At 39.6% G+C, this 72,089-nt stretch overlaps 5 non-coding genes and 1 pseudogene across 5 annotated transcripts; 5 read left to right on the forward strand and 1 right to left on the reverse strand.

Moving 5' to 3' along the window:
* Positions 1-10,269: 10,269 nt before the first annotated feature.
* On the reverse strand, positions 10,270-10,351 carry TRNAL-UAG (transfer RNA leucine (anticodon UAG)). The gene has a single exon. It is a non-coding gene; the product is annotated as a tRNA-Leu (tRNA).
* Positions 10,352-18,293: 7,942 nt separating this feature from the next.
* TRNAF-GAA (transfer RNA phenylalanine (anticodon GAA)) lies at positions 18,294-18,366 on the forward strand. Its single transcript has one exon. It is a non-coding gene; the product is annotated as a tRNA-Phe (tRNA).
* Positions 18,367-24,444: 6,078 nt separating this feature from the next.
* LOC100676775 (etoposide-induced protein 2.4-like) lies at positions 24,445-25,628 on the forward strand (annotated as a pseudogene).
* On the forward strand, positions 24,779-24,860 carry TRNAS-AGA (transfer RNA serine (anticodon AGA)). The gene has a single exon. It is a non-coding gene; the product is annotated as a tRNA-Ser (tRNA).
* A 14,269-nt stretch (positions 25,629-39,897) lies between the features above and the next one.
* On the forward strand, positions 39,898-39,970 carry TRNAK-UUU (transfer RNA lysine (anticodon UUU)). The gene has a single exon. It is a non-coding gene; the product is annotated as a tRNA-Lys (tRNA).
* Positions 39,971-51,522: 11,552 nt separating this feature from the next.
* Positions 51,523-51,604, forward strand: TRNAS-GCU (transfer RNA serine (anticodon GCU)). The gene has a single exon. It is a non-coding gene; the product is annotated as a tRNA-Ser (tRNA).
* Positions 51,605-72,089: the final 20,485 nt, after the last annotated feature.

The raw sequence follows: 72,089 nt of genomic DNA on the forward strand, positions 1-72,089 counted from the left end.
ATTACAGCGTCAACTCAAAGACCAAAATTCTCATCTAAATCTCAGCAGCTTAAAGTTTCTTATCATCTAAGCCCTCTAAATTAGGTATGGGTGAGGCTCTGGGTATAATCCATCCTGAGATACAATTCTCCTCTATCTGTGAATCTGTGAAATTCAAAAACAAGTTATCTGCTGCCCAAAATACAATGGTGGGACAGGCATAGGTTAACTGTTAGAGACTCCAATTGAAGGGATGAAATTGAACTGAATAAAAGGAGTTACTGGTGCCAAGAAATGTCTAAATCTAGCTAGCCAAACAACATTAGGTTTCAAGGTCTGGAATTAATGCTCTGTGGTTTCTGCCTCTGCCTCTGGCTAGCGGCTCTGCAGTAGGAGTCACCTCTCCAATTCATCCTTCCATTTCAAGAAGGGTAGCATGTGCTTTTACCAACTTCTGCAGTCTGAAGTTGATCAAACATGCAATCAGGACCCATTGATAATTAATGGAGACTGGAATGGAAAGTTGAAAACAAAGAAGGATCAGTAGTTGGAACATATAGCCTTGGTGATAGAAACAACTTTGAACATCACATAGAATTTTGCAAGATCAACAATTTATTCATTGCAAATATCTTTTTCAACGATATAAACCATTACTATACACATGGATTTCTTCAAGTAGAATACACAGGAATTTAATCAACTGCATAAGTGTAAAGAGACGATGGAAGTGCTCAATATTGAAAATCAGAACTAGGTCGGGCCGACTGCAGAAGAGTGCATCAATTACTCATATTTAAGTTCAAGTTCAAGCTGAAGAAAATTAAAACAACTCCATGTGAGCCAAAGTATGACCCTGAGTATATCCCATCTGAATTTAGAGGCCATCTCGAGAATGAGTTTGATGCATTGAACACTAATGACCAAAGAGACCAGACAAGTTGTGGAATGACATCAAGGATATCATACATGAAGAAAGCACCAGACCCAAAGCAAGAGGTCATTAAAAAAACAGGAAAGAAAGACCAAAACGGATGTAAGAAGAGACTCTGAAACTTGCTCTTGAACATAGAGTAGCTAAAGGGAATGGAAGAAATGATGAAGTAAAAGCACTGAGCAGAAGATTTGAAAGAGAGGCTCCAGAAGACAAAGGAAAGTATTATAATAAAGTATTTCTAACTCCAGACTTGGAGTGAGGAAATGAAAAGGGAAGAACATTTTTGGCATTTATCAAGCTGAAAGAACTGAAGAAAAAAATTAAAGCCTTGAGTTGCAATATTGAAGGATTATATGGGCAAAGGAAACCCTGATGGCATAGTGGTTAAGAGCTAGGGCTGCTAACCAAAAGGTCAGCAGTTTGAATCCACCAGGTGCTCCTTGGAAACTCTATGGGGCAGTTCTACTCTGTCCTATAGGGTCACTATGAGTTGAAATCGACTCAATGGCAGTGGATTTTTTTTTTTATTAATATAGGCAAAATATTGAATGATGCAGGAAGCATCAAAAGAAGATGGAAGGAATACACAGAGTCACTGTACCAAAAAGAATTGATTGATGTTCAACACTTTCAAGAGGTAGCGTAAGATCAAGAACCTATGACATTTAAGGAAGAAGTCCAAGCTGCACTGAAGGCAAAACCAAAAAAACCAAACCCATTGCCATTGAGTCAATTCTGACTCATAGTTACCCTGTAGAACAGAGTAGAAGTGCCCTATAGGATTTCCAAGAAGCGGGTGGTGGATTCAAGCTGTTGGCCTTTTGCTTAACAGCTGATCTCTTACTAAAGGCATTGGTGAAAAACAAAGCTGCAGGAATTGTTGGAATACCAACTGAGATGTTTAAACAAATTGTTGCAATGCTGGAAGTTCACTTACCTATGCCAAGAAATGTGAAAGACAGCTGCTTGACCAACCAATTTGAATTATTTGTGCCATTCCAAAGGAAGGTGATTCAACAGGATGCAGAAATTATCAAACAATATCATTAATATCACATGCAAATAAAATTTTACAAAGATAATTAAAAAACAGTTCGCAGTAGTACATCGACAGGAAGATGCCAGAAATTCAAGCCAGATTCAAAACAAGACACGTGATGAAGGATATCATTGCTGATGCCAGGTGGATCTTGGCTGAAATTGGAGAATACCGGAAGATGTTTACCTGTGTTTAATTGACTATGCAAAGGCATTAGATTGTGTGGTTCATAACAAATTATGGATAACATTGTGAAGAATGAGGATTCCAAAACACTTGATTGTGCTTATGTGGAACCTGTACATAGATCAAGAGGCATTTGTTCCAACAGGAGGGAATACTGTATGCTTTAAAATCAGGAAAAGTTTGTATGAGGGTTTTATCCTTACACCATACTCATGCAATCTGTATACTGTGCAAATAATCTGAGAAGCTGGACTATATGAAGAAGAACACAGCATCAGGTCTGAAGGAAGACTCATTAACAACCTGCAATATGCAAATGACACAACTTTGCTGAAAGTGAAGAGGACTTGAAGCACTTACTGATGAAGATCAAAGACTATAACCTTCACTATGGATTACAGCTCCATACAAACAAAACAAAAATCCTCACAACTGGATCAATAAGCAACATCATGATAAATGGAGAAAATATTGAAATTGTTAAGGATTTCATTTTTCTTGATTCCCCAGTCAACACCCATGGAAGCAGCAGTCAAGAAATCAAAGACAATTGCTTTGGTTAAATCCGCTGCAAAGGACCTCTTTAAAGCATTGAAAAGCAAAGATGTCACCTTGAAGAGTAAGGTATGCCTGACCAAAGCTATGGTGTCCCCAGTCCTAAATCTCAAGGCTGCTGGACCATCCTGCTTCTACGCTCAACACAGCTCTTACAATATCCATGGAAACTGGGAAATCCCTGCTGGTGCAATTTCCTCATTTATTCTAGAGAGGCCAATTCTGAAAGATGAGGTGTCATCTAGACAGAGCATTTCTTTTTTATTTTCTGTTCTTCATTTTCAGTCATGCCCGAGGCCTGTTTTCAGACCACAACTCTCTGGCACATAGACTAGTTGTTTTTGGGCTTCTCTAACCCATTTACCCTTGTTTCCCACATTTAAATTAGAGTTACAAATAAGTAATGTTAATTTTGCTTCCCTCTTTAGCTAGTAGAGTCCCTGGGTGGTGCAAACTGCTAACACGTTGGTCTGATAACTAAAGGATTGGAGGTTAGAGTCCCCCCAGAAGCCCAGGGAAAAAAGGATGGGCCATCTACATCTGAAAAAAAAAAAAAATCAGCCATTGTAAGCCCTACAGAGCATAATTGTACTCTGACACACACGGGGTCACGGTTCGTCAGAATCAGCTTGACAGTAACTTTTTTTTAAATTGTACCAGATGATGGTAAAATATAACTACAGAAAGCAGACTTGACTAAGATTAATACTTTTTTTGAAATAACAAGCTATAAAAACAAACAATAATGTTTCCTGAGATTTATATATTCTCTTGGGTTCTAGGTGTCAAACCAATCTTGCTATATCCTTAGCTACAACACAATTCTACTGTTTGACTATTAAGTGGCCAGCACCACATTCCACTCACCCAACCCCTGAAAAATTTTTACTTTATTTAATAAAAGGAGTCCAATATCCTGGCACAGTCAAATTGATACAAAAATTTCTAATGCTCACAGACAGGTGAGAAACATAGTTTTTAGAATACACCAATCTGCAGGCCACAGTTTGAACAGCACTAACAAAGAGACAGGATATACTAGAAGTGAGAAGATATCCAAGGAAATCTTTCTTTCATCTTCTTTCTTTTTGTTTAAATTGAGGCTTAGTTCACAGAGTAAAATGCATATAACTTAATTATTCAGCAGGATGAGTTATTACATATGTATATCTCCTGTTACAAACATTGAGACCAAGAATATTTCATCTCTCAGAACTTCCTTGACTTATCCCAATCAACTCTAATCTTCAGAATTCTGCCACCAGTTTCCTGTGTTTTCAAATACTATTAATGGAATCATACGATATGTGTTCATTTGAGTATGGATTCTTTCACTCAATATGTTTTTCATTAGATACATCCATATGTTTCTAGTTCTTTTTTTATGGCTGTCATATTCCATTGTATTAATACTATACATTATGCTTTTTTCATTAATTTGTTGTTTTTGTACATATGATACAACTAATGCTGCTACAAACATTTTTATACAAATTTTTCAAGGGCAATAAGGGTGTATTTTTCTTGGGTCTAAATATAGCTGTGGTGTTTCAGGTTATATATATGTATATTGTTTTAGGCAATATTTCTAAACAGTGTACAAGTGTGGATGTGTCAGTTGACAGTCTCATCAGCAATGTATGGAAGTCTCAGTTGTTCCATATCATCAGCAGCACTTGATATTTTCAATTCTTTTAACTTAAGCAATTTTGGTGAAGGGGATTATTATTTCATTGTGTTTCTAATTTGTGCTTTCCTTATAGTTAATAATGTCCAACTGTTGCACCCCACCAGACCAGCAACAGGATTGGCTCTGAGAGGCACAGGTGGTTTTCAGAAAAAAGGGCAGTAAAAGCCATGTTGATCAGACAAGGCATTATAGGGAACTTATACACAGAGTTTGACACTAAGATTCTTGTGATGGACAGCAAAGCACCGAATGTCACCCAGGTAGTGGTCCATGCAGGGCAGTGTGAGGTGTGGGGTTATATGCCTTGTCCTTATGTGCAAGGACTGGTACAGGAGGACCATGAAAAAATTATGTCTACTCTCTGACAAATGGGATTGTTCTTGCACTAGTTAATGAGTTCAAGTTGATGTTACCATGAAGTCAGGTGTTTGGTGTGTTTTATCATTGTCCAGGTTAGTGTTCAGTCAGGTATTCTGTTTTGTCCCCAAGTCCTTTGCAGCAGGACACATCTTATATTGTTTGTGGCTCTCACACTAGTACCGTCTAAAATTGCATATAGGGCAATTCAGTAGACTCTTTTGGGAAGTACATGTTTAATCTTTGCTCTTTCTGATTTTTTTTTCAGTCTCTTTCTTATTGTTTTGTAGGATTTCCCCATATATTCCACATAAGGGTCATTTATCAAATATAATTATTGCAATATCTTCTCTCAGACTGTCAAACGGTCCCCCCTTTTTTTTAAGAGAAGAGAGCTTGAAAACTTTCAACCCTGACGCACACCTTTCCTGACTTTAAACCAATCAGTATTCCCTTGTCCCGTCCAAACAACTGCCTATTGATCTACGTAAAGGTTCCTCATGAGCACAATTAAGTGTTCTGGAATTCCCATTCTTTGCAGTGTTATCCATAGTTTGTTATGATCCACACAGTCGAATCCCTTTGCATAGTCAATAAAACACAGGTAAACATCTTTCTGGTGTTCTCTGCTTTCAGCCAGAATCCATCTGACATCAGCAATGATATCCTTGTTTCCACATCCTCTACTAAATCCGGCTTGAATTCTGGCAGTTCCCTGTCAATATACCACCGCAGCTGCTTTTGAATGGTATTCAGCAAAATTTTGCTAGCATGTGATAATAATGATACTGTTGGATACTTTATGAATTAGTTTAGATCAACTTTCTTGTGAATAGGAATAAATATGGATCTCTTCCAGTCAGTTGGCCAGGTAGCTGTCTTTCAAATTTCTTGTCATAGACGAGTAAGCACTTCCAGTGTGTGCATTTTTTGAAACATCTCCATTGTATTCTGTCAATTCCTAGAGCCTTGTTTTTCACCAATGCCTTCATTGTACCTTGAACTTCTTCCTTCAGTACCATCAGTTCCTGATCATAGGGTACCTGCTGAAATGGTTGGACATTGACCAATCCTTCTTGCTATAGTGACTGTGTATTCCTTCCATCTTCTTTTGATGTTTTCTGCATCATTTGATACTTTCCCTGTGGAATGCTTCAGCACTGCAACTTGAGGCTGGAATTTTTGCTTCAGTTCTTTCAGCTTGGGAAATGCTGAGTATGTTCTTCCCTTTTGGTTTTCTATCCCCAGGTCTTTGCACATGTCATCATAATACTTCACTTCGTCTTCTTGAGCCACTCTGTGAAATCTTTGTTTGGCTTTTTTACTTCATCATTTTTTCTTTTTGCTTTAGCTACTCAGTGTTCAAGGGCATGTTTCAGAGTCTCTCCTGACATCCATTTAAGTCTTTTCTTTCTTCTATTTTTAGTGCCCTCTTTCTTTCTTCATGTATAATGTCCTTGATGTCATTCCACAACTTGTCTGGCCTTTGGCCATTAGTGTTCAATGTGTTTAATCTTTTCTTGAGACGGTCTCTAAATTCAGGTGGGATATACTCAAGGTATACTTTGGCTCTCTTGGTCTTGTTCTAATTTTCTCCAGTTTCAACTTGAACTTGCATATGAGTAATTGGTGGTCTGATCCACAGTTGGCCCCTGGCCTTGTTCTGACTGATGACACTGAGCTTTTCCATCGTCTGTTTCCACAGATGTAGTCAATTTGATTCCTGTGTATTCCATCTGGTGAGGTCCACATGTATAGTTGCCATTTACATTATTGAAAAACACGTATTTGCAGGGAAGAAGTCATTGGTCTTGCAAAATTCAATCATGTGATCTCCGGCATCCTTTCTCTCACCAAGGCCATATTTTCCAACCACCGATCCTTCTTCTTTGTTTCTAACTTTCCCTTTCCAGTCACCAGTAATTATCAGTGCATACTGATTGCATGTTCGATCAATTTCAGGGTGCACAAGTTGGTAAAAATCTTCCGTTTCTTCATCTTTGGCCTTAGTTGTTGGTGTGTTTGTCCGTAAATTTGAATAATAGTCGTATTAACTGGTCTTCCTTGTAGGCATATGGATATTATCCTATCATAGATACTGTTGTACTTCAGCATAGATCTTGAAATATTCTTTTTGACAATGATTGCAATGCCGTTCCTCTTCAAGCTGTCATTCCTGGCATAGTAGAGCATGATTGTCCAATTCAAAATGACCAGTACCAGTCCATTTCAGCTCACTAATGCCTAGGTTATCAATCTTTATGCGTTCCATTTCATCTTTGATGATTTCCAATTTTCCTAGATAAATATTTTGTACCTCCACTTTCCGATTATTAATGGATGTTTGTAGCTGTTTTTTCCCATTTTGAGTAGTGCCACATCAGCAAATGAAGGTCCTGAAAGCTTGACTCCATCCACATCATTAAGGTTGACTCTCTCTCTATAGCTATTTATATGCTTCACTGGTTTTGCTTCTCTAGAGAACCCAGCGTAAGACATGTACCTCCTTCTGTTTGGAAATGATTTAATTTTTATTTTAATGAATAAATGGCTTCACTCACTTTTGTTTTTGCCTTTTAAATCCTGTCTATTTTTCTTCTATCTTACTCTTATAATTCATTTTTCTCTAAATCCTGAAGCTACAGTTTCATTCATGCCTTATGAATTCCTCTTCTGGACTGTTCGTAGGGCCCATGAGTTACCTGACATGTTGAGTCGAAAACAAAAGGCCCTTATAATGAAATGCAGAATGCATCACTATCGGGTTTTCTTCTGTCATTGCTTTCCTCCATCAAATCTGGCACGTACATTCTGATTGAGCAAAAAGCAAATATAATGAAGACTTTTAGGCAGCCAAAAGATTAATTTCTTGAGCTTTGTGCCTCACATTAAGACAACTATAGAGGAAATCAGAAGAACTGGAAATGGGGACTTGATTCTTTGTCAGCTGTGATAGAAGACAGAGACATTTTTGGTCTTTTTATTTATTCTTTCTTTTTTTTAATTGTACTTTAGATGAAGATTCATAGAACAAAGTAGTTTCTCATTAAACAGTTAGAACACATATTGTTTTATGACATTAGTTAACATCCCCACGACATGTCAACGCTCTTCCTTCTCAACGTTGGGCTCCCTATTACCAGCTTTCCTGTTCCCTTCTGCCTTCTAGTCCTTGCCCCAGAGCTGGTGTGCCCTTTTGTCTCCTCTTGTTTTACAGGCCTGTCCAATCTTTGGCTGAACTTCAGGAGTGAATTCATTACTGAGCTGAAAGGGCATCCGGGAGCCATACTCTCAGAGTTTTTCCAGTCTTGAAGTCAGAGACTTTTAACAACTCAAGGTTGTGAAGAAGCCACCATGGAAACCTCTTGTGGATATTTATCTGACCCATGTTTCCAATTTTCTGCCTTCACTTTCAAGCCCTATAAAAATTAGCATCCTCCACTGGTTCCTGTGCGCCTCTTGCCTAAAGCAGCTGTTGATGCCTCTTAACACCAAGCATCACTACTGCAAAGCTCAAGGAGTGTGAATCTCAGGAAATAACACTTAGGTCTAGAAAAAATTTAGCCAGCAGCACTTCAGGAGTGGGGCTTACACAGTTCAGTGGTAGAGAACATGCTTTGCATGCATGAGGCCCTGGCTTCAATTCTCCACACTTTTTCTCTGCTCCAACACTATTTAAAGCCCATCTTGAAGGAACACAAATTCATTTCTAATATTTTGCATTCAATTCCTGCACACATCCACAGCAAAAACATAACCGAACGAACTTCTTTGAATGCTCTTCCATTTCTATGCTCTGAGCTTCTATATCACTTAAGGTGACTGCAACAGCAGAAGGAAGACAATAAAGGGGAGAAAACAAGAACCAGATGCTAACATAATCTCTTCAATCGCCTAAAACAAAAGCCTGCCCCTTAAGCTCCCTTTTTAAAGACAGGGAAAGAAGGATGCGGGGCGGGGGGGAAGTTTGAAAGGGCCCAGCGGACAGTTTTTTGTTTTTGTTTTTGACCAACTAAACCACAATTCCTAGTGAGGCTCCCTGCTGGGCTACCTTGGGATGTGCTGATGTCTAAATTACTTCAGGGCAAAACTGAGTGCGTAAGCTTTTCTTCTCTTAGATTCTCATTACCTTGACTCCTTACAGGTGCGCAGTGTCGCCCAAGCAGTGAAACACAGCTTTGGACAATCATCTTCCATTGGGCCAAGCACAGATTCTCCCTACAGACATCGTTTTCCTCCTGCTCTTCACAACTTCGCTGTATTTGGTATGGAGCCCAAATATTGCCTGAAGGAAACTTAGAGGCGGTAGGCAAAAACCATAAGAGATAAGAAGTCTCCATATAGCAACGGGAATCCATATTTGGACATGCTTTCTCAGGGGAAACCAGTTATCCTCAAATCAGTTTTTTGGAAGTAGATCACCAGGCGCCTCCAGGTGACTGGAACCTCCAATCTTTCAGTTAGCAGCAAGCAGGTGTTATCTATTTAAGTCTACCTAGTGACTCCTTCCCAGGGAAAAACCAAAATCCAACTGTCCGGTAGGGTTTCTAGGGAGCACTGATGGATTCAAGCTGCAGAGGTTTTACTTATCTTTTAATCACCTAGCCACCGGGACTCCTTCCAGGGATAACCAAAACCAAAACAAAACAAAACCCCAAGCCCACTGGCGTGGAGTTGATTCCGTCTCATAGTGACCCTAGAACTGTTCCATAGAATTTCCAAGGGGCACCGGGTGGATTTGAACTACCAACCCTTTGGTTAGCAAGGGTAGCACTTGACCACTACATCACCAGGGTTTCCTTCAAGGAATGGTGGGGAGCAGTTAAACCCTAGGACAGCCAGGGGCATGCATAAAAACCAAAAAACCCACTGCCGTGGAGTCCATTCCAACTCACAGCGACCCCATAGAGTTTCCAAGGCTGTAAATCTACGGAAGCCGACTGCCACATCGTTCTGCACCGGAGCCATTGCTGGTTTCAAACCACCACCCTTTGCGTGAGCAGTCGATCACCTTAACCACTGTGCAGTTAAGACAAAAACCAAAACCCGTTGCTGTGGAGTTGATTCCGACTCACAGCGACCCTATAGGACGGAGTAGAACTGCCCCATAGTTTCCAAGGAGCGCCTGGTGGATTCGAGCTGCTGACATTTTGGTTAGCAGCTGGAGCACTCAACCACTAGTCACTAAAAAAAAAAACTAGGGCTTCCAAATATGTCAAAAACAAAAAGATGTCAAAGTCATGTTTATTTCAGGATAAACATTTTAAAACCATAAAAAATTGCCCCTTGGGCACAAAATGGTGTTCTTAGATATAAAGAATAGACAGGAATGACAATAGTCTGACTTTCCTTATCACTCCAGAAACACTACCTGGCTGCTGGTATAGCGGAACTGCTAAGCTTTCGGTTAATAGCCGACTGCTTTAACCACTGCGCCATCAGCGCTCTGACCTCTTAAGTTAGCAGCCCCCAAGCAGTTATCCCAAGTCAAACTCGCGAAATCTTAGATTCAATTTAAAATAGAATTGGCAGCGGTAGGATTCGAACCCACGCCCCCGCAGAGACTGGAGCCTAAATTCAGCACCTTAGACCGCTCGGCCACGCTGCCAAGCGTGTTGATAATCTTTGGAACTATTATTTGTAAAGAAACAAGAATGTTTTCCCACACTATTCCTAAAACAGGTCTCCAGGCTAGTTTCCAAAAAAAAAAAAAAGACACCGATAAATAACAACTAAAATTTATTAGGAATTTATTATGCGCCATGCACTTTCCTTACATTTACTGTCATTCAACCCTCCTGATTGCCTCAGGAGATAGGTACTTTTACTATGATCTCCATTTGCCTGATGGAGAATATGAGGCACAGCGATAAGTAACTTGCCGGATGTCACTCAGCAGAAGTGATGCTTAAAGCGGAGCGGAAAACTTCACTGTGTTGTATAATTTATTTATTCCGGGGTAAAGTCCTGAAATATCTTTGATCAAGGTTATTGTGACAAACTCAGAGCAACAGCAAACTTATATATGACGTAGCATTAATTCTTTTTGGGGCATGGAGGTGTATAAGATGTAAAAACCTAATGCTTCAGAAATTTCACTGAGATCCTTCGAACCAAGAGCCTTGCTGAGGTTGTTCACCTACGTTCCTTCGTAGTGAAGTAGGAAAGGCGTCAGTCTCATAATCTGAAGGTCCCGATGTTCGAGCCTTAGAAAGAGTACCTGGGTTTTCCACCTCTTCTACTTCGTGGGATACAGTTATAAACGGACCTGCACAAACTGTAACTTTTTTCTTTTTTAACACTCTGCCAAGGAGTCCTTCAAGAGCTTTATCTGTCTCCTTTGGTAACAAGACAGCTTTTCAATAGGCTAACCTAATACCAAACTCTGGATTAGTTACCTATTACCACTGTACCAAATTACCACAAATTTAATGGCTTAAAAAGACACAAATTTATTATCTTACAGTTCTGGAGGTCAGAAGTGCGAAATGGGCTCTGTTCAGGCCGGATTAAGGCATATGAGGGCATTAAACATTGATAATCCCTGGTGCCCCTTCCTTCTACTTACTCAGGCATTCCCACGGGGCATGTGAGTTGTTTGTATGCCTGTATATATATGTGTGTGTGTGTCTTAGCTACCCATGTATTTTTAAATACGACTATAACATAAATGAACACAAAAGTGGCCTATGTCATTTTAGCAGAATGAGATGAACAGCATTATGAAAATTTTAGTGGATATGGGGTACTAAAATTTTTACTATATAACTAATTTTCTACAAAAGGAATATACTCTGTATTCTACAACAAAGAAAATGAGTCAGCGAGCTTAGTTGTTTCAACACTCAGTGTAAAATTCTATTGATTTTCTACAACGAAGTACTGACTTTTACCATTTTTGCTTTAAACAGCTCATCAATTTTGATGCTTGTTTCATAGAAAATGTTACAATTATAAATGAACAAATGAAAAGATGTCTTAAAAGAAAATTTAATGATCAGAAAAACAAATATTAAGACAAATTACTTTCATTTCTAGGTAGATCTTGCATCTCTAACATGTTATAATTAAAAACATTTCTTTCTATTTTTTGCTCTTACAAATTCTTCAATGATTTAATCACAGTTAAGCTGCAGAATAATACCTACTTCCGTACATAATAAAGATAATGGATGGAGTCTTTCTTGAATCATTGCTGTACGCTCAGAGTTTTTTCATCTCTTTAGGTTCCAAAATCAGCGGTCTGTTGTGCAGTTTGTTACCTTTAAAGTTAGGAATGCGTGTAAAGCAATTTCAACATTGGGAAGTACGCATCGTATTTTATCTTCTATTATGGAATCCTACATGCTTGCACGAGTAAAATTTGTTTTTCCTGAACCGGTAAACTTAGTTCTCATGTAAGAATGAAGTTGTGGCACTTCTTCATAAAAGTTTGTATTTAAGCCATGGGGATGAGCCTGCACTAATTTCTTGGATGCCTTCGTGCAGTCTTTATCAGATATATCCTCACTGTTTAAGAAGGAAAATCTATTTGAAAGAACTTCATATACATTCTTCCTCTTTTCATGCAAGATTTAAGTGTGTCAATGATGGTATATTTTGTGGTTAGGAGAAATTGACCTCTGGCTCTCAACGATACTTCTGAGGTGCTGCTATGATTTTGTTTCCTTCTAATGCATCTGTGATGGAGAACTGCTTGATAATCAGTATTTGGCAATATTTATATTGTTGTGTTTTCAAAACCTTCTCTTAAATTATGTAAATACCCTATTAATAACTGGTAGAGATCTGTGCACGCCTTTAAATGTACTTCTGAATCTTGGAGACCTTGACTCTTCTGATGAAAATGCTGCAATATGTTATTCCACATAACCAACACAGGTACATACTCTAGTGTTTGCATTTTGTTGGCGGTGTCTTCAGTTTCTCTTTCGGCATCTCCTTTTTTGTGTCTGGTCTTCAGCAATACTTCTAAGGCATCTAGAATCTCATTGTACTATTCCGGGATTGCATTCATTGCTACAGCATGTACTTCCCAACATGTTTTAGAAAGACAATTTAATACTCAGTCACTGACTAAATATCTTTTAAGACATGCCCGTTGGTTAGCAGAGGTAGCAAAAAATGTGGAGAGTAACTGAACAGTACAAAAAAACCAACTGCTTCCAGACAACAATCTGTTGCAGCTGCATTCTTCAAGATGAAGTGAATATGCAATACATGGTATGAAAATGGTATATTCATTACCTTCTAATATTTTCTGTTGTATGCCTTTATCATTGGCAGCATTGTCATAGGACTGGCCTCTGCACTTAGAAAAAACAGTTTTGCACACTTCACATAAATAGTAAAATACTTGATTTGTAATTTCTTCATCCATATGACTTTTTAAGCTAGTAGATGTGATAAATTGCTTAACAGATTTTCCATCTATGGAGATAAGTATCTTAAAATAATACTTAGCTGATCTGTATGAGCAAGATCAGGAGTGGAATCTACAGACAAACTCAAATATCGGGCTATACTTACGTCACTGAAAATAATTGATCAAACTTTATCATTTATTAAGTTTATTAATTATCACATGTTGTTTTAGACATATATGATGGCTTGCCCTCTTTAGTGTTCTCATATTTTGAGTTGTGACCTGCTAAAAATGGATCAAACTGAGAAACAAGCTCAAGTAGACCTTAAAAATTTCTGCATTGTGGGCCCCCAAACACTTTATTTCTTTCTCAAAAAGACAGTCCACCTTCAGTGATGGTTTTAATGAAAGCACCAACGCATTGCAAAACGGCTTTCCAGTAATGACGTTCTTCATTAATTTGTGTTACCAGTTTATGAGTTAAGTGAAAACAGTGTCTTCAGTTTAAATATGACACCATACAATCTCTGTTTTCACATTTATCAAACATGTTCAAGTTGCTAAATCCATCCATAGCAAACCAAGAATTAAATGATTTAGGACAGAATAGTTTGCGAACAACTGAGAGAGACTCCTTCTTATAATTGTCACCATTAGCTTTGCACCCTAGAAGTATATTCTGGCTACAGAACCTTGTTTGTTTACCATCCAGATTATTTTGACAATGAATTTTCAAATGGTCCACTGTGATGTTGACAATCACTTGGCCCTCTTTTGATCCAGTAATTACATCATTAGAAGAAAAATTATTTTGCAAAGCAGGATCTGTATTTCTGTTATTTATGGGATCTGCAGATATGACAATTTTAGATTCTAAAATAGTTCCACTTTCTACACCATTATTAATTTTTTCTTTTAACTACAGCAAGGAATGGATGCAGAATTTAGAACAAATTCTATTATATTCATAATGCTATTAGTAATTTCAGCAGAGGTACCAGTAGAATGATTTGCACCCATTAAAACCTAGTGTTGAAAGGACAAAGTCTCTTCTGATTCATTATGTTTTAAAAAGGAAGTTGATCTTGGAATTGTCTTTAGGAATTCACAAATCTTTTTTCTTTTTATCTTCTGTGAGCTTTCATTTTTGCAATCCACTTAGTTTGAATTTAATTTTTTTAACTTGCTTGTACCATAGCAAATAAATTTGAATAATTGAAAATAAATAAAATTGATAAAAGAAGTAAAATTTATAAAATAAAAGTTACATTAAAATTTGAATGTTCACACTAAAATTAATATTTGAAAATCAATAAAAATTTAATTTACAATGTGTAATTTTGTTCTTCAGGTCTGAGATAGTCAAAAGAAATAGTACTTACAAGGTAGTCAAAAATAATTTCATTCATTTGTGTACAATGTTTGTTGGTGGGCTCTTTGCATATCTCCACAAGTGTTTTTGTCTTGAAATAACACCTAAAAACTTGCCCACTGACTTTTTGTACTTTGATATTGCATCTTCACATTTCATTGTACTACTGTTGATACCTGAACAGGGATAAGAATGATGGCGAAAAGCATGATACAAATACAAGGGTATGCTCAATTTGAAGATGCATTTTGGCTTGTTGAAGATACATTTTGGCTCGCTTTGTGCAGGACCAGATATATCATGAGTCACATGACTATAGTGCTGCTGGCATGTTCTCACGTGATCTACAAGAGAGAACTAAATGTGAGGCTATACCTGATCTGTCTGAAATGAAAAGGAAAATATAACTGTTATTGTATGTAAAATTTATAAAATAAAATCAATATCATTTAACACTCTGTCAGTTCCCTTCCAGCATGGTGCTTGCTTTTCCTCGTATCTTGTCTGCTTGGCATCTATGGGTCCCTGTTTTGTTCTGTTGATGCCCTAAGCACATGCTTATTGGGTAATCTGTCCCCGGTCCTATAGGTCTAAACTGAAGATGTTGGCAGAGTTGCTTTCTTTCTGGAGACACTGGTGGAGAATTCATTCCTTGACTTTTCTGGCTTCCAGAGGCCACCCACATTCTTGGCTCATGGCTGCATCATTCTGACCTCTGCTTCAGTTTTCTCATTTCCTTTTCTGACTCTGGCCCACCTGTCTTCCTCTTAAAAGGACCTCGTGATTATATTGGGTCCGCCCAGAAAATCCAGATTCATTTTTCCATGGCAACATCCTTAACTTAATCAAATCTGCAAAGTCCCTTTTGCCACGTAAGGTAACATACACACAGCTTTTGGATATTACTACATGGATGTCTTTGCTGGGGCATTATTACACCTATCAGAGGCTGCCCTCTGATCTCCAAATATTCACATCTGACCCACATGCAAATCATTCATTTCATCCCAATACCTCCCCAAATCTCAATCCCATTACGGCATCAACTCAAAGTCCAAAATGTCATCAAAATCTCTTCAGCTGAAAAGTCCCCAGTCTTTTCATTTCAATTGTCTAAATTAGGTCTGGATGAAGCTCTGGGTATAATCCATCCTGAGATAAAATTCCCCTGTATCTGTGAATCTGTAAAATTCAAGAAACAACTTATCTGCTCCCCAAAATACAGTTGCAGAACAGGTATAAGATAATAGTTACAGACATTCCAATTTTAAAAAGGGATGAAATTGAAAGAAAAAACAGTCACTGGTCCCAAGTAATGTCTAAATCCAGCCAGGAAAACAACATTAGCTTTCAAGGCCTAGAATGAATGCTCTGTGTTTTCATGGCTCTGCCATCGGAGTCATCCTTTCAGAGTCGTCTTTCTATTTTTATGAAATAGAAAGCATGTGTTTGCAGCTGAGCAGTTTCATCAGACCCTTTCATGCCTGAGGAATATTAGGAGTGTGAAATAGGTATTGAGGGGTATGTGATTTACTGAGGGGGTTCTCTTTAGGATGGGAAAGGGAAAGTAGCCAAGCATTAATATGTCCTTGGGTGAAGTCTGGATTTGGCCTGACCCATGTAGCTATGAGTCGGAATCAACTGTAGGGCAATGGGTTTGTTTGTTTTTATGTGACAGGGGAACTGGGGTATAAACCCCATGACAGAATTGTCCTTGAGTCAAGGGGTTTGGACTTTTGCACCTTCCATCCCCTTCAGTCAGTCATTGAGTGTTACTGGGAATGGAATGGTGGCATAATCTCCAAACCAAGGCAATTCACTGGAGAAGGTCACAGGGATAAACCATTGCAGGGTTGGGGGAAGTGGGTATAAACAGAAAGTGGGAAAATTAAAGAAGTTGGTAGGAGTACTAGGATCATGTACTACTGAAAAACAATTAGATGAGTGGAAGATACTCTAGGTTTGTAATTTTATATCTGAAGTGTGAATGTCCCATGTGTCATCTCTTAATTTAAATTGAGGCTAGAATCACATTGAGTGAAATGCAGTGCAATGAATAATACATATATATACACCATGGAACCAACATCCAGACCAAGATAAAGAAATTTTCACCTCCCAGGAGCTCCTTTGTACCTCATCCCAATCAATTCTAATTTTCTGACCTCTACTAGCATAAATTACTTTTTCCTGTGCTTTGAAAAATAAGAAATAAAATCATATAGCACATGTTCATTTTAGTATGGGTTCTTTCACTCAATATGTTTTTTATTAGATGTACCCATACTGTTTCTAGTAGCAGTATTTCTTTCTTATTGCTTTGTCATATTCCATTGTGTGAATACTGGAATCAGACCTTTTTCATTCGTTTTACTCTTGCTATACAATTCAAACGGACAATGCTGCTATGAACATTCTTGTACATGTTTTTCAAGGGCAATAGCATGCATTTTCCTAGGGTCTAACTGCAGCTGTGAACTTGCTGGGTTGTAGGTTGTATGTATATTTTATTTGAGGCAAGATTTGCAAATAGTGTACCAAAGTGGATATACCAGTTGACAGTCTCGTCAGCAATCTATTAAAGTTTCAGTTCAGGATTGTCAGAGACACTTGGTGAAAGGTAGTATTATTTCATTGTATTTAATAATTGTGTTTATGTATTTTTTTAGTGAAGTATATGTTTAGTCTTTGCTATTTCTCATTTATTTTCAGTCTTTTTTTCTTAGTGTTTCATAGGAGTTCTTTAAATAGTCTACATAAGGGTTCTTTGTCAAATATAAGTATTGAAATCTTCTAGACTGTGGTTAATTCCCTATTCTTAAGGAGAAGGTGGCTTGAAAAACTTTGTAAGATGAGGAAAAAAAAGAAAAAATGGATAGGGAGAGAAGTGGAAAAAACAAAAGAAAGTTCCATTACATCTTTCCTGGTGGTTACAGAAAAAAATGGGCAGGGCAATTTACTAGGGCAGGAAACTTGGAGTGGGATAATGGGGTGGAATGTCCTAGGAAGAGAAGGTGTTTTTGGTCTGCAATTTCTTTACTTATTTCCTGGTGCAGTTTAGAGGTTTAAAAATAGTGAAATTTGAAACATTAGATTTTCTATCTGATCATCTATTGAATTTACCAAAACCCCTTAGAAATATGGCTAATATTTCAAGGAGGATTTTCATGAAGTTTCTGTCGTGAGAGAGTTGTGGCTTAAGAGGAGAGTACCCTTTCCTTGAGACGGCTTGAAACCGTGCACACTCATCTGCTTTTTACAATTCCCAACAGCTCTGCACGTCTCTCCTTTTTCAAGTATGTTTTGCATACTCATACTTATTAAACACATTACCCGATGGATTGCCTTGAGATGTTTCCCCGTTTCTACTCCGTGTTTCTCCATACCACCCAGGGCGCCCGTGCCAGCACAAGGAAGACAAAGAAAAGGAAGGAAATAGAGAATCAGAGTTGGCTTGCTCAGGTTTTTCTCATTTCGAAGCCAGAAGCCCGCCACGCCATCAACTGGCTCACTAATCCTCTGTTCCCTTTTCCAGAGTCATGGAAGACAAATACAGAAAAAGGACTGAAAAAAGAGAAAAAGAACAGGCTCGATCATTTCGTTTGAAATTCCCTTAGTTTTCCGAGCAGTGCTTGGGGCGTGAAAGAGCCAGAGGTTACCAAGCAGAAAAGCATCGCCCCGTTTTACGTATTCCTCCCCTTTGTCATCTTGTAATAATGTAGAGCAAATTAAGAGTAAATATTTGAAAAAACAGTAGCCATGATCATGTTTTATACCAACGATTTAAACAGAACTTTAGAAGTTGCTGAAATAGATGAAATAGTTCAGTTGGGAGAGCGTTAGACTGAAGGTCTAAAGGTTCCTGGTTCGATCCCGGGTTTCAGCAACTCACTTCGGTTTTGCATAACTGCATTCTTAAAAAACAATGTATTCCAAGGCTTTGGAGTCTAATAGAACTGTACAGCACAAGTATCCGACGCAGAACTATAGAAAAAAAGAGAGAGTTGTGGCTTAAGAGGAGAGTATCCTTTCCTTGAGATGACTTGAAACCGTGCACACTCATCTGCTCTTTAGAATTCCCAACAGCTCTGCACTTCTCTCCTTTTTCAAGTATGTTTTGCGTACTCATACTTATTAAACACATTACCCGATGGATTACCCTTCCGAAAAGGTCTGGAAATCTGCTTCCTTAAAAATTGTTGTTGGTTGCTATCCAGGCGATTCTCACTCCTGTTGACTCCACGTAATCTTAAATGAAGCAGAAGGCCGTGACTTTTCTTCCGGTAAAACCACCAATCTTTAGGTTAGCCCAGACTCAAGCCGGTTACCGTCGAGTCGATTCCGACTCATAGGGACCCTATAGGGCAGAGTAGAACTGCCCCATAGAGTTTCCAAGGAGCGCCTGGCGGGTTTGAACTGCGGATCCTTTCTGGCGGGTTCGAACTGCGGATCCTTTCTGGCGGGTTCGAACTGCGGATCCTTTGGTTAGCAGCCCTAGCACTTAACCACTACGCCACCAGCGAGTCCATAGGAGAGTAGAATTGACCTATGGAGTTTCCAATAGAGCCTGGTGTATTCGAACTACTGATCTTAACCACTAAGCCCCCAGGGTTAGCATTCAAGTGCAATTGTGCCTCTGGTCATCCGCAAAGATTAAACCAAAAACCCAAAACCACCGTGGTGGAGTAGATTACGACTCACAGCTGTAATCTTTTCCGGAGCCGACCGACCGCCTTCTTTCTCCCGCATAGGCCCTGGTGAGTTCAACCGCCAACCTTTTGGTTAGCAGTCCAGCCCCTAACCACAGGGCACACCTTACATATTACAGCCAAAGAAAACTTATGGAGCAGTTCAACTCTGCAACACATGGGGTCTCCATCCTTCCCCCATTCCAATTTCGTGTTTTCCTTCTGTCTCCCACAGTGAGAGCCCTGGTTTCCAATAACCTCAATATGTGTACTCATTTTCTCAAGCCTAAAATTTACACGAAATAATATCAGAATTGCTACACCCATAAAAAAAAAAAACCCATAGCATTATTTAAATTAAAAAAAAAAAACTACTACATAGAGTTTAACATTTACTTACCATTCTTGTTTACAATGAGGACAAAGCACTAATGAAAACTTTTACTTGAATCTGTTCTCTCTTTTTTCTCCTATGTGGATATGTTATGCTTTTGAAATACATTAGATTTATTTGTTCCTATTTGTATTTTAATTTTAGAGTAGTTTCACAAACGAGTTAGTTTTATTTACTTATTTGCCTCCCTAAAACATTGGTATGTTTCCAAGAGTCAAAAGAATACAGAAAATTATATTCAGACCAGTCCAGGAAAATGTTTATCCTGCAATTCACCCAGGTGATGGAATGGAAGCAGGTTCCGGGCAATCTGGTGGAAGACCATCAACCAGGAGCAATATCTTTCTTCTTAGCACTAAGGTATCCTTCTCTAGGTTTGTTTGTGTCCGAGGGAGCATAGCGTCGGGAGTTTGGAAACAGTTGAATTGAACATAAAGTGAATTTATCTTGACTTAGTCCTAAAAGACTCTGAAAACAGTCCTGAAGACTCCTATGCAGTAGGTAGGGTCTTGCTGGAGTTACAGTTGTGTGGTAGAACGTGTGCTTAACATGCAACAAGCCCTGGGTTCAAACCCCAGTATCTCCACTTTTCTTTTCTCGCAATAAAAAAAAAAAAAAAAAAAAAACCCAAAAATCTTACTCTCAGAAACTTACTTCTTTCCTAAGTTGACTTGTTTTGGCCTTGGTGTTTCTTTATTAACTAACTAGTTGAGACGATGATGCTCACTTAAATTTATTTGTTGTCATTTCTAATATCCATACATCCTCTTCAAGCACTCTCAACAATCACTGATACAAGGGCCACTGTCTGCACCACTCAAAGACTTAGTGGTCCCTTGAAAGGGTTTGTGGGAAAGCTGAATGCAAAGAGGCTCGAGAATCTGAAAGAAGAAAAACCTGCTCTGTGCTTGGGAAAAATCAATGTTCCTTCTCTGGGATGGAGAACACAGGATTCTCACAGAATGTCAGGGAAAGGAGAATTAATTCCTGCAAAAGAAGAGAGCCATTTTTTTGTCTCATATCCTTCTCTGGCATGTTCTAAAACACTGAGAAGTAGATGTTTAACCCAGGTTTGGGCTGAGGAGGCAAAGACTCGCTGCCAAGTCTTGTCAACCTCTCATTCACAGACACGGATATCGAGACATGGAGATTGAGCAGGCGGAAGCCATCAAAGATCATAGCAAAGTCTTTGTCCATCTGTTATGAACTCTTGAGGAGGCTGCCAAAGAAGAAATAGAGCACAAATCCTAAACACTCATGGGTCAAAAGAGGGGAGCACAGACACATTAACCCAGAGACCTCGGGTAAGGTCTACATTGTTTCAGGGCAGTTGCCAAATCCTTGTGGAATGATTCTGCATTTCCCTATAAATATTTTCAATTATTGATCCTGAGAATAAAAATAACAATCTTGATGAATCAACATGAATTCAACCATGCAATCTATAAAATATGAACTAAAATGCTTTTCATGTTTTGAACTAAACTAGGAGAAAATCTTTTAGGGGACCCTGTAGAGGTAGGCTTGAAGCGAGGAAAGGGTTAGTTTCTTCATAGAAGGGGGGATGGGTTATGGTAGAGGAGATGAGAAGCCAAGAGTCCTGAAGTTCTTTTATAATGCATTATCCCCTTTACTCTTCTTTCCAAAAGCTGTAACTATCTGCTTTTTACCAGTCTGTCACAGGTAATCCCTAAGCCAATTTTGAGGTCACCTACCTGATTGCCAGGGACTAACCTTCACTGACTCATACTCATAGTGGCCCTATAGGGCAGAGTAGAACTGCCCCCACAGAGTTTCCCAGGAATGCCTGGCGGATTCAAGCTGCTGATCCTTTGGTTAGCAGCCATAGCACTTAACCACCAGCCACCAGGGTTTCTGAGTCGGAATTGACTCCATGGCATAGGGTTTGGTTTTGGTTTGGTAATCTTCATTGCCTCTGTGCCTATACTAAGACTGAGGAAAAGGTGGCTGAGTATGTAATCATGAGCAGTTGTATAGTCTTTGGCTTTCTGTGGTCACAGTTCCCCTCTTTAAACTTCTTTTGAGCTAAGAGCAGGATGTGAAAAGTAAAGGGTCCAGAGAGAATTTCTTTAGAAAAAAGTTGAGTTTCAAGAGGTTTCATTTAAGAGTTAGGAATATAAGGAGCAAACAAATGGGAACTTTCTTTATTATTATTATTTGCATTTCAAGCAAGACCTAGTAAACTTCCCCAGTCTCAGCGGTGCTTAATATCAAAGCTGCCAGGCCCCTCCTGCTTCTGCTCTCAACACTGCTCTCACCACATCCATGCATGGAAATCGTAAATTCCTGCAGCTGCCAGGGCAAAACCAATAGTGAAGAAGTCTGAATCACAAAATAAATAAATAAATTCAAACTTGCTTGAGCCCTCCACAGTGCTCAGCCTGTCTACCCCGAGAAGGAAAGAGCAACGAATCACTCTCAAAGGCAAGGTAGTCTTGAGCAAAACGAACTGACTCCTTTTCTGGGATAATCCTGTTTCTCTTTTCCTTGTCCTCTTCCTCTCTCCCCTTTTTCTCCTTCTCTTCCTTTATTTCACCCCACTCCCACTCTTTACTCTGCATTAGCTGATACTCCTCTCTCTTTCCTCATGTGCACTCCAGAATGTTTTCACAGTAGTTCAGCACACTCCTAGGCCCGTGCATGCCCATTTTAATCTCTGTATTGAGATTCACGTGTAGTTGATACCCTTATTAATCCTATCAGTTGATGATTTTTTCCCCTGTATGTCCAGTGTAAGTTCTCCACAGCATAGGCTGAGGCTTTTTCAGGCCAACTGCAGAGCTGGCACAAAGGGAAGGCAAATGAATGTTTTGCTTGTGAGACAGAACCCCCACAGTGCTGTATTCTTTACCTGGAGTCCCCCCCTTCAGGGTTGTATTGGAAAATTATTTCCTTTGCTGTGCTTCACCCCTTCCCCCTCAGCTTTGAATTTGAAGCCTGCTTTTTTTTTTTTTTTCCGCTTGGAAGTTATATATACACCCCATTGCACCTACATAGTATGATTAAGAATGTTGCAGACAAAACTTGTGTGAACTCCCTACTTGTAAGCCCTTGGTGGATTCATTTGTTCCTATTCGTATTTAATCTTAGACTATTTTCACAAACACTTGAGTTTTTGTGAAACTTGGTGAGCAGTCTTGGGAGCAGTAACCACGGACCGACTCCATTTCCTTGGACAATGAAATAAAGGTGCCTTTTTGTTCACCCATCTCGGTCTCTCATTTACTGGCCAATAAAGTCATGCCAAATAAGAACCCGGGGTTTCCACCTGGTAACACTAGAACTGAGAAGTCTTGGACCTCACGCCGGGCAGAAAGCAGCTGTAAAAGAATCTAAAATATTTTTTGGAGGAAATATTTTAAAAACTTATATCTGAAATTACAGTCACAACCAAAATGTGGTTAAGGCAGAAAGCCTTGACTCCGCTCATCCGAGACTGAGGTTTGAGAACCTGTTCAGGCACATGGAGGACTTTTACTAAAATTCACTTTGTAAATGGTCTTCAGCTGCTGCGATTTCCTCATTCATTCCTGAGAGGCTGATTCTGAAAGATGAGCTGTCACCAAATGGAGACCTTCTTCTTTATTTTGCATACTCTTCTTTGTTTTCAGTCACACCTGAAGCCCGTTTTTAGACCACAGCTCTCTGGCACATACACTACTTGTCTTCTGGCTTCTCTAGCCTCCTTAGCCTTGATTCACATATGTAAATTAGAGTTACAAATAAATAATATTAATTTTACTTCGTGTTTAGCTAAAGGAGTCCTTGGGTGGTGTAAATGGTTAACTCACTGGGCTGATAACCCAAGAGCTGGATGTTGAAATCCACCCAGAATCACTGGGAAGAAAAAAACAACCATTACAAACCCTATGGAGCACAATTTTACTCTGCCACACAAGGGGTCGCCATTCATCAGAATCACCTCTAATCGACTGGTTTGGGTTTGTTTTTTGTGTGTATTTGTTTTATTTTAGCCAATAATGGCAAATTATAAATATAGAAAGCAGACTTGATTAAGATCACGGTCATTTTAAAACAATAAATTATAAAAGTAAATAATAGTACTTCCTCAGATTTTTATCTTCTCTTGGGTTCTAGGTGTCCAACAAATTTCACAATATCATAAGCAGCAACAGAGTTCTACTGCTTGATCATTAAGTGGCCAGCTCCACATTCCACTCACCCAATTCCTGAAATTGTTTCTACTTTATTTAATTGGAAGAGTCCAATATTCTGGCACAGTCAAATGGATACAGAAGTTTCTAAAGCCCACAGACAGGTAAAACACAGCTCTTAGAAGGCATCAATCTGCAGACCAAAATTTGAACAGCACTAACGAAGAGATAGGATCTACTGGGGGTGAGATGATATCCAAAGAAATCCTTTCTTCTTTTTGTTTAAGTTGAGGCTTGGTTCATGAAGAGGAAAATGCATACAACTTATTCAGCTTAATGACTTATTACATATGTATATCTCATATACCCAACATTCAGACCAAGATAAGAAATTTTTCAGCTCTCAGAAGCTGAAATTGGATTTGTATCTATCCCAATTAATTCCAATCTTCTGACCTTTACCACTGTTTTCCTGTGTTTTGAAATACTATAGGTGGAATCATACAATATGTGTTCATTTCAGTATAGACTCTTTTGCTCAACATAATTTTTATTAGATACATCCATATTGTGTCTAGTAGCAGTAGTTCCAATTTATTGCTGTCATATCCCATTGTATTACTACTGTACATCACAATTTTTTGTTCATTTTGCTGTTGATGTACATATAAAACAACTAATGCTGCTGTGAACATTTTTGTACATAGGGTTCAAGGAAAATAAACCTTCCTTTTTCTCGGGTCTAAATGCAGCTGTGGAGTTTTAGGGTTATAGGTCTTATATATATTTTGTTTCAGGCAATATTTCTAAATAGTGTGCAAGTGTGAATGTGTCAGTTGACAGTCTCATCTGCAATGTAGGAAAGTTTCAGTTGTTCCATATCATCAGCAACACTTGATATTTTCAATTCTTTTATCTTCAGCAATTTTGGTGGAGGGGAGTATCATTTCATTGTGTTTTAATCTGCATTTTCCTTATAATTAATGATGTCCAGCACCCCACCAGATCAGCTACAGGACTGGCTGCAAGGGGCACAGGTCCAATTCCATGTGGGAAAAACAAGTCCTTGGTAAGGCAGCTGTAGTCGTGGCCGAGTGGTTAAGGCGATGGACTAGAAATCCGTTGGGGATTCCCCCCGCAGGTTCGAATCCTGCCGACTACATACTATTTGGGGCCCTGGGGGTGTATTGGTAAAGAGTGGCTCCTTGGAAAGCGCATGGGTCACTGATCATTCCGAGTCCTAGTTTGCTCCACTGTGACGGTTTTTAGTTTCTTTTAGTTTTGTTTTGCTTTTTAGGTCTTCTGTGGCCCTCAGCCTTGAACGTGCTGAACCCGCGCTTGACAGAGCTGCCTTCCTAAGAGATTTCGAGGCATTTCTCTCTCCCCGTGTGGTTGATGGTTTGGGCGGTGAAGAGATGGTTGGAGGTGTCAAAATATTTCTCCAGGGCCTTGCCAGGGGAATCAAGGACTCCATCTGGGGTATCTATACCATTTCGAAGCTGGACGCTCCAATACTGTAAAAGAGGGAGGAAAAGCACAGAAGAAGGTTAGTAGCGACCTGACGCAGAAAGGACCCCAGAGTACAGAGCCTAAACGAGGCAAGTGAGCCACGTATTGCTGGTAGAATTTTCCAGTGCTGTGCTTGGAATGGAGGAATATTCTGCTTGAGTCCCCTCTTGTTTCATCAAGTGTTTATTCCTGTGATTCAGTAACAGCACAAATTATTGGTGATCTATCACTATCGAGACGTTTGATTGTGGCTGGAATTCTTCCTCACGTCAATTTTCAGTGCTCTTTGGATGCTTCCCTGTTCGTGCTTAGCAAAGTTGTCAATGTCATTTGGTTCCAAAATATAGCTGACCAGACATTTGAGGTATCAGAGAGGAAGGTTCACCCATTCCCTAGTGTCATGGATTACACCTCAACATAAAGAAAACAAAAATCCTCACAACTGGAACAATAAGCAACATCATGAAAATGGAGAAAATACTGAAGTTGTCAAGGATTTCATTTTACTTGGATCCACAATCAACACCCAAGAAATCAAAAGATGTATTGCATTGGGGAAATCTGCTGCAAAAGACCCCTTAAAGTGTTTAAAAGCACAGCTGTCACCTTGAGCATTAAGGTGCACCTGACCCAAGCCATGGTGTTTTCAATTACCTCATATGCATGTGAAAGCTGGACAATGAATAAGGAAGATCAAATAAGAATTGATACCTTTGAATTATGGAGTTGGCGAAGTATACTGAATATATCACGGACTGCCAGAAGAAACAAAATAATTTGTCTGTGAAAAAGTACAGCCAGAATGCTCCTTAGAAGAAGGATCGCGAGACTTCGCCTCACAAACTTTGGACCTCTTAACAGGATGGATTAGTCCCTGGAGAAGGACATCGTGCTTGGAAAAGTGGAGAGCCAGCAAAAAAGAGGAAGACTGTCAATGAGATTAATTGACACAGTGGCTGCAACAATGCACTCAAGCATAACAGTGATTGTCAGGATGGCACAGATCTGGGCAGGGTTTCGTTTTGTTGTACATAGGGTCATTATGAGTCAGAATCGACTTGAAGGCAAATAACAAAAATGACAAATGACTGTGAAAAACCCCTCTTCTTAAAGGAAAACAAACAAACCAAGCCCATTGCTGTTGTGTGTCAATTCCAACTCATAGCGACCCTATAGAACAGAGTATAACTGCCCCATAGAATTTCAGGAAGCTGCTGGTGGATTTGGATTTGAACTGCAGACCTTTTGGTTAACACTGGTGCTCTTAACCACTGTACCACCAGGGCTCCTTCTTAAAGAGAAGCCCCCACCCCAGACTTGAAAAACTTTGTAAGAAAAGAAAAAAAGGCATCAATTCTTCTTGGTGTTCCTTATTCATTGTCCAGCTTTCACATGCACATGAGAAGATTGAAAACACCATGACTTGGGTCAGGTGGACCTTAGTCCTCAAGGTGACATCGTTGCTTTTGCACGCTTTAAAGAGGTCTTTTGCAACAGATTTGCCCAACGCAATGCATATTTGATTTCTTGACTTCTGCTTCCATGGGTGTTGATTGTGGATCCAAGTAAAATGAAATCTTTGACAACTTCAAACTTTTCCCCATTGATCGTGATGTTGCTTTTGTTCCAGTTGTGAGGATTTTTGCTTTCTTTATATTGAGGTGGGAAACCCTGGTGGAGTAGTGGTTAAGTGCTACGGCTGCTAACCAAAGGGTCGGCAGTTCGAATCTGCCAGACTCTCCTTGGAAACTCTATGGGGCAGTTCTATTCTGTCCTATAGGGTTGCTAGGCTTCGGAATTAACTCAATGGCACTGGGTTGGTTTTTGGATTTATATTGAGGTGCAATCCATACTGAAGGCTGTGGTCTTTGATCTTCATCAGTAAGTGCTTCAATTCCTCTTCACTTTCAGCAAGCAAGGTTGTGTCATCTGCTTATTCCAGGTTGTTAATGAGTCTACCTCCAATCTGGATGCTGCTTTCTTCTTCATATGTTCCAGCTTCTCGTATTATTTTCTTGGCATATAGATTGAATAAGTATGGTGAATGGATACAAGCCTGACACATGCTGTTCTTGACTTTAAGCCACGCAGTATCCCCCTGTTCTGTTCAAATTACTGTCTCTCTATGTACAGATTTCTCATGAGCACAATTAAGTGTTCTGGAATTCCCATTCCTCAGAATGTTATCATTAATTTGTTATGATCCACACAGTCAAATGCTTTTCCATAGTGCACGAAACACAGGTAAACATCTTTCTGGTCTTCTCTACTTTCAGCCAAGATGCATCTGACATCAGCAATGATCTGTCTTGAGCTCTGGCAATTCCCTGTTGATGCACACCTGCAACAGCTTTTGAATGATCTTCAGCGAAATTTGACTTGTATGTTATATCAATGACATAGTTCAAAAATTTCTGCATTGTATTGGATCATCTTTCTTTGAGATGTGCACAAATTTGAATATCTTCCACTCATTTGGCCAGGTAGCTGTCTTACAAATTTCCTTACAAGTGAGCACCTCAAGTGCTGCATCCATTTGTTGAAACATATCAATAGGTACTCTGTCAATGCCAGGAGCCTAGATTTTTGCCATCACCTTCAGTGCAACTTGGATCTCTTCCTTCACTACTGTCGATTCCTGATCTTATGCTACCTCCTGAAATAGTTGAATGTTGACCAATTTTTTAGATGCAGTGATTGTGTATCCTTTCCATCTTCATTTGATGCTTCCCGCACCATTTAATATTTTCCCCATAGAATCCTCCAATATTGCAACTCGAGCCTTGAGTTTTTTCTTTAGTTCTTTCAGCTTGAGAAATGCCAAGCATGTTTTACCCTTTTGTTTTTTTTAACTGCAGGTCACTGCACATTTCATTATAATACTTTACTTTGTCTTCTCCAACCATCTTTTGAAATATTCTATTCAGCTCTTTTACTTCATTATTTCTTCCTTTCACTTCAGCTACTCTATGTTTAAGAACAAGTTTCAGAGTCTCTTCTGACATGCGTTTTGCTCTTTTCTTTCTTTCTTGTCTTTCTAATGACCTCTTGCTTTTTTTCAGGTATGATGTCCTTGATGTCATCCCACAATTTGTCAAGTCTATTCCTGAGATGGTCAGTTATCTACCCGTCAGTTTGTCGTACTGTGCTGGCTTGTGTGTTGCTGTGATGCTGGAAGCTTTGCCACAGGTATTTCAAATACCAGCAGATTCATCTCACGTGGACAGGTTTCAGTATCACTTCCAGGCTAAAACAGGGTAGGAAGAAGGAACTGGCAGTCTACTTCTGAAAAAATTGGCCAGTGAAAACCTTGTGAAATAGAGCAGAACACTGTCTGATATTATGCCGAAAGATGAGCCCCTCAGGTTAGAAGGCACTCAAAATATCCTAGGCACTAGTGAGCTGAAATACACTGGTATTAGCCATTTTTATTTGGACAATCATATGGTCTACTATGCAACTTGAAGAGGAATGATGTTTCATTCATTGTCAAAAAGAATATTTCAAGATCTATCCTGAAATACCTTGCTGTCAGTTTTAGGATAATATCCATATGTCTACAAGGAAGGCCAGTTAATAGGACTATTATTCAAATTTATGCACAAAACACTAATGCCAAAGATGAAGTAATTGAGGATTTTTACCAACTTTTGCAGTCTGAAATGGATCAAACATGCAGTCAAGGTGCATTGATAATTACTGGGGATTGGAACGCAAAAGTTGGAAACAAAGAAGGATTGGTTTTTGGAAAAAATGGCCTTGGTGATGGAAATGATGCCAGAGATTGCGTGATAAAATTCTGCAAGACCGACGACTTTTTCATTGCAAATGTCTTTTTCAACTACATAATGGTGGATGCTTGACATTACACATATTGCTTCTACAGCATTAAACAGCCAAGATGCTATCTAGCATTTCCACATACATACACAGACACACAGACAAACATATACACATCCCCATCAGTTTTGTGTGTGACACTCTTGTTTTCTCCATAAGTGAAACCTACCACACACTATGTCTTGTTCTTATTGTACAAATTCCATGAAGCACCTGAAAGAACAAGTCTGACAGACAAGTTATGTTCTGCCAATTTCAAAAAGACTACATGTTATTTTTATGAATATTGGCAAAGGCTCATATATGTGCAAACCAGGATAACAAAAAGCTAATAGGCTCTAGAAATCTGGTACGACTGTAACCTGACCCTACTAATGCCAGTAAATTTCCATTAGTCGTTAAACTAGCCCAAGTCAGAATTGGCCCACCCAGCACTCACAGAAGGGCCAGCTGTGACCACTAATTGACCTCAACTACCGATGCAGCCACAGGTGGAACCAATCAGAAGGAAAGTAATCACTCGGAACCTATTCCGAAGTGAGAGGTCTGACAAGAACCATGGCACTTCCTGTTTCCTGGCTGCCTGCTAGAATTTTCTTTCCCCAGTATGCCTGTGCAACCATCATCTTGCTGCCAAAATAACATAAAAGCCATGCTTTTCCACAGCTCAGGGAGCCAGATCTGACAAGATTCTTCTTGGATCCTCGCTCTGTGCATTGCAATAAAGTTATTTCTCTTTCTCAAAGGCCTGTGTCCAGATAATTGGAAAGTCTGAGCACAAGGACCCATCTTCTAGGCTTCCGTAACAACAGTAAATGAATTTTCCCTTCGTCTTATTATGTAGTTCAAAGAACTGAGTTTTAACCATGATAAATCTCAGGGTTCTAGAAGAGTCTTGGAGAACGCTCATTTATTTTCCAGAAATATCACAAAAGAATCTCTTATTCCCATATCTTAAAGTACATTTTTCAGTCTTTATCCACCCTCTCACTCACAAATCCAAGGGTGGAGACCAGAGTATCATCCTGAGTTCACTGTGTAACATTCTCACTAGTGTGTTCCAAGGTATCTTGAATTTCAAATGAGTTTATCTTCTCTCCCTTCCAGACTTCCTCCCATGCCCCTCTACCCCAGTTTTCTCAAAATGCCCTTTTCCGTAATCTCCTTCTGTCTGGAAATGACTTAAAAATTTGTTTAAACAAATAAATGCTTCACTCACTTTTGTCCTTGTACTTTAAAAACTGTCTATTTACCTTCTATCTTACTCTTACAATTCGCCTTTCTCTAAATCCTAAAGCTACTGTTTCATTCCTGCTTTACAAATTCCTCTTCTGAATTGTTGGTAGGGCCCGGAGTTACCTGATATCTCTAGTAGAAAACACCCTTATAATGAAATGGAGAATGCATCACTATGTGGTTTTCTCTGCCTTTGCTTTCCTCCATCAAATCTGGCACATACATTCTGAATGAGCAAACAGTAAATATAGTGAAGACTTTTAGGCAGCCAAAAGATTAATTTCTTCAGCTTTGTGCTTCAGGTTAAGACAACTATAGAGGAAATCAAAAGAGCTGAAAATGGGGACTTGATTCTTTGCCACCCATAATACAAGCCAGAGACTTTTAACAAGTGGAAGTTGTACAAAAGCCACCATGGAAATCTCTTGTGCCTATTTATCCAACACATCTTTCCAATCTTCTGCATTCACTTTCAAGTCCTATAAAGAATCAACATCCCCCACTGGTTCCTCAGTTCCTCCTGCCTAAAGCAGCTGCTTATGCCTCTTAACACTGATCAACACTACCACTACGCTCAAGGAGCATGAATCTCAGGAAATAACACTTAGTTCTAGACAAAATTTAGCCAGCAGCACCTCAGGAATGAGGTGTATATAGCTCACCGGTAGAGCACATCCTTTGCATGTATGAGCCTCTGGCCTTCATCTTCCACACCGCTACATTTTTTCTCTGCTTCAACACTATTAAACCCAATCTTGAAAGGATACAAATTCACTTCTAATATTTTCCATTCAATTCCTGTGCACACAAACAGCAAAAACACAACTCAATGGACTTCCTTGAATGCTCTTTCATTTCTATGCTATGAGCTTCTATATCCTTTAAGGTGACTGTGACAGCAGAAGGGGTATGACAAGAACGGCGAGAAAAGAACCAGATGCTAATGGAATCTCTTCAATCACCCAAAACAAAAGCCTGCACCTTAAGCTCCCACTATGTACTATTATTAAAGAGATAGACAGATAAGGGGTGGGGGGTTTGAAAGGGTCCTTTGGATAGTTTTTTTTTTTTTTTTTAACCAACTAAACCACAACCCCCCTAGTGAATTTCCTTCCTGGGCTACCTCTAGTTATGCTGATGTCTAAATCATTTCAGGGCAAGACTGAGTGTATAACCTTTCCTTGTCTTTGATTCTGCTTTACTTGACTCCTGATGAAGTGACCAAGTGGTTAAGGCAATGGACTGCTAATCCATTGTGCACGGCACGCCTGGGTCCATAATTCCATCCTTGTCCTTCCTTCCTCTTCCCCACTGTGTTGTGGGAGTGAGATTTGGAACTCTGGTTGCACAGTGGTTAAGGGGATCAGCTGCTAATTGAAAGGTAGGCAGTTTGAATCCACCAGCCACTTCTTGGAAACCCGGTGGGGCAGTTCAATTCTGTCCTATAGGATGGCTGTGAGTCGGAATCGACTGGACTGCAACGGGATTGGTTTTTTTCTTTTTGACTCCTGACAGGTTCACTGTGTCACCCAGTGAAACACGGCTTTGGAGGGTCATCTTCCATCTGGCCAAGCACAGATTCTCCAGACAGACATCATTTTCCTCCAGCTCTTCATAATCTCACTGTATTTTTTTTGCTTGGAGCTCTGATATTGTCTCAAAGAACTTTCAGGTGGCAGGTAAAAACCGTAAGAAATAAGTCTCCATAAAGTAACAGGGATCCATATTTAAACGTGATTTCCCAGGGGAAACCAGTTATCCGTATGTCGATTTTGGCTCATGGCAATCCCATGTATGTCAGATTAGAACTGTCCTCTACAGGGTTTTCAATGGCTGCTTTTTTGGAAGTAGATCACTAAGCGCCTCTGAGTGACTGGCACCTCCAATATTGCAGCAAGCAAGTGTTAACTATTTAAGACCACCTCGGAACTCCTTTCCCAGGGAAAAACAAAAACCCAACTGCCCCACAGAGATTGTAGAGACTGGCTGATGGATTGGAACTGCCGACCTTTTGCTTAGCACCCAAGATTTTAACCACTTGCACCACCAGGACTCCTTCCACGCATGGGGAACAGTTAAACCCTACGCCATCGCCATCGAAGTCTCAGCCACGGGCATGCATAAAAAACAAAAACAAAACAAAAAAAACACTGCTGTGGAGTTGATTCTGACTCCTAGCAACCCCATAGGGTTTCTAAGGCTGTCAATCTACGGAAGCCTAATGATACATCTTTCTACTGAGGAGCCGCTGCTGGTTTCCAACACCAACCTTTCAGTGAGCAGGTGATCAGATTAACCATTGAGCCACAGCCAGCATTAATTCAAGGGGCTTCAGCTTGAAACTCCAAATTATTTGCTTTTTTCCCACACAGTTTTCATGATATTAGTTTTCCAATCATCACACCTGATTCCGGCACCTCCATTACTTCTGGCTACCAGAGGGACAGCAGATAATTGTAGGCTAAGAATATAAAAAAGCAGGACCCAAAAAGTTGTCTCAGGAAACTTAGATCCAAATGGAAAGAAAAAAATAAATCCTAAGTGAAAAAAAAGGAAATATATGGTATCACAGACAATCACTATTCTAGCAAGACCTGGAGTCCAAAACCTTGGTTGGGAAATCAAGCAATGGCTTTTTCTTGTGAAGCTGCAGCTCTAGTTCTGAGAACCACACAGAAGCATGAGGGAGGCATGTTGGGGCATTAGCAAGAACTGCAAGCATATTAATCTTTTGTAAGAGCCCACTTGTGCTCCTGGACAGGCATTCAACCTCAGCCACCAAAAACAAACAAACAAAAAATCACAGAGGCTAAAAGAATAAAAACTTCAGCTTCTTGACAAAATTTGTAGTGTCAGTCAACCCACATATGAGTTTTAGGAGGTAATCCTCAATCATTTTGTCTTCTCTTGCTTTTAGTTTTCATTTTGATATTTTTCCCCAATGAGAGGTTTATATCTTCCTGAATATTGGAGTACATTATACATGTCAACTCTTCAGTTCCTGCCCAGCACTAGTCATCTCCTCTATTCTAACCTACCATGAATAACCAACTAGGGCTTAGTTGGCGCTGGGAAGTAGCTGACAGGAGTGCTTAGAGGTGGGAAGTTGTGGTTCCCAAACCTGGGGAACTGCCTGAGAACTTTGTGAATGTATGTATTCCTGACTCCACCTCTATAGATCCTGAATGGCCTGAGAATCACTAGACAGAGAAAGGGTGGGATCTATATCACTGAAAAGTCTCCACAGATGTTCCCATTTTTCAGCCATGTTTGAGAACTGCTAGCCTCGGAAGTGGCTCAGAGGGAACTGGAGTAAACTGAGCTATTGAGAAATTTTCTCTAGGAGGAAGCACTGGAGACAGGATAAAGGGGGGCTGGGAAAGTGAAAGTGAAGGTAACACATTCTGTGATGAAGAAAATGAAGGGGAAGATAGGAGGCAGGAGGTGGGTGTGGGTGTGGAAGAACAAGAAAAGAAGATGAAAGAAGGTTTGGAATTAGGTCCTTAGGATGTGTAGAATCTGGATGGTGAGGAGGTAGTTTGAGCCTGCCAGGGTTGCCTATATCTCCTTTGCTCTCTCCACAATGCAGGAAGTAAGATAGTACCCTTCCTCCCAAGGAAAGTGGATTAAGGGTGTTTGCTCCATAAGAAGATGCAGCTCTTTTTGCCCAAGACTTTTGTGACTTGAAGAGAGCTTACTTAGCAGCTGTTTCCTTCTCTGGAAATGATTTTTTCAACTGTGGATTCTGGAAGACTCAAGGTTTCCTGAGAAATACCTTTCTTCTGGGTGACATCCAAATACTTCTTCACCACTAACAAAGAGTTGGGACCATAGCTTCCTGTGGCTGGGATCACAGATCTCCAAAACTGGTGATTGGACTGACTTTTGCTCAACAAGATTGTGTGGGTGGGTGTGGAAGTGTAGGAGGAATGGGAAAAAGAAAATCGGAAAGAAACTTTTCTCCTGAACTTGCTATCTGTCCATTGACACAGGCACAGGTGAGGGGAAAAAAGAAGATTCAGGAGGAATTTGTCCAACAGTCATTTCTCCCTCCCTCTTTCCATCTGAGTTTTTCTTCCCTACTCCTTAATAAATATGAGAAATTGTAGGAAAGGAAAACAGGCCTTCTTTGATGTGGTGGAATACTGTTGCTTGACGGTCAGCAGATCCTGACTGAGCACCTTCTTTTACTCCAGTTTGTTCCTGACTTCATCGCGCTTAAGTAGTCAGGTTGGGAGGCCCAAGTAGTCTCAAGGACCATGGTCCCAGTAATTGTCAAATGATTTCTCCTTTCTGTGAGTTGGAAAAACACAAGAAAAGGTATTCACAAAAAGAAAAATTGTCAAAAAAAAATCACCAATATTCAGCTGTGAGTTGGTGTGGAAAGAAAACATATATGGAGATGGCTGGGGACTGAACTCGGGGCCTCGCGCGTGCTAGGCACACATCTTACCACTGAGTTATACCCACTGCCAGCCACACTTAATGAGACTACTCTTGATACTGACTTCCAGCATGATCTGCAGGCATTTTAAAACGTAGAGTTTTCACAAGTCAAAATTCATTATGTTCAATTCTTATGTTCCTGGATTGGACCCTACCTAGTAGCTATGGCAGGAGAAGGGGTGGGGGTGGGGGGAAGGAAACTCATTCCGGACCAAAAGACTCTAAGATCTTCCAGCAGTTATTGGCTTCTTCAAGGGGTCTTTCAGTCAAATGCCAGAGTGTCAGTCAATTCCAGCCCACCATGAGGGAGAGTCGTGGGATTGAACATTCTGAATAGTCTTCCGATTGTCTTCTTGAAAAGTTCTTTTGTGCCTATGAAGCTTGCAGAAAGTCACAAAAGATAGTGCAGGGGAATACAAAGATGTGTTGGGTGAGTGCTCGGAAGGAATGAGGATCCAGGTGCGGAGATAAAACTACCAACAACAACAACAACAAAAATCATTGACATCGAGCTGATACCGACTAAAGAGACCCTATAGGACAGAGTAGAACTGCCCCATAGGGTTTCCAAGGAGCCCCTGGTGGATTCAAACTGCCTACCTTTTGGTTAGTAGAAATAGCTCTTAACAAGTAGTCCACCAGGGTTTCCGAAATAAGCCTAAAGGTCAATTAATTCACAGCATTTGACTGAAACAGGAGCTCTGATGGCGCGGCGGTTAGGAGCTATAACTGCTAACCATAAAGGTCAGCAGTTCGAATCCACCAGCCTCTCATCATGGGGTAGGATCGGCTCCAGGGCAACGTGTTTATTAGACAACAGCGAAGGGTGACTAGTGCAGCCATGCTTCTTGCAAATGGCTGCGTCCCACACCTGGGTTTGGAAACGTGGTTTTGCCTCCTCAAGGTTGTAGCTCTGATATTGAGAGAGAAGAAAGATGGACGGACGCTCTTGTAATTAAAGCGTATCATTTAGACCTAATTATTTCCTTAATGAGGAAGCACAAGAGAAGAGCATAATGGGACGGGCACAACCTTCAAAACAAATTCGCTCCTTATAAACTTCCACTACGACTGGGCAAGTTCGCAAATTCCTGATGTGGTGCGACTATTAATCCAGATATAGAGAAAATCCAAGTCTTCTTGGCTGGAAGGGAAAAAAAAAAAAAAAAAGAAGAAGAGAACGGTGCCCGAAATCTATAGATTAAGTTACTACTTTATCAGAAAGACACCTCTCTGGGAATTGGAATGCGAGGAAGAGTAGGCGCGAGGAAAGAAGTGAATAGGACAGAGTGGCGGAATTTATGACGGGGGAAGGGAGGACACTGAGCGGAGGGGAGAAGCAGCAGCAGAGGGGTAGATGGCAGAGAGAAGAGGAATAAGGTTTGAAGATGAGTCTCTAAAAACGGATAGGATATGGCCCGTCACGGAGGCAGAAAGTGATCAAGCTTTCTGCATGCCTTCGGGAAGAGAGAGGCTAAAGTAAGTGCTTTCAAAGCGTATGTCTCACAAAAAGATAGGACTAGTTTTGCCCAAAATTTCGCTACCTCCAGGTGAAATCGCTGAGCATTTTGGAATGTGCTCCCGTGGTTCCGTGTTTCTGGAATAGCAGTTGCTGAGACTGGAGTCTTGGGAAAAAGCCACAGGGACCCCAGGTTGTGCGGATTCCACGTGCTAGCACAGCAACGTGAAGCTTAAAAACAGAATCCCCAAATGACTTTGGGCTAGAATCTTGTATTTGCAGCAAATTGGCTTTAGTGTGTTTGGGCTTAATATTCAAAGCAAAGACTGAAAAAGAAAGGTCAAGCAGTGACCAAGCCTTTTTGAATTGAATAGACTCTTACCGAACCCATCAAAGTCCTGGAGAGCTCAGTGCTCCAGGCCTCTAGTCTGAGGATCTAGGATTCATGACCCTGATCTGGTGTAGATGCTTTAAGTTTTCCCATAATTCTTTCTCACTCATACACAAAAGGCTACTGAGCCCACCTTTCTCCTAGAGCAGCTCTGGGAATATTTACAGTGCATTTTACTACTGACATGCTTGCTTTTCTCAATGGGAATCTGAAGAGGAAGACTTCAAATGTGGAAAGTCAGATTTGCGGTATCATTTGAGAGTTATTCATTCAATGTGCACAGCAACCTTATTCTTTGTCCTACTGTCAAATAAAAATGAGCAAAATAGTGACTTAAGGAATGAGGAGGATGGCACAGTGTTGAGCGGTAAAGGTTGATGATGGAATTTAAATGTGGAAATTTTTAAGAACATCCCCAAGTCTCTGGATTGTGGAGATGCTAAGTCCTTTCATTTTGGGAAAGGAGGAGTGGACATTACTTGTTGTTGTTTTCTTTTTCTTTAGGGGCATTGGATAGGATTGAAAAGTGGAGAGAAGAGTTTGATCTGGGATTTCATTTATTCAGGATACTTACAAATTTAAGGTGCATATTCACCTTAGTGTTTGGTAAGTATGGTGATTCTTGAGACTAGAATGTTACAGAGGTCTCTTATCTGGATATTTGTGTAAAGCACGTAGCTATAGAGAAGTGAGTCTCCGCACAGACGTAGGGTGAGTCCTGAAGACAGTGCATTGTAGTTTGAAGATTTGGAGCTCCTTAAAGGCATTCATTGAAAACCAAGCGATAAGCTTTGCCTCTAGAGTGATCTTGGACTCTGGAGTTCATACTGATTATCATTATCTTCTTGCAATTTCTTAGTAGACCTAAGAAGGAGCAACCTCCAAGTGAGAGGACTTGTATGTCTTCTTTGCCAATTTCTGTCCCAATAAGGATCTTCTCCATTTCACAGGAATTGCATGAAGCCCCCTTTTAACTTGGGAGGAGTCCATTTTTCTAACAGAACTTGCCTCCCAGCTGACCCGGAAGGCAGCTCATCAGAGCATTTGAATGTGAGAGGAGTAAAGAGAAGCAAAAGTCCCCTTTGAAGAGATCATTAGACAGATGTCAGCCACAAAGATATGCAATCATTTGTGTGTGGGTAGAACGATAGGCCACACCCAAAAAAAAAACCAAACCAAACCCATTGCCTTTGAGTCAATTCCAAATCATATCGGCCTTATAGAGCAGGTGTTAATATGGCTCTGAATATTGTGAAGCACAATTAGGATAGTTTTGGGGTGGCTGAACTCAGGGGTTGATATTGTGGCTAGAGCAACCTGGATTCCAAATATACACTCCTAAGTTCCCAATATGGAGGTAAATTAACAATAAAGAGGCTCAGCCCATTTGAGATTTCCAAAGCCTCTTTAATGTTAATTATTGATATGTGATAGAAGAAACTTCACCTGTATCAATCCTCCCTTCCAGAAACACCTCAGAATTTAGTAGTTACTAGGAGCCAATTCAAGAATCTTCTACTTGTTGTGCAATAAGAAATAAACAACCACGGAAGGACTTGAACCCTCAATCCTCTAGATCTGGAATCAGAAACGTGATGCAGCCAATACTGTGAGGATATGGTACAAGCAAATAAGTTAAAGTGTTGATAAGGGAACATTAGTTTTCTGTTTTCAATTTTTTAACTTTGCAATTGAAGGCAATTTTTACAACATCCAAAAAAGGAATCAAATATCATCTGAAGCCTCTGAAAACAATTTAGAATTAGTAAGCCGAGATTGTGAGATAATCAGAAGTGACGTATTTCCAGGGTTCTCTCATCTAAGTCACTTATAATGATGATGCATTTTGGTGGAGAATTATAAGCCAAGAACTGAACTCTGCCATAAAAGGATACAGAACGCCAGAAACTGGTATGTTCAGATTTTTTTTCTCAAGTATAATATGATGCTGCTCCAGGGAGAAAAGTCTGGAAGCTCAAACAAGAGCTCCCTTTGTCAGAAATGTCTGCTTTTAATGCCAGGAAAATACTTTATTATAATCCATTTATAACAAAGAGTTTTAAAACATAGCTTTTAAAATACTTTATCCTTTACCCCCAAGTAAAAGAATGACCTGATTACAGAGGTGGGATGAGGTAGTGTGTCCCAAATCTCCCTGGGAGAGTGGTCCCTATGTGTGAGGTGCAGGTTGGTGTCTTCCAGTCTACATCAAATGTAGGGAAAGCAGACAAAACAGCTTGGAGGGATGCTTGTCTCATTGAAATGCTAACTAACCCCAAGGTATTTTGCTTAAACGTCTTTCCCTAGTTTCCCTGTGGATTGATCCACAAAACAATTCAAGATGATTCTGTGTGACCCATCCCCAACTCCGCCTTGTATATTGGTAGGGTAGGAGAGAGGAGAAATCCACAAATTCCTGAAGTTAGGTAATCACAAATTCTCTCAGTTTTCACATACTCTGGGTTTCATGGAAGTGTTGAGTTATTTGGAAGAAGTAACAATAGTCTTTCCCATTCCCTACCCTGTCTTTCCTCTCCAGAAAGGTTAAATTTCCTTCACTCCAAAACTTCCCCCTTTGTTCCCAGATGCCTTGTACAGTATTTTCTCCAGGTTTGGGTCAAAACTCAAAACTATCTTAGGTCATATTCTGGATGCTATGTACTAACGTACACTAATTCATCAAGAAAATTATCATTTTCACTTGGATCTGAATAGCAAATAGTACTCATGACATGGAGAACTGAAGGGGGAAGAGAAAAAGGAGACCAAAGAGAAGGAGGAGGAGAAATAAAATGAAAAGAAGTGGCTCACAGATGGTAACGAAGGGCATCAAGAAGAAAAGCAAGCAAAGAAGTGCAGAAGACTAAACCCATACATCTTTGCTTGCCCCACCATTATGGAACATTCTGTTTGGTCTTCAGTTTTTCTCTCCTTTATCTCTTTTCTCCTCTGCCTCCCAAGGATGCAAGAAAAATGTACAAGACAATGCAAAGGAATACGAAAAAGAGTAGCATGAGTTTTGCTTTAAGAAAAATAGATGCGGGTGGGCTTGAAACCCTCTGGGTGTAGCAATGTGTCCTGAAAGCTGGTAGTGGTTTGTCTAGGTGACCAAGTCTGTTTGTGAAAGCCTAAAGAGACAGAAGACAAGACAGAAGGAAGGGAAATTCTCCTAGCGCTTATGACATCTTTTTGGAACAAAAACTTCTTGACAGGCAGGAGAATTACAAAGAAGCTATCTGGGAAGCAGGACATGAAACATAAAACCAACTGACCTACATAAAACCTCCATTAGTTACTCAAGAAAAGTTGGATGTAGAGGCCTGGGTAGCTCAGTTGGTAGAGCATCAGACTTTTAATCTGAGGGTCCAGGGTTCAAGTCCCTGCTCAGGCGTTATCCTCATTTTACCCTAGTTATTTCCCTTAGAAGCCTATTGACATTCCACTACCCCTTAGAGGAACTCTTCCAGACATTTACTATAGGCGTCTTGACTCATCTCTTCCTGCTCTTTGCTCAACAAGAGTCAGAATAGAGCAGGGAGAACAGAGAACGGACAGAGGGTTAAATGCTTAATTAATAGCCAAAAGGTTGGGGGTCTGAACCCACCCAGAGTTTCCTCAGAAGACAGGCCTGGTAATCTGCTTCTGAATGGTGAAAGCCTAGAAAACACGATGGAGGAGTTCTACACTGCCCACAAGGGGTCAACAAAAGTTGAGGCAGCCCAGTTCTTCCAAATGAGATGAAGGTTTCTGAAAACAAACTTCAGAGCCAGGGCCAAGATGGTGGAATAATCAGATACTTCTGGTGGTCCCTCTTATAACAAAGACCTAAAAAAACAAGTGAATCGATTCTATATGACAATCTACAAGCCCTGAACATCAAAGGGAAAGTTGAAGAATTGGACCAAGTGGCAGGGGGAGGGAGAGATTGTTGAGAAGCAGTGAGGAGTTGCCAGACCTGACCTGGTGGGAACCAGCACCCCTCAGGCCAGATCTGCTGGCACAAGCTTGGTGAGGCAAGCAGAGGTTTTAAGGACATGTTTTCCACACTGGCAGAGACTGATTGATGGAGAGGTCACTCATGCTTACAGAATCAGTGAAAAGTGATGCTCTTAGCAAAAGATAAGGATTGCGTCTAATCTAACCCAGGGGCCAAAAAAACACCCGTTTGGAAAAAACTCTCTCCCATTTAACTGATCCCTCCCCACCCTGCACTGGGTCCTAAGCAGGATTCAGTGATAGCTGCTTTCCCTGGGCCGGAAGTAGGACCTGCCTTGAGCCCTGAGCCATCCTCCCAGCCTAGGAGAAGAAACAAATTAACAAACAAGGGGGAAAAATAATCTGCCAGCTCCTGTAAAATGGGAACTCAGGGCAGAAACAGCTCCTCTGCCTAAGCATAGGCATAAGTGGTCCATGGACTTTCAAACCTGCATGGACCTGTGTGGGACCATTTCAACAGTGTAGGCCCTCATTAGCACAGTACAACAGGGTATATACCTGAAGAATAATGTCAATTGTTTCAGCTATATGGTGAAGAGTCAGGTTTGTGACTTCTGACAATGCTCTGCCTATTAGGCACGATCCTCACCTACCCATATCAGGGGCCTGAAGACTGGTGGCTTCACCTATGCGACCTAGCCACCCTTGACAGGGACCCAAGGCTAAGTGGTGCCTCTCAGTCTTACCGCCAACAGCATTGGGTGCCCATAATCTGGGTGCAAACACACCCACCTAGGCACTCTGGGAACCAGGAACACATTTTCCTCATAGGCACTCAGGGGTTGTTATCAGTCCCCTGCCTTGCTCAGGGCATCGCCCCCTACTGCAGACTGATGCTTGTGCCTACACCAATCATACCTGCTCATCTAAGACTGTAGGTGAGAGCCTGCTCCACACACTTGGTGACCGACTATCTGGACACCTGAGCTGAATCCATACAAGTGAACTGACTCCTGGACTCATATACCTAGTAACAGCTCCAACCAACTGGTGAGAGGACATTAGAGCTTCAAAGGCATCAATAATCAAACCAGTTCACCTGGGCAACTTATTTGGGCACATATCAAAATGAAACAAAGCAAGAAGCTAGGACACAGTAAGTAAACATAAAATAAATAAATACAATAACTTTATTGATGGCTCAGAGACAACAGTGAATATCGAATCACATAAAAAGGCAGACCATGACAGCTTCGGCAAAGCTCCCAAAATAAAGAATCGAGAAATCTTCCAGAGGAAGGGAAATTCCTGGAATTATCAAAGGCAGAATACAAAAGATTAATATAGAGAACTTCTCAAGAGATCAGGTAGGAGATCAGGCAAAATGCAGAACAAGAAAAGGAAGGCACAGACAGAGCATTAGAGGAACTTCAGAAGAGTAGAGAAATGCATAATGACAAATTAAATAGATTGCAAGAGTTCATAGAAAGACAGCAAACAGAAATTCAGAGGACTAACAATAAAATTTCAGAATTAGACAATTCAGTAGAAAGTCAAAGGAGCAGAACTGAGGAAATGGACATCAGAATTAGTGAGACTGGAAGATACGCACTTGACACTGACATATTTGAGGTAAAATCAGATAAAAGAATTATAAGAAGAAATGCTAAGAATTACGTGGGACTCTTATTATTATTTTTTTTTCTATCAAGAGAAATAACCTACAAGTGATCTGAGTACCAGAACAGAGGTGGGTAACAGAAAATACAGACATAATTGTTGAAGATCTGTTGGCAGAAAACTTCCCTGATATCGTGAAAGATGAGAAGATATCTATCCAAGGTGCTCATTGAACCCCACACAAGGTAGATCCTAAAAGGAAGTCGCTGAGACATATTATAATCGAGCTTGCCAAAGCCAAATGTAAACAGAGAATTTTAAGAGCAGCTAGGGATATAAAAAAAAAAAAAAAAATTTTTTTTTTTTTTTTTTTAGGGATATACAAAAAGTCACCTACAAATGAGAGTCAGTAAGTGTAAGCTCGGATTTTTACTCAGCAGAAACCATGCAGGCAAGAAGGCAAAGGAATGATATATTTAAAGCCAAGACAGATTTGTTTGTTCTTTTGGTAGCCCATGGTACATGCAATATTCTCTGCCAACACCACAATTCAAAGGGGTCAATTCTTCTTCGGTCTTCCTTATTCATTGTCCAGCTTTCACATGCATATGATGCGACTGAAATCGCCATGCCTTGAGTTTTTTTTTAGGGGGCCAGGCTCACCTTAGGCTTCAAGGTGACGTCTTTGCTTTTCAGCACTTTAAAGAGATCTCTTGTAGCCAATTCACCCAATGCAATGGATCTTTTGATTTCTTGACTGCTGCTTCCATGGGTGTTGATTGTGAATCCAAGTAAAATAAAATCCTTGACAGCTTCGATATTTTCTCCATTTATCATGATGTTGCTTATTGTTCCAGTTGTGAGGATTCTTGCTTTCTTTATCCTGAAGTGTAATCCATACTGAAGGCTGTGGTCTTTGATCTTTATTAGTAAATGCTTTAAGTCCTCTTCACTTTCAGCAAGCAGAGTTGCGTCATCTGCATAAAGCAGGTTTCTAATGAGTCTTCCTACATGTTAGCTCATAGGGTTGCAGGCACTAGGAAATCCAAGATGTGCAAGCCTGGCAGCAGGCTAGAGACTTCTACAGGCATATGTCCCCAGAGAACAGGAGATCAGGTGCCCTGAAGAATACAGGGTCAAGAGAGAGTGAGATTTGTCATAACATCCTTTTATATACTGGAGACAGGACACAACCCAAAGGAAAGTCCTCTTTTAAGTGATTGATTGTTCATACCAGATCACATTATGGAAGAGCACATGCCAAACCACTGAGAATCAAGGCCTAGCTGACAATAACATAACATTAACCATTACAATACCAATTTAAAAACATAGACTATCCTAGTGGATTAAAAAGAACCGAAACAACAGACCCAGCTACTTGTTGTTTACAAGGAATCCACTTCAATATAAAAACATGGATAGATTAAAAGTAAACAGACAGAGAAAGATACACCATGCTAACACTAATCAAAAGAAAGCTGGAGCTGCTATATTAATTTCATACAAGTCAGGTTTCAGAGCAAGGAAAATTGCCAAAAATAAAGAAAGGATTACATAATGATTAAAGGGTCAATTCTCCAAGACATAATAATCCTGAGTGTGTATGCATCTAACAACAAAGCATCAAAATACATGAGGCGAAACTCATGTCTGAGAAAGGACTTAAGTCCAGGCTGTAGTCTGCAACACATGGGGTCACTATGAGTCATAATGAATGTGATGGCAATTGGTGATCCTGGTGGATCCAAGATATATAACAAACTCCTAAAGCACAACAATAAAAACACAACCAACCCAATTAAAAAGTGGGTAGAATACCTGAAGAGCTAAGTCAGCAAAGAAGATATACAGAAGACATGTGCCATTAAAAAAAAAAAAAAGCTGGTTACCCATTGTCCAAATTTCACACACTTAAAAGTTGATTGAGAACACTATGGCTTGGGACAGGTGTACCTCAGTCCTCAAGGTGACATCTTTCCTTTTTAACTTGTTATAGAGCTGCTTTGCAGCTGATTTGCTCAATGCAATGTTTCCTTTGATTTCTTGACCACTGCTTCCATGGGTGTTATTGTGGATCCAAGTAAAATGAAATCCTTGACAACCTCAGACTTTTCTCCATTCATCATTATGTTGCTTATTGGTCCAGTTGTGAGAATTTTTGTTTTCTTTATGCTGAGGTGGAATCCATACTGAAGGCTGTGGTCTGCGATCTTCATTAGTAAGTGCTTCAAGTCCTCTTCACATTCAGCAAGCGAGCCTGTGTCATCTGCATAACGCAGGTCCTTAATGAGTCTTCCTCCAATCCTGATGCCCTGGTCTTCTTCATATAGTCCAGCTTCTCAGATTATTTGCTCAGCATACAGATTGAACAGGTACTGTGAAATGATACAACCCTGACACACACCTTTCCTGACTTTAAACCATGTGGTATTCCCTTGTTGTGTTCAAATGACTGCCTCTTGATCTATGCGCATATTTCTCATGAGAACAGTTAAGTGTTCCAGAATTTCCATTCTCTGAAATGTTATCCATAATTTGTTATGATCTTCACAGTCGAATGCCTTAGCATAATCAATAAAAAACACAGGTGAAAATCTTTCTGGTATTCTCTGCTTTCAGCCAGGATTCATCTGACATCAGCAATGTTATCCCTGGGTCCATGTTCACTTCTAAATCTGGCTTGAATTTCTGGCAGTTCCCTGTCGATACACTGATGCAGCTGCTTTTGAATGATCTTTAGCAAAATTTTGTTTGCATCTGATATTATTGGTATTGTTGGATGATATCTGCATTTAGTTCGATCGCCTTTTCTGGGAATAGCTATAAATATGGATCCCTTCCAGTCTGTTGTCCAGGTAGCTGTCTTAGAAATTTCTTGGCACAGATGAGTGAGCACTTCTAGTGCTGCATCTCTTTTTTGAAACATCTCAATTGGTATTCCATCAATTCCCAGAGCCTTGTTTTTGGTCAATGCCTTCATTACAGCTTGAACTTCTTCAGTACCATCCATTCCTCATACACTCCCAGGGAATTACAAATTAAAACAATGATAAGATACCATTACACATCTATTGTTGCTGTTTGGTGGCTATAATCCTAAATGCCAACAACACCGCATGCTGGCAAGGATGTGGAGGTACAGGAACTGTCATTCATGCTGAGAAAATGCAAAATAACACAGTCACTTTGGAAGACATTCTAGCAGTTTCTTACAATGCTAAACATAGGCTTACATAAACATGTTGTTTTAGGTGCCATGGAGACAGTTCCAACTCATAGTGACCCCATGCACAAAAGAGTGAAACATTGCCTGGTCCTGAGCCATCCTCACAATTATTGTTACAGTCATGCCCACTGTTGCAGCCACTGTGTCAATCCATCTCATTGAGTGTCTTCCTCTTCTTCCCTGACCCTTCATTTGCCAAGCATGATGTCCTTCTCCAGGGACTGATCCATTCTGAAAACAGGTCCAAGCATGTGAGATGAAGCCTTGACATTCTGGCTTTTAATAAGCATTCTGGCTGTACTTTCTCTGAGACAGATTTGTTTGTACTTCTGGCAGTCCATGGTATATTCAATATTCTTCATCAACACCATAATTCAAGGGCATTAATTCTTGTTCAGTCTTCCATATTCATTGTTCAGCTTTTGTATGCACATGAGGCAATTGAAAACACCATGGCTTGGATTAGGCACATCTTAGATCTCAAGGTGACATCTTTGCTTTTTAACATTTTAAAGAGGCCTTTTGCAGCAGATTTGCCCAATGCAATGAATTGTTTGATTTCTGGACTGCTGCTTCTGTGGGCATTGACTGTGGGTCCAAGTAAAATGAAATCCTCAACAACTTCAATCTTTTCTCCGTTTATCATGATGTTGCTTATTGATCCAGTTGTGAGGGTTTTTATTTTCTTTATGTTGAAGTGTAATCCATACTGAAGGCTGTGGTCTTTGATCTTCATCAGTCAGTGCTTCAATTCCTCTTCATTTTCAGCAAGCAAAGTTGTGTCACCTGCTTATCACAGGGTGTTAGTGAGTCTTCCTCCAATCCTGATACTGCATTCTTCTCCATATGTTCCACCTTCTTGTATTCTTTGCTCAGTATAAAGACTAAGTATGGTGAGAGGATACAATCCAGACACACACCTCTTTTGACTTTAAACCAGTATCATTCTGTTCTGTTCAAACGAATGCCTATTGGTCTATGTACAGGTTTCTCATGAGCACAATTAACTGTTTTGCATCTCCTATTCCTCACAATGTTAGCCATAATTTGTTATGATCCACACAGTCGAATGCCTTTGCATAGTCAATAAAACACAGGTAAACATCCTTCTGGTATTCTCTGCTTTCAGCCAAGATCCATCTGATATCTGCAATGATATCCCAGTTTCCATGTCCTCTTCTGAATCTGACTTGAACTTCTGGGAGTTCCCTGTTGATGTACAGCTGCAACGGCTTTTGATTGATCTTCAGGAAAATATTACTTGTGTGTTATATTAATGATACTGTTCGATAACTTCTGCATTCTTTTGGATCACCTTTTGTAATGGATTGAATTGTGTTCCCCCCAAAGAAGTATAATAAGTGTCAACTTGGTTAGGTCATGATTCCCAGTATTGTGTGGTTGTTCTCCATTTTGTGGTTATAATTTTATGCTAAAGAGGATAACGGTGAGATTGTAACACCCTTACTAAGGTCACATCCCTCATCCAATGGAAGGGGCATTTCTCTGGGGTGCGGCCTGCACCACCTTTTATCTTACAAGAGATAAAAGGAAAGAAAAGCAAGCCAAGAGGCAGGGAGCTCATACCACCAAGAAAGCAGTCCCAGGAGTCGAGTGTATCCTTTGGACCCAGGGTTCCTGTGTGAGGAAGCTCCTAGTCCAGGGGAAGACTGATGACAAGGACCTTACTCCAAAAATGACAGAGAGAGATAGCCTTGCCCTGGAGCTGAGACCCTGAATTTGGACTTGTAGCCTACTAGACTGTGAGAGAATAAATTTCCCTTTCTTAAAGCCATCCACTTGTGGTATTTCTGTTATAGGAGCACTAGATGAATAAAACACCTTTCTTTGGAATGGGCACAAATTTGGATCTCTTCTAGTGGGTTGGCCAGGTACCTGTCTTCCAATTTTCTTGGTGTAGATGAGTTAGCACCTCCAGTGCTGCATCCGTTTGTTGAAACATCTCAGTTGGTATTTCGTTAATACCTGGGTCCATAATTTTTGCCAATGACTTCAGAGCAACTTGGATCTCTTCTTTCAGTACCATCAGTTCTTGACCATATGCTACCTTCAGAAATGGTTGAATGTCGACCAATCATTTTTGGTACAGTGACTCTGTGTATTCTTTTCATCCTTTTTGATTGTTCCTGCACCATTTAATATCTTCCCCATAGCATCTCAAGCCTTTCATTTTTTCTTCAGTTCTTTCAACTTGAAAAATGCCAAGTGTGTTCTTCTCTTTTGGTTTTCTAACTCCAGGTCTTTGCACATTCCATTATAATACTTTATTTTGTCTTCTCGAGCCACCCTTTCAAATCTTGTCTTCAGCTCTTTTATTTCATTCTTCCTTCTATTGGCTTTAGCTACTCTATGTTCAAGAGCAGTTTTCAGAGTGTCTTCTGACACCCAGAGTAGTCTTTATTTTATTTCATATCTTTTTAATGATCTCTTGCTTTCTTTGTGTATGAAATCATTGATGTCATTCCACAACTTGTCTAGTCTTTGGTCATTAGCGTTCAGTATGCCAAATCTATTTTTGAGGTGGTCTGTCATGTATCTGTCCGTTTGTTGTACTGTGGTGGCTTGCATGTTGCTGTGATATTGGAAGCTTTGTCACTGTTATTTCAATTACCAGTAGAGTCACCTTCAGTGGACATATTTCAGTTGAGCTTCCAAACTAAGACAGACTTGGAAGAAGAACCTAGCAGTCTACTTCTGAAAAAATTGGCCAGTGAAAACCTTATGAATGGCAAAAGAACATTTTCCATATAGTGCTGGAAGAGGAGCCCCTCAGGTTGTAAGTCACTAAAAATATGACTGGGCAAGAGCTGCAACCTCAAAGTACAGTCGACCTTAATGACGTGAATGGAGTCAAGCTTTCAGAACCTTCATTAGCTGATGTGGCACTACTCAAAATGAGAAGAATCAGCTGCAAACGTTCATTAATAATCGGAATGTGTAACGTACCAAGTATGAATTTAGGAAAATTGGAAGATGTCAAAAATGAAATGAAACCCATGAAGATCAATGTCCTACTCATTAGTGAACTGAAATGGACTAGTATTGGACATTTTCAATCAGACAGTCATGTGGTCTACTATTCTGGTAATGACAAATTGAAGAGAAATGACATTGCATTCATTGTTTAAAGTGCACTTCAAAATCTATCCTGAAGTATAGTGCAGCCAGTGATAGGATAATATCCATATGCCTACAAGGAAGACCAGTGAATAAGATAGTACTCAAATTTATGCACAAACCACTAATGCCAAAGATGAAGAAATTGAGGATTTTTACCAACTTTTGCAGTCTGAAATTGGTCAAATATGTAGTCAAGATGCATTGATAATTACTGGTGATTGGAATGTGAAGAAAGTTGGAAACAAAGGATTGGTTTTTGGAAAATATGGCCTTGGTGATAGAAACAGTGCTAGAGATTATGTGATAGAATTTTGCAAGACCAACAACTTCTTCATTGCAAAACCTTTTCTCAACAATGTAAATGAAACCACACATGTGAATCTTGCCAGATGGAATACACAGGAATCAAATCGACTACATCTGTGGAAAGAGATGATGGTAAAGCTCAATAGCAACAGTCAGAACAAGACTGGGGGCTGACTGTAGCACAGACCATCAATTGCTCATATACAAGTTCAAGATGAAGTTGAAGAAAGCTCAAACAAGTCCACAAGTGCCAAAGTACAGCCCATACATAAACATAGGCATACATAAACATATTATGCAGTCATTGTGCTCCTAGATATTTATCCAAATGAAGTAAAAGCTTATGTCCACCAAAAACCTGCACACAAACGTTTATAGCAGCTTTACCGATAATTTCCAAAAATTGGAAACAAGATGTCCTTCAACAGATGAATAAACAAGCTGTGGCACATCCATATAATGGAGTATTACTCAATAACAAAAATAAGTGAGTTTTCACACTATGAAAAGCTAGGAAGGAACATTAAATTTATATTGTTAAGTGAAAGAAGTTAGTCTGAAAAAGCTACATATCGCATGATTTCAAATATATGACACTCTAGAAAAGGCAAGATTTTAGACAGTAAAAAGATCAGTGGTTGCTAGCAATGCAAGGGAAGTTCGGAGTTATGAATAGGTGGAGCACAGAGCATTTTTAGGACAGTGAAACTCTGCTGAATGATACTGCAATGGTGGACACTTAACATTACACATATTGCTTTTACAGCATCAATCAGCCAAGACACCACCCAGCATTTACACACACACACACATACACACAGGCAAACATATACACATCCCCATCAGTTTTGTGTGTGACACTCTAGTTTTCTGCTTAAGTGAAACCTACCACACACTATTTCTTTTTCTTATTGTACAAACCCCATGAGCCCACTGAAAGAACAAGTCTGACAGACAAATCATGTTCTGCCAATTTAAAAAAGATTCAGTGTTATTTTTATGACTATTAGTAAAGGCTTGTATATGGGCAAACCAGGATGAGAAAAAGCTAACAGGTAGAAATCAGGTATCAGAGAATGGATTGATTTTTAGTGTTCTTCCGTGGTTTAAAGAACTAAGTTTAACCATGATAAATCTCAGGATTCTAGAAGGGTCTTGCAGCAAGCTTATTTGTTTTCCACAAATATCCCAAATGAATTTCTAATCCCCAAATCTCAAAGTACATTTTTCAGTCTTTATCCACCCTGAACATGGGTGTACTTACTGATTGCTCACAGATCGAAGTGTGGAGACAAGAGTGTTACCCTGAGTTCACTAACATTTCACAGCTGTGTTCCAAGGTATCTTGAATTTCATAGAGTTGATCTCTCTCTTCGTTCCATGCCCTTCCATCCCCAATTTTTCAAAACTCCCTTTTCTGTATCTCCTTCTGTTTGAAAATGACTTAATTTTTTTTTAAATGAGTGAATGCTTCACTCACTTTCGTTGTTGTCCTTTAGATCCTATCTATTTATCTTCTCTTTCACTCTTATAGTTCACCTTTCTCTAAATCTTGAAGCTGCTGCTTCATACATGCTTTATGGGTTCCTCTTCTGGCCTGTTGGTAGGGCCCCGACTTACCTGATATCTCAAGTAGAAGACAAAAGACCTTTATAAGGAAATGCAGAATGTATCACTATGTGGTTTTACTCTGCTGTTGCTTTTCTCCATCAAATCTGTCACATAGATTCTGATTGAAGAAACAGCAAATACAGTGAAGACTTTCAGGCAGCCAAAAGATTAATTTCTTTAGCTTTGTGCTTCAGGTTAAGACAACTATAGAGGAAATCAAAAGAGCTGAAGATGGGGACTTGATTCTTTGCCACCCATAATACAAGGCAGAGACTTTTAACAACTCAAGCTTGTAAGAAAGCCTCCATGGAAACCTCTTGTGACTATTTATCCCATACACGTTTCCAATCTCTGCCTTCACATTCAAGCCCTATGAAGAATCAGTATCCTCCATTGGTTCCTCAGCGATTCCTGCCTAAAGCAGCTGCTGATACCCCTTAACACTGATCAACACTACCTCAATGCTCAAGGATTCTGAATCTCAGTTAAAAACACTTAGTTCTAGGTAAAAGTTAACCAGCAGCCCTTCAGGAATGGGGCTTGTGTAGTTCAGTGGTAGAGCACATGCCTTTCGTGTATGAGGCCCTGGCTGCCAACCTCCGCACATCTATACTTTTTCTCTGCTTCAACACTATTTAAACCCAGTCTTGAAGGAATACAAATTCACTTTTCCTAATATTTTCCATTCAACTCCTGCACCCATAAAGAGCAAAAACATAACCCAATGGACTTCCTTGAATGCTCTTTCATTTCTGTGCTATGACCTTCTATATCCGTTAAGGTGAATGTGACAGCAGGAGTATGATGAGAACAGGGAGAAAAGAAGAACCAGATGCTAACAGACTCTCTTCAATCACCCAAAACAAAAGCGTGCACCTTAAGCTCATATTTTGTACAATTATTAAAGAGACAGAAAGAAAGATAAGGGTGGGGGGTTTGAAAGGGCCCTGTGGATAGTTTTTTTTAACCAACTAAACCCCAAAGCCCCCCAGTGAGGTTCCCTCTGGACTACCTCCAGATATGCTGATACCTAAATTATTTCAGGGCAAAACTGAGTGCATAAGCTTTCCTTTTCTTTGATTCTCTAACCCTTTATTCCTGATGAGGTGGCCGAGTGGTTAAGGCAATGAACTGCTAATCCATTGTGCATTGCACACGTGGGTTCAAATCCCATCCTCGTCATTCCTTCCTTTCCGCACTGTGTCGTGGAAGTGAGATTTGGAACTCTGGTGGCACAGTCATTTTTTGCTAATGAAAAACTAAGTAATTCAAATCTACCAGCAGTGCCTTGGAAATGCTAAGGGGCAGTTCTATTCTGTCCTATAGGATCACCGTGAATCTGGATTGACTAGCGGGCAACTGGTTTGGTTTTATTGTTTTTGACCCCTGACAGGTGCACAGCATCGCCCAAGAAGAGAAACACACCTTTGGACTTTCACCTTCCCATCATCCAAGCACAGATTCTCCAGACAGACATTATTTTCCTTTTGCCCTCTTGTAACCTCACTGTATTTGTCTCAGAGCCCCAATATTACCCCAGAGAAACTTTCAGGAGGCAGGCAAAAACCATAAGAGATAAGAAAAGTCTCCATAAAGTAACAGGAATCCATATTTGGACTCGCCCCCCCGCCCACACGGGGAAAACCAGGTGTCATCAAGTTGATTCTGGCTCATGGCAACCCCATATATGTCAGAGTAGAACTCTCCTCTCTAGTGTTTTCAATGGCTAATTGTTTGGAAGTAGGTCATCAGATACCTCTGAGTGACAGGAACCTCCAATCTTTCAGTTAGCAGCAAACAAGCATTAACTATTTAAGTCCACGTAGGGACTCAATTCCCAGGGAAAAACAAAAATCCAACTGCTCAGGGGATCCGGACAACACCGCATCCAATCATCTCTCAATCTCAGTTTATTAATTCTAAGTAATTGTTCTCAGAGGTTTCAGATGATCTTTGATTCCTTTTTTGAATGTTGCTAAAATTTTCTCCAACTTCAAAGTTAAAAATTTGAAAACAGAAACCTAATGTTCCCTTATCAACATTTTCACTTACGTGCTTGTACCACATCCTCACAGTGTTGGCTGCGTGGTGGAATGGATAAGGTGTCTGATTCCAGATCTAGAGGACTGAGGATTCCAATCCCTTCGTGGTCGTGTATCTCTTATTGGCCAACAAGAAGAAAATTCTCGAAGTGACTTCCAGTGACTAATTTCTCAGGTGTTGCTGGGAGAACTGATATAGGTGAAGTTTCTTCTTTCACAAATCAGTAACAATAAAGAGGCTTTGGAAATCCAAAAACGGTTGAGCCTCAAAAAGAAAAGGGAGCAAATCTGTGTACCAGTAATGATCATTATCCTGTCCTCTTAGTTGATTACTTTTTTCTAATAACTTTTCAAGATTTCAATGGGTGTTTATTTTTTTTCTTCAAGATATAAATGAATCTTAACTAGATAGCACACAAAAAATTTTTTAGGCAAAGGGAAGGGCAACACATAACACAGGAATAGTCGGTACGATTGGACTAAACCAAAAGCAAAGAAATTTCCTCAATACAACCAAAAGCTTCGAAGGTCAGAGTAGCATTAGCTACATTAGCGATTGAACACAAAAGTGGCATGTGCCCCTTTAGCAGAATGAGATGAACTGGACTATAAAAGTTTTAGTAGATGCAGGGTACTAATATTTTTACTATGTAAATAATTTTTACAAAAAGACTATTCTCCATATGCTACAACAAAGAAAATGAGTCAATGAACTTAGTTGTTTCAACAATCAATATAAAATTCTGTTGATCTCCCACAATGAAAAATTGACTTTCACCTTTTTTGCTTTAAATGGCTCATACTTCAATTTTGATGCTTGCTTCATCATAAGTGCTATAATTATAAATGAAGAAATGAAAAATGTCTTAAAAGAAAATTTAGTGATCAGAAAACAAATATCACAGGAAGTTACTATATTTTATTTTTAGGTAGCTCTTTCATCTCTAACATGTTATCATTAAAAATATATCTTTCTATTTTTTGCTGTTATGAATTCTTCAATGATTTAATCACAATTAAGCTGCTGAACAATACCTACTTCTATATATAATAAGGATAATGGATAGAGTCTTTCCTGAATTATTGTTTTAGGCTGAGGGTTGGGGTGTCTTTAGGATAGAAACCAGCATTCTGTTGTGCACTTTGTGATCATTAAAATTAGAAATATGAATAAAGCAATTTCAACACTGGGAAATAGGCATTGTATTTTATCTTCTATTATGGACTCATACATGCCTAAAAAAAACAAAACACAAAAAACATTTGTGTTTTTGTCTTTTCTGAACCTGTAAACTTAGTTCTCATGTAAGAATGACATTGTGGCACTTCTCCATAAAAGTTTGTATTTAAGCCATGGGGATGAGCCTGCAAGAATTTCTTGGATGCCTTCAGGCATTCTTTATCAGGTCTATCTACATTGTTTGAGAAGGAAAATCTATTTGAAAGAACTTCATACATGTGCATCCTTCTTTTCATGCAAGTTTCTAGTGTGTCAATGATGGCATATTATGTGGTTAGGCGAAATTGACCTCTAGCTCTCAATGATACTTCTGGAGCACTTCCATCATTTTACTTGTTTCTTTCTAATGCATCTGCAACGGAGAACTGCTTGATAATCAGTATTTGGCAGTATTTGTATTGTTGTGTTTCCAAAATTTTCTCTTCAACTATGTAAATACCCTGTTAATGACTAGCAGAGATCTGTGCATGTCTTAAATTTACTTCTGAGTCTTGGAGAGCTTGACTCATCTGATGAAAATGCTGTAGTATGCTATTCCACATAACAAACATAAATACATACTCTAGTGTTTGCATTTTTTTGGGCATATTTTCAGTTTCTCTTTTGGTATCTCTTTTTTATGTCTGGTCTTCAGCAATATTTTCTAAGGCATCTAGAATCTTAGTGTACAATTCCAGGCTTGCACTCCTTGTTGCAGCATGGGCTTCCCAACATGTATTACAAAGACCATTTAATATTCAATCATTGCCTAAGTATGTTTTAAGAACTACCCACTGGGTGAGCAGAGGTGGCAAAAAATGTGTAGAGTAACTGAACAGTAGAAAAGAAAAACCCAACTGCTTCCAGCCAGCATGTGAATGTGCAGCACATGGTATGAAAATGGCAATTCATTACATTCTAAAATTTTCTGCCTTTATACATTTGCATGCCTTTATAATGCCCTGACATATTGGCAGCATTGTCATAGGACTGGCCTCTGTACTTAAAGAAATCAATTTTGCAAACTTCACATAAATAGTAAAGCACTTCGTTTGCAATTTCTTCACTGGTATGACTTTTTAAGCTGCTGAATGTGATAAATTGCTCAACAGGTTTTCCACCTGTTGGAGATACATAATTTAAAACAATAACTTAGGTGATCTGTATGAGAAAGACCAGGAGTGGAATCTATAGGCAAACTGAAATACCAAGGTATGCTTATTTCACTGAAAATAATTGATCAAACTTTATCACTTATTAAGTTGATTAATTCTTCACACGTTGTTTTAGACACATATGATGGGTTGCCATTTTTTGTGTTATCCTTTTTTGAGATGTGACCTGCTAAAAATGAATTAAACTGAGAAACAAGTTCAAGTAAACACTGAAAATGTCTCTTTTGTGGGAACACTTCATTTCTTCCCTGAAAAGATAGCCCGTGCTCAATGAGTATTATAATGACAGCAACAACACATTGCAAAACGGCTTTCCAATACTGACGTTCTTCATTAATTTGTGTTTCCAGTTCATGAGTTAAGCAAAAACCATGTCTTTGGTTTAAATAAGACACCATACAATCTCTGTGAATTGAACTGTTTTCATGTTTATCAATCAAATTCAAGTTGCTAAATCCATTCGTAGCAAATGGAAAATCAAATGATTCAGGACTGAATAATTTGCAAGCAAAACAATATACAGAGGCAACTGATGGAGAATCCCTCTTACAATTCTCACCATTAGCTCTGAACCCTAGAAATATATTCTGGCTACAGAACCTTGTTTGTTTACCATCCAGAAAATTTTGACATGAATTTTCAAATGGTCCACTATGATGTTGACAATCACTTTGGACCTGTTTTGAGTCAGTAATTTACATCATTAGAAGAAAAATTATTCCACAAAGCAGGATCTGTATTTGTCATTCATGGGGTTGGCAGGTGCAACAATTCCAGATTCTGAAACAGTTTCACTTTCTACAGCATTATTAATATTTTTTTTATTACTGCTGGGAATGAGTGCAGAATTTGGAAAAAAAATTCTGTTTTATTCATATTGCTATTAGTAATTTCAGCAGTAGTGGTACCAATACAATGATTTGCACCCATTAAAACCAAGCATTCAAAGAAGATGTCTCTTCTGATTCATTATATTTTGAAAAGGAAGTTAATTTTGGAATTGTCTTTAGTAATTCGCCAATCTTTTTCTTTTTTCGTTTTTGTACTCCACTTAGTTTAAATTTAATTTTTTAATGTGGCTGTGTCACAGCAAATAAATTGGAATAATTGAAAATAAATAAAATTTATAAAAAAATTTACATTCAAATTTGGACATTAACACAAAATTTATATTTAAAACTTAGTAAGTAAAAATATTAATTTAGAACATGTAATTTTGTTCTTCAGGTCTGAGATAGTCAAAACTAATAGTACTTGCAAGGTAGTTGAAAATATTTTCATTCACTTGTGTACGATGTTTGTTGGTGGGCCCTTTGCATATCTCCACAAGTGTTTTTGGTCTTGAAATAATACTTAAAAACTTGTGCATTCACTTTCTCTACCTTGATGCTGCATCTTCGCAGTTCGTTGGAAAATTGTTGACACGTGAGAGGGTTGAGAATGATGGCAAAGAGCATGATACAAATACAAGGGTGTGCTCAATCTGAAGATGTATCTTGGTTCTCTTTGGGCAGGAATAGCTACATCACAAGTCACATGATCATAGTGCTGCTGGCACATTCTTATGTGATCTACAAGAGAAAATTAAATGTGAGGTTATATCTGATCTGTCTGAAATGAAAAGGAAAATATAATTGTTATTGTATACAAAATATATAAAATGGTACCAATTTCATTAGTGCCCTGTCTATTCCCTTCCGCCTTGGCAATTGCTTTTCCTTGTGTCCTGTCTGCTTGGAATCTATGAGTCTTTGCTTTGGAAACTGGTGCTCCAGTTTTGTTGATACCCTAAGTACATGCTTACAATGTTTATTGGATGATCCATTCCTGGTCCTATAGGTCTAAACTCAAGATGTTGGCAGAGGTGCGTTCTTTCTGGAGACTCTGGTGAGGAATTCGTTCCTTGATTTTTCTGGCTGCTAGAAAAAAAAAAATTTTTTTTTTTTTTTTTTACCACCCAAATCCTTTGGCTCCCGGTTGCATCACTCTGACCTCTGCTTCTATTGTTTCATTTCCTTTTCTGACTCTGGCCCTCCTGTCTCCCTTTTATAAGGCTCTTACTGTGTGCACCCAGAAAATCCAGGTTAGTTTTTCCACTGCAACATCCTTAACTTAAATTTGCAAAGTCCTTTTTGCCATGTAAGGTAACCTATTCACAGCTTTCGGATATTATGACATGGATATCTTCGCCGGGGCTTTATTACACCTACCACAGTCTGCCCTCTGGTCTCCAAAGATACACATCTGACCCACATGCAAAAATATTCATTTCATCCCAACATTCTCCCAAATCTCAACCCATGACAGCATCAACTCAAAGTCCAAAATGTCATCAAAATCTTATCAGCTCAAAAGTTCTAAATCTTCTCATTTAAATTGTCTAAATTAGGTATGATTGAGGCTCTGAGTATAATCCATCCTGAGATACAATTCCTCTCTATGTGTGAATCTGTGAAATTCAAGAAACAATTTATCTCCTCCCCAAAATACAAAGGCCAGATAACAATAAGAAAACAGTTATAGACATTCCACTTAAAAAAGGCATGAAATTGAAAGAAAAAAAAGTATTCGCTATCCCAAGAAATGTCTAAATGCAGCCAGGCAAACAGCATTAGGTTTCAAGGCCTGGAATTAAAGCTCTGTGGTTTGATGGCTCTGCCATCAGAAATCCTCTCAGAGCCATCCTTCCATTTTCATGAAGAGTAGTATGTGCTTGCAGCTGTATAGTTTTATCAGCCTGTTTCCTATCTGTAGAAAAATTAGGAATGTGAGACAGGGATTGAGAGGTATGTATTTTATTGAGGGAGAGATCTTCAGGAGAGGGAGGGAAAATTAGCCAAACAACAATGTGTTCTCCTGTGAAGTCTACATTTGGCCTGACGCATATGACGGGGAGGCTAGAATGTAAATCACATAGCAGAGTTGTCCTTGAGTCAAGGTGTTTGGACTTTTGCACCTTGTACCTTCTGCAGTCAGCCATTGGCTGCTGCTGGGAACGGAGTGATGTCATAATCTACTATGTGTCTCCAAACCAAGGGCAATTCACTGGAGAAGATGACAGGGGTAAACCATTGGGGGGAGGGGGGTTGGGTGCAGCCACTGTAAAAAGAAAGTGGGAAAATTAAAGAAGTTGGTAGGGATACCAAGATTATGTAATACTGTAAAACTATTAGATGAATGGAAGATACTCTAGGTTTGTGATTTTACAACTGAAGCGTGAATGTCCCATACAGCATCTCTTAATTTAGGAAAAAGAACAGATTTTATTTACTCACTAGTATACATCACTTATTGTATCCATAGATTTTGGATAATACTCAGTGTTGTTGAAGGAATTAAGTCCTTGGCAGAAAACAATTGTTCAATCATAAGAATAATGATAAAAATGTGGTCCCTAGATGGCACGTTTGTTTTGCAGTGGACTGCTAGCCTAAAGGTGGGAGGTTCCAATTCACCCAGTGGTACCTCAGAAAAGAGGCTTGCTGATCTGCTTTCATAAAGATCACAGCCAAGAAAACCCCATGGAGCAGTTCTACTCTGAACACATGGTGTCATCATAAGTTGGAATCAACTCCCTGGCAACTAACAACAAAAACAGTGATTAAAAACAACAATGATAGTGGGACTTTAATGATTGCTTATTCATATGCCAGATATTTTTCTAAAATATTTTAGGTATATTTACTCATTGAATCCTCCCGTCAACTCTATTAGATAGGATTATTATTATTTCCACTTCACATATTGGAAATTGAGGCCCAGCAAGCCAAAGCAATTTGCCAAAATTCCCTTAGCTATTAAGAAGAGCAGCTGAGGGATGAATACAAGCAGTGTGACCTAGTTCAACATGGTTCTATTTATAATGAATAGAGGTGAGGCCTAGACATAGTTGGGGGACAATTTTCTAATTACAAGCAGTCCCAGGTTACAGAAGTCCAACTTATGTACAACCTGTAGTTATGAACCATCCCCTGTAAAGCCTGTTATATTAAAAATTTGAGGTATATACAATGGTTCATAATAACAAACAGGCACTACTTTGTGATTTACTCCAAAATATTATCATTACTGTGTTATTACGTTAAAGATGTTTTAGTGTATCTGAAAGTGTTTAATGGTTTTTACACCTAGAAAAGTATGCTATATACTGTATTATATACAAAGACAAACATTTGACTAGCTGACCTTAGGTATGAACCATACCTGTTTTGATTTACATACAAATTTGTTTCTGCCTTACCTAATAAGAAAAGTCCAATGTCCTGTCATGTCAAACTGATCAAGTTTCTAATGCTCACAGTAAGGTAAGAAAAAACTGTTCCTAGACAGGCATCGGTCTGCAGGCCACAATTTGAACAGCACTGATCGAATCGCCATGAGTCAGAATCAACTGGACAGCACCTAACAACAACAAAAACAACGAGGACATACGATGTACGGGGGGTGCAGCCCTGGTGGTGCAGTGGTTAAGAGATCAGCTGCTGTCCAAAAGGTTGGCTGTTCAAATCTACCTGCTGCTCCTTGGAAACCCTATGGGGCAGTTCTACTCTGTTCCATAGGGTTACTATGATTCGGAATTCACTCTACAGCAGTTGGTTTGGCTTTTTTTTAGAAATCAGAAGATATGGAAGGAAATACTTCTCCTCCACTTTTCTGTTTAGATTGAGGTTATATTCACATATTGTAAAATGCATAAAACTTATTCAGTTTGAGGAATAATACATATGTATACAAATAGAACCAAAATTCAAACCAAGATAAAGAAATTTTTAGCTCCCAGGAGCTCCCCGTATCTCATCCCAATCAGTTCCAATCTTCTGACTTCTACTAAAAAAAAAACTAGTGCCATAAAAGCATAGATTAATTTTTCCTGAGCTCTGAAATATAAAAAATGAATTCATATAGTATGTGTTCATTTGAGTACAGATTCTTTCACTCAGTATGCTTTTTATTAGATGCATCCATACTGCTTCTAGTAGCAGTATTTCTTTTTTATTGCTCTCTCATATTCCATTGTATGAATACTGGACTTCAGACTTTTTCATTCATTTTACTGTTGGTATACATTTGACATCGCTGATGACGTTATGAACATTCTTGTACATGTCTTTCAAGAGCAATAAGCATGCACTTTTCTAGGGTCTAATTGCAACTATTGCAACTGTGAGTTTTCTGGGCTGTAGGTTGTATGTTTGAGGCAGTATTCCAAGTAGTGTACCAATGTTGATCTACCAGTTGACAGTTTCGTAAGCAATGTATGAAAGTTTCAATTCCATATGGTCAGAGACACTTGATACCATCAGTTATTTTAACTAATGCAATTTTCGTGAAAGGTAGTATTATTTCATTGTGTTTATTAATTTGCATTTAACTATGTATTTCAGTAAAGTTTATGTTCAGTCTTTGCTCTTTCCCGTTGAGTTTCAGTCTTTTTTCTTAGTGTTTCATAGGAGTTCTTCATCTATTCTACATAAGGGTCCTTTGTCAAATGTAAGTATTGAAATATCCTCTCTTAGACTGGTATAATCCCTTCTTCTTAAGGAGAAGGGGGCTTGGAAAACTTTGTAAGAAGAGACTAAAAAAGAAAAAGAGAATAGGGAGAGAAGTTGAAAAAACAAGCGAAAGTTGCATCATACACTTTTCCTGGTGGTTTCAGGAAAAAATGGGCAGGGCAACTTACTTGGGCGGGAACCTTGGAGAGGGACAATGGAATGGAACGTTCGAGGAGCAGAAGGTGTTTTTTGGTCCTCAATCTCTTTACTTATCTCCTGGTGTAGTCTGAGGATTTAGAAATAGCAAAATGTGGAACAGTGGATTTTCTCTCCGGTCAACTATAGAATCTGCCAAAACCCCTTAGAAAAATGTCTAATATTTCAGGGAGGATCTTCATGATGTTTCAGTCTTGAGAGAAGGGTGGCTCAATAGGAGAGTGTACTTTCCTTGAGAGTGTTTGAAACTATGCATACTCATTAGCTTTTTACAATTTCAAACACTTCTGTACTTTTCTTCTTTTTAAAACACATTTTTCGCATTCATAGTTATTAAGTACATTAGGCCAAGGATTGCCTTGAAATGTTTCCCTATTTATACTTTCTGGTCTCCTCACCACCCAGGGCACCTGTATCAGGACAAGGAAGACAAGGAAAAAGGAAGGAAATAGAGAAAACAGAATTGGCATGCTCTGGGCTTCCTCAGTTTCAGGCAAGAAGCCCGCAACCACATTAACATGCTCACTAATCCATTCTTCCTTTTTCCAGTGTCATTGAAGAGCAGGACAGAAAAAGGACTGAAAGAAGAGAAAAAGAACAGGCTCCATCATTTCATTCAAAATTCCCTTAGTTTTTGTAGGAGCAGTGTTTGGAGTGTGAAAGAGTCAGAGGTTAACAAGCAGAAAAGCTTTCCACAGTTTTGCCTATTCTTACCCTTTGTCACCCTGTTCCTTCTCTACTAATCCATCCCAGCCTCCAAAAATTGGAACCCATTTTCAGACATGAACAGCAACGGAGCTCTTATAATTTTGTCTGAGGGCATAATACAGAATAAGTTGAGACCAAATATTTGACAACATAGCAGCCATAATAATGTTTTGAAGAAATAACTAAAGAAACCTTTTCGGTTGCTGAAATACCTCAGTTGGAAGGGCGTTAGACTGAAGATCTAAACCTCCTTGGTTCAATCTCAGCAAACATTTGCATTCCAAGGCTCTGGATTCTAATAAAACTGAGTAGTTCAGCTATTCAATGCGGAACTCCTTAAAAACAAACCAACCAACCCTATATCTGTCTAGGAGCCTTGGTCGTGCAAGCCTTCAGTTAAACCTTTGGCTACTAGCATAAGGTCGGTAGTTCAAACCCTCCTGCCGCTCATGGGGGGAAAGGCGTGGCAGTCAGTTTTCGTAAAGATTTACAGCCTTGGAACCTCACCCGGCAGTTCTACCCTGGCCTGTATACAGGGTCACTGTGAGTCGGAGTCGGCTTTGATTTGGTTTGTTTTTGACATTTTGCCTATTTTATTGAAAATGTAAAAAATAAGGAACTGAAATTCAATGAGGAAACTTAGGAACTGGTGGAGCAAGAAATTCCAGTATGCTACATACTGTTGTAGTTAGGATTTTCATTTCTGTTCTGATACTACCTATTATGTGTATGAGGGTGGTAGATGGAAAGGGATGTTTTTAATCACAAGAAATGTTTAACAATCCTATAGAAAAAGAATCACTAAAGTATATGAGGAAGCCCCCAGGTGCGGCAAATGATTTGCACTCGGTAACCTAACGGTAACTGAAAGGTTGGAGCTTACCCAGTGGCACTGTGGAAGAAAAGACCTGGCAATCTGCTTCCTGAAAAATTGTTGTTGGTTGCTATCCAGGCGACTGTGGCTCATGGTGACCCCATGTGGTGACCCCACGTGTTGGCTGTAATCTTAAATGCAGGAGGTGGCCCTGCCTTTTCTTCGCTAGAACCACCAATCCTTAGGTTAAAAAAAAAAAAAATTTTTTTTAACCTAAACGTTAGCAAAGCCGAAAACCAAACCCAGTGCCGTCGAGTCAATTCCGACGCATAGCGACCCTAAAGGACAGAGTAGAACTGCCCCATAGAGTTTCCAAGGAGCCCCTGGCAGATTTGAACTGTTGACCCTTTGATTAGGAGCTGAAGCACTGAACCACTACACCACCAGGGTTTCCATTCTAGTGCAATTGTGCCCCTGGTCATCCGTAAAGATTAAACTAAAAATCCAAACCATTGCGGTGGAGACCATGGTGCTTCACAGCTGTACTCTTTCTGGAGCTGACTGACTGCCTTCTTTCTCCCGCAACATTTACTTAGCAGTCCAGTGCTTAAACACCAGGACAGCTCCTTACAGATTATAGTCAAAGAAACCTTATGGAGCAGTTCTACCCTCTAACACAGGGGATTTCCATGAGTTGGATTCGATTTGCCCGCAGCAGAGGAATACCCATCCAACACCAGCAGGGAAGTTCTTACCCTCTCCTATTCCAACTGTGTGTTTTCCTCTTTCTCCCACAGTGGGAGCCCTGGTTTCCAAAAACCTCAATATGTGTACTCATTTTCTCAAGCCTAAAATTTACAGGAAATAATATCAGAATTGCTGCATTCACAGCATTATTTAAAAAACAAAAAACTTCTATGCAGAGCTTAATATTTGCTTGCTATTATTTTTGTCTTACAACGAGGACAAAGCACTATAGAAAACATTTACTTGAATCTATTCTCTTTTTTCTCCCATATAGATATATTTTTCTTGTGAAATACATTTGATTTATTTGTTTCTATTTGCATTTAACTTTAGAATATTTTCACAAACACTTGAGTTACTTTTATTTATTTATTTGCCTCTGTAAGACATTAATATGTTTCCAAGAGTCAAAAGAACACTGAAAGTTATATTCGGACAAGTTCCAAGAGAATGTTGTATCTTGGTATTCGCCTAGGTAATTGAATGGAAGCAGGCTATGGACAATCTGGTGGTAGAGCATGGACCAGGAACAATACATTTCTCTGGAGCACAAAGGTATTCTTCTCTAGCTTTGTCTGTGCCTGAGACAGCACAGTGTAGGGAATTTGGAAGCAGCAGAATTAAGCATAAAGTGATTTTACCTTGACTTAGTCCTCAAAGACTCAAAATCCTCATGAAGATCCCTCTGAGACATCATGCTTAGCGGGGGTTATAGCTTGATGGTAGAGTGAGTGCTTAGCCTCTCTGAGGCCCTGGGTTCAATCCCAGTATCTCCATTTCTCTTTGTTCACAAAGCATGCCCAAAGATCTTACTCTCAGAAATTTACTTCTTTCTTAAGTTGAGTTCTTTTGGCCTTGGTGTTTCTTTCTAAACTAACTCCTTGGGATGAAGGTGCTCACATAAAGTTACTTGTTGTCATTTCTACTTTCCACACTTTATCTCCGACTCTCGCAACAATCACTGATATATGAGCCACTGTCTGCACGGCCCAAAGACTAAGCAGTCTATTTAAGGGGGTTTGTGGGAAGCTGAATGTTAAGAGCTAGAGAATCTGAAAGAAGAAAAATCTGCTCTAGTGCTTGGGAAAAATCAATGCTCCTTCTACGGGATGGAGAACACAGGATTCTCAAATAATGTCCGGGAAAGAAGAATTCATTCCTGCCAAAGAAAACAGCCATTTCTTTGTCTCATCTCCTTCTCTGGCATGTTCTAAAACATTGAGAAGTAGATGTTTAACCTAGGTGTGGCTTGAGGATGCAAAGGCTCGCTGCTCCTTCTTGTCTACCTCTCATTCACCAACATGGATATCGAGCAGATAGAAGCTATTGAAGAGCATAGCAACGTCTTTGTCTGTCTGTTCTTAACTTAGTCTCTGGGTGGTTGGGAGAGTCCCACCTCTTGAAGAGGTTGCCAAAGAAGAAATGGAGCATAAATTCTAAACACTCATAGGTCAAAAGAGGAGAGCACAGACACATTAATCCAAAGGCCTCGGGTAAGAGTCTACATTGTTTCAGGACAGTTGTCACATCCTTGTGGTACAATTCTGTTTCCCTACAAATATTTTCAACTATTGATCCTGACAGTAATAATAACAATCTTGATAAATCCATTTGGATTTGATCATACAATCCAGAATATGAACTAAAAAAGTTGTTGTTTTTTGACCTAAACTAGGAGAAAATCTTGTACAGAGACCTTGCAGAGGAAGGCTTGGAGTCAAGGAAAAGGCTCCTTTCTCTGTAGGAATTGGGGATGAGATACAGCAGAAGAGGTGAGAAGCCAAGTGACCTGGAGGTCTTTTATAATGCATCGCCCCCTTTTCTCTTCTCTCCAAAAGCTGTAACTATGCACCTTCTATCTGTCTGTCACAGGCCATGCCTAAGCCAATTTTGAGGTTACCTAGTTGACTTGAGAAGGACTAAACTACATAGCCTCTGCACCTATGCTAAAACTGATGCTAAGTATGTAGTTATTTCCAATTGTACGGAGTCTCTGACTTTTTGTGGTCACAGCTCCCTCTTTCTAAGCTAAAAGCAGGATGTGAAGAGCAGAGGGGCCACATAGAATTTCTTTAGAGAAAAGTTGGTGTCATGAATTGAATTGCGTCCCCCAAAAATATGTGTATCAATTTATTGTCCACCATCTTGTCGCCTGGGGTGATTTTTCTAAGTGTTGGAAATCCTATCAGCATGATGCTAATGGGATGGGATTAGCGGCAGTTGTATTGATAAAATCTGCAAGATTTGATTGTGCTTTAAGACAATTTCTTCTGAGATATAAAAGAGAGAAAAGAGCAGAGACGGGGGACTTCATACCACCAAGAAAGCAGAGCTGGGGGCAGAGTGCATACTTTGGACCTGAGGTTCCTGCATTGAGAAACTCCCAGACAAAGAAAATATTGATGACAAGTTCCTTCCCCCAGAGCCGACAGACAGGGAAAGAGTTTCTCTGTAACTGATGTCCTACATCTGGGCTTGTAGCCTATTAGACTGTGAGAAAATAAATTTCTCTTCGTTAAAGCCATCCACTTGTGGAATTTCTGTTACAGCAGCAATAGATAACCAAAACAGTTGGGTTTTCATAGACTTCTTTTTAGAGGTAGAAATATGCAGAGCAAACAAACGGGAACTTTTTAAAAATTATTATTATTTGCATTCAAGCAAAACCTAGTGAACTTCTCCAGTCACGGTGGTGCTTAATCTAAAAGCTGCCTGCCTGTACTTCTTCTACTCTCAATACTGCTCCTACCACTCCATGGGTGGAAATTGGGAAATCCCTGCAGCTGCCACTGAAGCCACCAATACCAACGATGTTTGAATTGCAAACAAAAATTCATCCTCACCTGGAGAAACCCCAAGATTATGGCCCCTGGACACCCTTTTAGCTCAGTAATGAAGTCACTCCTGAGGTTCAGCCAAAGATTAGATATGCCCATAAGACAAAACTAGACCGAATGGGCACACCAGCCCAAGGACAAGGACTAGAAGGCAGGAGGCGATAGGAAGGTAATAGGGAAACCAAGGGCGAGAAGGAAGAATGTTGACATGTCATGGGGTCATTAGCCAATGTCATAAAACAATATGCGTACTAACTGTTTAATGATAAACTAGTTTGTTTTGTAAGCCTTCATCTAAAGTACAATAAAAAATAAATAAATAAAAACTCAAAATGAAAAAGAAATTTCAGCCTCACATGAGCCCTCCACAGTGCTCAGCCTGTCTACCCTAGGAAGGAAAGAGCAGTGAATCACTCTCAAAGGCAAGGAAGTCTTGGGCAAAATGAACAGATTTCTCTTCTGGGACAAGCCTGCTTCTCTTTTCCTTGCCCTCTTTCTCTCTCTCCTTTTTCTCCTTCTCTTCCTTCCTTTCACCCTACCCACCTCTTGCCTCTCTCGTTCAGCTGTGCACTCCAGAATGAAGTTTTCACAATACTTCAGCACACTTCTAGTCCCATGCGTGCACATTTTAATCTCTGTATGGAGATTCACATGTAGTTGGTATCTTCATTTTCCATGTCACTTGATAATTTCTTCCCTCCCCTATACACCCAGTGTAATATCTTCCCAGCATAGTCCCAGGCTCATTTAGGTCAACTGCAGAGTGGGGAGAAATGGAAGGAAGATGAATTTTTTTCTTCAAATTGAGAAGGCTTGAACCTCACACTGGGGAGAAAGAATTTGTAAAAGAATCTAAAATATTTTTGCAGGAAATACTTTAAAAACTTATATCCGAATCGATGGTCTCACCGAAATGTTAAGGCACAAAGCCTCGACTCTTTGCTCATTGGAAACTGGTTTGAGAACCTGTCAGGACACATGGAGGGCTTTTATTAAAATTCACTTTGCAGATGGTCTTCAGCTGCTGCAATTTTCTCATTCCTTCCAGAGAGGCCAATTCTAAAAGATAAGCTGTCACCCAACGGAGTGTTTCTTCTTTATTTTCTGTTCTCTTCTTTATTTTCAGTCATGCCTTGGCCTGTTTTCAGACCACAGCACTCTGGCACATACACTACACTACTTGTCTTCTGGCTTCTCTAGCCTCCTTAACACACATGCAAATTAGAGTTACAAATAAATTTGACTTCTCTGTTTAGCTAACAGAGCCCCTGGGTGGTGCAAATGGTTAACACATTGGGCTGATAGCCAAAAAGTTGAATGTTGGAATCCACCCAGAAGCCCTGGGAAGAAATGTTGGGCTCTCTACATCTGAAAAAAATCAGCCATTGAAAACCCTATGAAGCACAATTGTACTCTGGCACAGATGGAGTCACCATTCATCAGAATCAACCGAAAGACAACTTGTTGTTATTATTTGTTTTATTTTAGCTAATAATGGTAAATTGTAAATATACAAAGTAGGCTTCATTAAGATTAATATCATTTTAAAATAACAAATTACAAAAGTAAATAATACTTACTTGGATTTGTGTATTGTCTTGGATTATAGGCATCCAACCAATCTTACCATATCATAAGTGGCAACACGTTCTACTTCTTGACCATTAAGTGGCCAGCACCACATTCCACTCACCCAATTCCTGAAATTGTTTCTACTTTATTTAATAGGAGACGTCCAATATCCTGCCACAGTCTAATTGATACAAAAGAGTCTAATGCTCACAGACCGTGAAACACAGTTCTTAGAAAGCACCTATCTGCAGACCACAATATGAGCAGCATTAGTGAAGAGACAGGATGTACTGAAAGTGAGAAGATAGCCAAGGAAATCTGTCTTCTTTTGGTTTAAATTGAGGCTTAGCTCACAAAGAGTAAAATGCATATAACTTAATTATTCAGCTTGATGAGTTACTACATGTGTATCTCATATAACCAACATCCGGACCAAGGTAAAGAAATGTTCAGCTCTCAGAAGCTCCTTGTATCTATCCCAGTCAATTCCAATCTTCAGACCTCTACCACCATTTTCCTGTTTTGAAATACTATAAATGGAATCATACAACATGTGTTCATTTGACTATAGAATCATTCAACGTAATTTTTATTAGATACATCCATCTTGTGTCTAATAGCAGTAGTTCTTTTTTATTGCTGTCATATTCCACTGTACTGATACTGTACATCACAATTTTTTCATCTGTTTTGCTGTTGATGTACATACCAAAAAAAAAAAAAAAAAAAAACCAAACCCACTGCCATCGAGTTGATTCTAACTCATAGCGACCCTATAGGACAGAGTAGAACTGCCCCATAGAGTTTCCACTGAATGCCTGGCAGATTAGAACTGCCGACCTCTTGGTTAACAGTCACAGCACTTATCCACTATGTCGTCATATAAAACTAATGCTGCTATGAACATTTTCGTACATATCTTTCAAGGGCAATAAGCATTCATTTTTCTTGGGTCTAAATGCAGCTGTGGAGTTTCAGGGTTATAGGTTATAAATATGTTTTGTTCTAGGCAATATTTCTAAATAATGTACAAGTATGGATGTGCCAGTTGACAGTGTCATCAGCAATGTATGAAATTTTCAGTTGTTCCATATCATCAGCAACACTTGATATTTTCAGTTCTTTTATCTTAATCCATTTAGGTGAAGGGGGTATTATTTCAATGTGTTTTTACTTTGCACTTTCCTTATAATTAGTAAGGTCCAGTGGTTGCAGCCCACCAGACCAGCTTTGGAAGTGGCTGCAAGGGGCACAGGTCCAGTTCCTAGTGGGAAAAAAGGCTATAAGAAAGTCAACTGTAGTTGTGTCCTAGAGGTTCAGGGGATGGACTAGAAATGCACTGGGGTGTCCTGCACAGGTTTGATTTCTGCTGACTACAGACTACCTGGATCCCAGGTACTTTAAGTTCCCTTCATTATCAGCAAGCAAGTTGGAGGTTCACCAAAAAAGAGAAGGGCTCTCACTGAGGTGGATTGATGCAGTAGCTGCATAATAACGACTGTGAGGACAGCACAGGACTGGGCAGTATTTCTTTTTATTGTACATAGGGTCGCTATAAGTTGGAAGCCACTTGACGGTACCTGACAACAACTGCGGCAATCCCCTCTTCTTAAAGAGAAAAAACCCAAACTCATAGGGACCGTATAGAACAGGGTAAAACTGCCCCATAGGGGTTCCAAGGAGCTATTGGTGGATTTGGATTTGAACTGCAGACCTTTTGGTTAGCACCCAAGCTCTTAGCCTCTGTGCCACCAAGGCTCCTTCTTCAAGAGAAGAGGGCTTGAAAACCTTGGTAAGAAGAGAAAAAAAGAAAAGGTGGAGAAAGAGCAGAGAAGTTGAAAATACAGAAGTTCCATCATAGATCTTTCCTTGTCGTTGTGAAAAATGTCACCAGGCAGTTTATTAAGAAGGGGACTTCAGAGCAGGCTGATGGAATGAAATGTCCTAGCAGCAGAAACAGTGTTATTTGGTCTATGATCTCCTTAAGTATTTCCTGGTATAGCAGTTCAGAGAACACAATTTAAAGGCTTAAGAAATAGTGAGATTTGAAACAGTGGGTTTTTCTCTCTGGCCAACTATCAAATCTGCGAAGACCCCTTATAAACATAAGTGATATTTTAAGGAGGATCTTCATGATGTCTTTGTAGTGAGAGAGGCATGGCCCAATGAGAGTGTATCCTAATCTTGAGAAGGTTTGAAACCAATTCCCAACACTTTTGTACTTTCCTCCTTTTTAAAACACCTTTTTTGCATACTCATGTGGAGATAAACACATTACCTGATGGATTGCCTTGAATTGTTTCCCATTTTCTACAGCCTGTGTCTCCTCGCCACCCAGGGCAGCTGTGTCAGCACAAGGAAGACAAGGAACAAAGAAGGAAATGGAGAAAACAGAATGGCTTATTCAAGATTTCTCCATCAGAAGCAAAAAGCTTGCTCCCATGTTATTGTGCTCAATAATCCTCTCTTCCCTTTTCCAGCATCATTGAGGAGCATGACAGGAAAAGAAGGACTGAAAGAAGAGAGAAAGAATAGGCTCTGTCCTTTCATTTGAAATTCACTTGGTTTTCTGAGCAGTGTTTAGAGCCTGGAATATGCAGAGGGGAACAAGCAGAAAAGCTTCATTCTGTTTTACATATTCCTCCCTTTTTTGTCTTCCTCATCCTCTATGAACTCATCCCCTCTCAAAAAACTGAATGTTATTTTCAGACATGGGTGGCAAAGGAGCCCATATACTTTTGGATTAGAGAGTAGATTATATTGGATACACTAAGATTAGGTATTCAAAAACACAAGGGCATTGCAAATGAAAGTTAAGTAAAATTTTGAAAGAATGGCTAAAACAGGTACTTTCAGGCAGCTGAAATAGCTTAGTTGGGAGAGGATAGACCGATGATCTGGAGATCCCTGGCTCAATCCTGGGTTTGGCAGTCATGTGTAGTCTTCTAGAATTACTGTGATTCACTTTATTACAGGACAATTGCAACCCAAGGCTTTGGGATTCTAACAGAACTGAGGATAATACAGTAAAACCTGCAAAAACCAGAACCAGTGTAAGGCAGAAACCTGTCATAGAAGAAAAACTCAAATATTTTCCACTAAAAAGAGAGATAGAAAAGTGGTGACACTGCACCCTGTCAAAGGCAGAAAACTTTCAAGACCAGGAAAAACAAGGCAGTCCCATCAAGTGCAGCTCTCACAGTTTTACTCTACATCTATCCAACAGGGAGCTATGTGAGAAAAGTTACATTAACATCTGTATCATCTCTCACTACAATTTTTACTGATATTTTTCAGCTCCAATCAGGCTGTATATATACATATTTTTATCATCCTCTGCTTCATTTACACATTCCTGAGGTCTTCTACAAAGTGGTAAGTGACATTTTTCATCTCTTATTCTTCTTACTTTTAAGTGACAACAGGTAACAATTTGTTTAAAACAACAATAAATAAAACCAAACCAAACCCCTTGCCATCATGTTGATTCCAAACTGGACAGAGTATAACTGTCCCATAGGGTTTTCAAGGAGCAGCTAAGAAAGGCAAAAAAATCCAGTCATGCAAAATGCCCAAATGCCCAATTAAACTAGAGAAGACAAAAGAAACAGACAAACAATCAAATAACCAGGGCAATGAATAGAAAGCAGTTGCTAATATGGTAGATATTAATTAAACAGTATTGCTATCACTTTAAATGCAAATGATTTAAATATATGTATCTTAGTCTGGGTTTTCTAGAGGAGGAAAACCAGAGAAAAATGCATATAAATATTGTCTCAGCCATCTAGTGCTGCCACAACAGAAATACCACAAGCGGATGGCTTTAACAAAGAGAAATTTATTTTCCCACTTTTTTTTTTTTAGTAGGTTACAAGTCCAAATTCAGGGCATCGGCCCCAGGGGAAGTCTTTCTCTATCTCTGTCACCTCTGGAGAAAGGTCTTTGTCCTCAATTTCCCTTTGGTCAAGGAGGTTCTCAGGCACAGGGACCCCAGGTCCAAAGGACGCGCTCTGCTCCCTGTGCTGCTTTCTTGGTGGTATGAGGTCCCCAACTCTCTGCTTGCTTCTCTTTCCTTTTATCTCATCCCAGGGAAACTCCCTTTATACTGGATCAGGGAGGTGACCTGAGTAACGGTGGTGTTACAATCCCATCCTAATGGTCTTAACATAAAATTACAATCACAAAATGGAGGACAACCACACAGTACTGGGAATCATGACCTAACCAAGTTGATACGCACGCTTTTGTGGGGACATATTTCAATCCATGACAAATATATACAGAGAAATTCACCTAAAGGAAATGGCTCCTGCGATAGTGGGGACTGGCAAGTCACAAATCCATGGGTCTGGTAGCAGGCTGAAAATCTCTGACACCTCATAGGGTTGCAGGGGCTGACAAATCCAAAATCTGCTAGTCAAGCAGCAGCCTAGAGACTTCTGCAGGCATAGGTCCAAAGACTGGAGGTCAGGTGCTGAGAAGAGTAAAGGGTCTAGAGAGAGTGAATTTTGCCACAACATCCCTTTATGTACTGGAGGCAGGCTACACTGCAAGGAAATTCCTCTTTCAACCGACTGGTTGCTCACATCAGATCACAAAATGGAAGGTAACTAAATTATAGAAGAGCACATGCCAAGCTACTGAGAATCACGTCCTAGCCAAGTTGACACATAACATTAACTATTACAATAACATTTAAAAGACAGACTATCCAAGTGGATTAAAAACTACATGTTGTTTGCAAGAAATCCACTTTAAACATAAAAACATGGATAGATTAAAAGTAAAAAGATGGAGAAAGATACCATACTAACACTAATCAAAAGAAAGCTGGAGCTGGTA

This window comes from Loxodonta africana, chromosome 1, assembly GCF_030014295.1.
Source record: "Loxodonta africana isolate mLoxAfr1 chromosome 1, mLoxAfr1.hap2, whole genome shotgun sequence".
Classification (NCBI taxonomy): Eukaryota; Metazoa; Chordata; class Mammalia; order Proboscidea; family Elephantidae; genus Loxodonta; species Loxodonta africana.